The sequence below is a fragment of the Cibotium barometz genome, chromosome 19 (assembly GCF_041138505.1).
Source record: "Cibotium barometz isolate CiBa-2024 chromosome 19, ASM4113850v1, whole genome shotgun sequence".
Taxonomy (NCBI): Eukaryota; Viridiplantae; Streptophyta; class Polypodiopsida; order Cyatheales; family Cibotiaceae; genus Cibotium; species Cibotium barometz.
The window spans coordinates 10,686,328-10,758,416 of record NC_141064.1 but is presented as its reverse complement, the minus strand read 5'-3'; the positions used below and the strand labels follow the sequence as shown (position 1 = coordinate 10,758,416).

Sequence of the window (72,089 nt, the reverse complement as noted above, 5' to 3'; positions counted from 1 at the left end):
AATATTTTAGATTCCTTATTGAATTTACAAAATTTTAGGCAAGAAAATTAAAGACTATGTCTAAATGATTAACTAAGTATCAACTATGAATATTTGCATTATGGTAAGTTTTTATAAGGTCATATTGTGCTGGTAAGTTTCTATAAGGTCATATTGTGCTAATAAAAAGATAAGTCCTCTTAGAGAGTTCTCTTTGTTAAGAAAGGATCACAAGCAATAAAGTAGACTAGAGCCTAGGGACCTTGGGATATGATAACAATTTGATAATTAGCTATATATATGACATTAGATAAGCCAAGGATAGTGAACAATAATACATTCGTATGCTTATATGGGTATGCTCATTTTGTAGCTATGTAGTCACATTGGTAGTGAGAGAGTTGCTACCTCCTATTTGATTGTGTTTTTCACTTATGTTGGGCATTTGTGAATCTAGTGAATATATAACATGTGAGTGGGAATGATGGTTTAGTGAGGGAATTTTCATATTGAGAGTCTCATTTTAACTATGCTTTACATGGAACGATTTTGTTTGTAAAATATTCAAACCCGCTAGCTTTCATGAGCTCCTTTATAATTGTTATGGTTAACCCACTTTCTTGTTAGTTTTGGTTAACCCACTTGCTCTTTTGTAAGACCCTACCCTCTCCTCACTCTATACAATGGTCAAAGTCAATATTGGAAATATCAAGTTTCACGAGAGCAAGGCGACTCACTCAAGGCCTTACCTACACTATCTAGATGGTAGGCTAACCTTGTAGTACGCTTTCTTGGATTAATTAGTCAAAATCCTTTCATCTCGAAATGGTGGGTTTTTTTTTAGTTTATTAAATCCAATTTTTGAGCATAACCCTATCTAGTCCTACAGTTAGCCAATCTACCAAAACACTCAAGCAAAGAATTTGGTGTGTTTTTATTTTTGAGTTTGGGGATTTGTGCTCGAGTCCAAGGGAGATTACTCTAGAGCCTCCTAGCCAACACAATTTATTTAAGTTTATATGCACATAATGAAAAACATACACATTAATAAACATTTATCTTCAAGAATTTCTATTTGAGATTCTCTTTAGATTTTTACCAAAATCATCATGAATACAACCATTTCCATGTACCAATATCATATGCCTTTAGATCTATTCCTTTAGGCCTTTAGTTCCAGCATTTGAATTAATTACTTTAGAGTCCAATTTCATGGTTGATATTGCTAGCCTCTCAAGGATTTCCCTATCTACTTTAGAATTAAAAATGGCAAATCACAAGGAATTAATAATCAGAATTTTCTCCCTCTAAACATGCATTTGAGGTCATAGGATTCCACAAAATCCTGTCCACCTCTGGGCTACTTCTCCTAGCCAAGCCTAACATAGGGAGCAGAGTACACCCATGAGGCTGCTTTGATGTTGCCCACTCAGCCATGCCGAGGGCACAGTCTTACACCTTTACCAAGGAGGGTCACAACCTTGGTAGTTGGCCTGCCCCTATAAGCACCACTCAAGATGAAGCCACATGACGAAAACTCACATGAATTTTTGCCACACCAATGTATTGGTCAATATATGCCGGGATCCCCCCACAATGCATCACATAGATGGCCCATAGCCCACAACACTTCCCAAATAGTTGTATCATTCATTCCTTTTTTAATCAGTGCAAAACATTCCTTTCTCCAAATAGTATGATTAACCAAATCAAAATATTTATAATTCACATTTTTTTTGACAAAAGTTTCATAGAATTTAAGGAACTAAGGGGGTCAAGCTACGATCCAATTTTGTACCCATCACAATCCTTTGAGGTTTTACATGGGAAACCTTATTCTTGGTTTTATGGACAATTTCATTAGGCTAGTCTCATAGTAGGCCAGATAGATTAAGTTCTTATAGAGAATCCTCAGTCACCTTTTCTTTCTTTATAACTCAAGGAGTTAATCACTTAGCTCGAACAACTTTCTCTAAGGGAAGGACCAATGTTATGAGACTGACAGGAAACACTATAAGGTAAGACTAGAAAAGATTATTTATATGTAAAAGGTTTGCATATCTGGCCTTCATAGCAAAGAGTCAGGGTCTTCCCAAAGTGATGGGATATGCCCCAACCCCTGCTAGCATCACATGCATATCAATCACTACTTTTTGCCTAAGAATATTTAGCTCCAAATATTTTACCACACCAAGACACTTCACCTTTGAACTATTGGCCATCTTCACACTGAAAATAGACTTCCATGTCACCTCCAATCCAAGGTCATACATAGCGTCTTCTCAGTATGACACACACCTGGGCTTCCCCATCAATATAAACCTTGCTTACCTTCCTGCCATGAACCCAAACATCCACAATAGGCAATATATTAGAAGCCTTACTCAAATGAACTACATTAGCCTCATGTATTCTAAATCTAACTCTCCTAACACTTGCAAGCTTGTGCCACTATCTCCTTATGCTAGAATTTAGCTGCAAAAGCTAAGCATAAGTGATATTATCCTTCCTATATTTAACATTAGACAGGAGACTATAAGGGGGCTATCCCTCTCCCAACTAGAAGCCATCAATATTAATATTCCTTCTTCTGGCCCTAGCTTTTCCTTGCTTGTTAGATTCTACTTGTTCCATGGTTGCCTTCCCCTTCTCTTGCTTCTTCTTGGCTCTTGTTTCCTTACCTGCATCCTTGGATTCCAATCTGTGCATCCTTGACCTTTTATTGGCCAACACATTAGCCTCACCTTGCTCTTCCATAATTGCTTCAATCATATTCACATTACCCAATGGTCCTTGAGGTTGCACTTATCCTTGTCTGGGCACTTGATTCCCATAAACACATCCGCCTCACCTTCCTCTTCCAAAATTGATTCAATCATATTCACATTACCCATTGGTCCTTGAGGTTGCACTTGTCCTATCTAGGCACTTGATTCCCATTAACTCCATCCCTATTGGTAGCATCTCTATTACCCTCTGATCTTTAAATAATAGGATATATACCTCCTGGCTCTCTTCTTGGTCGAGGACATTGAGGCAATATGTGACCCCTCTCTCCATAATTGCGGCTAAGAGACACGTTTGAGGTCACTGGAGAAGTCTACACGTGGCCATTTTACTGCTTGGGTGTACACTGACCTTCACTTATGGGAGATGAGGCATGAGAATAAAGGCAATCTAATTGATCAAGAGCTTAGTGATGTAACTGCTGCTACACGCGGTGAGTCCTCAACCATGGCAGAGAAGCGTCTCACACGTGGTGCAAAGCGGGTTATATAGGAGCCCAGGAGGAGACGGCGGGGCGGGCACGTTATCCTAGAGCTTACCGTGTCCTCTCAAATGAGGATTAGCCATCATATAGATGTATATCCCACTAGTTTTACATGCCATTTGTATATGTGACCTCATGTTTCTATATGTGACATCCACTAGTTATATCACATTTTGTTTTATATATTAGACTGTCATTTTGCCATTTTGTATTTTTATAAAGTTTGTATATGTAAGGTGCCATGATCTTTTTTGCATAGGGGACACCTTGGGCACTACGCTAAAAATAGTGAGTGGTGACACACCGTCCCGCCCATCCGGCATCCGATGGAGGTGAAACTTCGCGCGAGTGGAGGGGTAGCAGTCCCATAGATCCACTCGCAAAGTTTCACCCCCGTCGGATGCTATCCCCAATGCAAGAGTTGGTTTGGCCTAGTTTTGAGAGTTTTTTTTAACTTAACGGGAGATGATTATGGTCTTAATTTTTGTTAATGATTGTTATGCAAGTAAATAAATATTTTTAGCTTTTTTAATGGATTTGCATGCTTTTTAGCTACTAATTCAATAATGCATGAACAAAATTTACATATCCCACTCTAATCCACCCTAATAGAGCTTAATTCTCATGTTAATGACAATTCCTAAGTTATTCTTTGGCTTAATGCAATGAAATATAAGCCTTTAAGGCTCAAAAAACATGTAAATCACTAATAAAATCAAGGCTTTGCCCTTCCAAAATATAAAACTAAAATTCCCTACTATAAATAAACTTCAAATCAAAGTCACATACAAAAACTAAACACATTCAATGACTCTGAAACATTATGTTTTCTGGGTGTGACCTCAGAATAAACACATCCAATGACTTTAAAATCGTATGCTTTTTTGAGAGTGACCTTAGAATAAATATGAAAATGTTGAGTGATCCCAATATCTTACAATAGATGGATGGACGGAGCTAAGCATCCCCAAAATTAATGCCAACTATGTCTAAGTCAAGAGCTTACCTTAGCCTTGTCGAAGCATGTGTCCTTAGTTCTTACATTTGAGCCAACTTTTTGATGTGGGTGTGCTAGCTCATCCGTCGCATACTCACTCCGTTGTCACACCAGAATGATCCTTGCCATTGGATTGAAGGGAGAGCACTCTTCGTCTTGCTGGAGGAAAATAGAGATGGTACTTTGATGGTTCTCTTTCACACACAGAGTGGGGGAAGAAGAATGATCCTTGCCATTGGATTGAAGAGAGAGCTCTCTTCGTCTAGCTGGAGGAAAATAGAGATGGTACTTTGATGGTTCTCTTTCACACAGAGAGTGGGGTAAGAAGAAGAAGGAGCTAATGCAAGAGGGAAACTTACAAGCAAACCTATTCAAGCAAGCATCCATCTAACATGCATGAATCTAATAGCATACAAGCAAGTTAGAGTAGAGAAGAAGTGGAGCTCACAAGTATTCTATTACAAGGGGAATGATTATCCATTGCTTATTGTCAAAAATGACTTACATACAAGTGATTAGTTTTCACACTAGGTCGACTAAACATAAAAATAGTATGGCCTCTATTACTACTCTTAAAGCAAGTATGTACACGAAGTCTGTTACATTCCCGTAACGCTGCTACGGGCGTTGCCACAAGAGGGGACGGCCTCTGGCTCACCACCCAGCCATAGAGGAAGAATGAGGATTGCCCCTCATCCCCCAGGCTATATAGTGTGTGGCCTGCCGTCCACACTAGCCTGGCCGCCCATGACTCCGCATGGGCGTCCTCTCCCACTGAACCCCGGATATGGCCATCCGGTCTGCCGTCGGTCACAGGCATTACAGCCTACATGACATTACCCCCCCCTTAAGAAGAGTTTTCGTCCTCGAAAACAAACTGGGGAAACCTTTCAGGTTGCCACTTCCTCATCCCTATCTGTCCATTTAACAAGTACCTCCTGGTACACTTTATGTCGGGTTTGTCTGTCTCGATACCCAAGAATCCTTTCTGGTTCATGTGGTATCTTTGGTGGAGTGATCAATTCCACCAAAATATCTAGAGAAACTACGTTCTCTAACCCGTGAACTGATTTCTTCAGTTTACTAACATGGAAGACAGGATGAACTTGAGAACTCTCCGGTAACTCAAGTTTGTAGGCTACGTCCCCAAGCTTCTTAAGGATTTTAAAAGGACCGCAATATCTAGGAGAAAGTTTATCACACTTTCCCGTTTTCATGGTTGCTGACTGCGCAGGAACCTTTAAAAATACAAAGTCACCTTCTGCAAAGGTCACTTGTCTGCGTCCTTTATCGGCAAATGTTTTAGCGCGATCCTGTGCGCTACTGATGTTCTCGCGTGCAGCTTTGAGCATATCATTCATATCTTCAAGGGAATCCTTGACAGATTGAATCTTCTCCTTTTCTAGGCCTACAGCCATCGGAGATCTCGGCTGGAATCCATACATTAACATAAATGGTGTAAATCCAGTCGTCGCTGAGTGTTTGGAGCTGTTATAGGCAAACTCCAATAAGGGCAAATACTCTTCCCAATTAGATTGCTTCTTACTGACATAAGAACGCAACATATCCTCGAGTATTTGGTTAACCCTTTCTGTTTGACCATCAGACTACGGATGATCTACCGTACTCATACTCAGAGTAGTATCCAACTTCTTGAAGATTTCCCTCCAAAAATGACTGTTGAACTTTCTATCTCTATTTGACACTATATCTGCGGGCAGGCCATATAGCTTGTAGAGATGTTCAATAAAGAGTTTTGCCAACTCTGGCGTTTTTACAGTTTTCTTCGTGGTAATAAACTTTGCCAGTTTAGTTGTCCACTACTACCCACATTGAGTCATTCCCTCGACTCGTCTTGGGTAAACCGATAATGAAATCTATGGAAATGCTTTCCCATTTCCCTTGAGGAATCTCCAGCGGATGGAGTAGTCCTCCACCTTAAGGCGTTCATGTTTATTGACCTAGCACTTACTGCATTTCAGCACGTAAGTCTGGACGTTCTTAAACAAACTAGATCAATAAAACTGTCTTTTTACTAGTGCATAGGTCTTATGAATCCCAGGATGACCCGCACTTGGACTATCAAAACTATACCCCGAAGGCTCGGCTAGCCTCTCCGGACTAACTCTCGCCTCGCTACCCGCCGCACCTACGGCCAGTCTCTCCGGACTAGCATTACGTGCCGGCGAGGAAGGTGGGCGCGGCTGTGACAAAGTGCGTACGCGTACAGCACGCCAGACCTCTGTAAAGACAGGATCATGCTCACACAAGCCGATTTGGTATTTCAACCAAAAACTTAAGGCAAATTTCATGCCTTATTTTGCATCATGTCATTAGCACAGAAGCTAATGTACTGGAGAGCATTTTAGTAGCGTAAGTTCTTAGACTATACTACTAGATATTTGTAGACTACGCTACCATGTTGCATCACCAACTTGTTAAAACTTCTCCTTGGAAAGCTCTACGGCCAATCTAATCATGCATCACAAGGATCAGTTCCAAAGTTGAGAGATACTTTCTCTCTTAGAGTAACATCATTGCACAAGCATATGCTCTAGAATCTTGTTGAGTTTCTAACTACCATCAATCTACGGATGGTTAAACTCCACTCTAACTCAGAGGAAATGTAAGTTTTTTGAAAATTTCCTTTCAAATATAACAATCAGTCACACAGGCGTTACAGCCTACATGACAAAGTCTATAGACTTTCCTTATTTGACATTAAGCACAAGGTAAGGCCACTTTATATGTTCTAGCACCATCTTACAAAAGATAAATTCCCGTTTGAGCTGATAAGATGGCAAAGCACCTTCTAGTAGGTCAGGAGGGTGAAACCATGTTGACCTACAAGGTGGTTTTACCATAGTATCAACTACCTTTTGATCTTTAGCTTACTTAGTCATATACACTTATACATAAGAAACTTCACTTGCTGACCATAGCCATAATCTTTTACTGATAAAATCTAATCAAGATTTATCAATCATACAGATTACAAGAATTGATAAAGATGTTTTAATTGCTTGATTCCTCATGCCTATGTCCAAAAATCTCACTTTTCGTATCACTTTTACCCACTTGATTCCTCATGCCTATGTCTAAAAATCTCACTTTTCTTATCACTTTTAGCCACTTGATTCCTCATGCCTATGTCTAAAAATCCCATTTTTCTTATTGCTTTTTACCTTTGGTCGTGTTTATGTTGTTTTTGCAATTTTAGGCTTTATAGCTAGCTAAAACCTACCATTGCCTGACAAATGGTTCTAATAAATAGTACATATGTCTCTAGGCTACACAATTCTTATCAAATCTGAACATAGTTGAACCTTTTCTAATTATTTCTTTCATAACACTTATTCTTCACTTTCATGTATGGTGGGAGAGCATCTGGTTAGCCCAAAATGGAATTTACATCCCCCTACCTAATGCATGTAAATTTTATCCTCAAAAAGTTATCTATGGCCTAAAAGCCTAATCGCCAAGTTTGTAGCAGTGGTGATTGTAATATTCTTAGAGCCTAATCACCAAGTTTGTAACAATGGTGATTACAATATTCTTGAAGCCTCTCAAGTGTTCTCTTGAAGTATGGGTATAACATTTAGAAGCTGGCATCCACCATATCTTCAAAAGTTTGTTGTATACATGATGGCAAGAATTAAAGATGATGATAGTAGTGCATCATTACTTCTTCTATAGGGCCTTGATTCATGTTGTAGGAGAGAATCTCGGGGTCACCTTTCCTTTTGTTTGTGGATAGGTACCATAATCAGCTAAACCTACATGATCATTGCTGGATCATGTATCTTTCGCTAAGCTTTAATCCAAAGTAGCATATATTGCCTTTGATTCTACATTATGTTGAACATTGTTAGTTCAAAGTATGGAGAATTATAGTATTATAGATGGCAATCCCTTTTCTCTTTCACCTTGAAACTCCAGTGGAGAATGCCTTCTCTTCATGGACATATAGGTAGCGTAACCCCTTTTCTCTTTCACCTTGAAACTCTAGCAACGTGTGCCTTCTTTTCATGGACATATAGGTAGGGTAACCCCTTAGTACGTGTATTTTATGCATGCCGATCCAACCATATTATTCTATGTAAAGGAATTCATTTTGCCATGCTGACTGGATACCAAAAGCTTTAATTAGGGGGGGTGGTTGACACTATCTGATTCAATTTTTACATAGCCTTTCCTCGTATATGCAATGGTAGATGCATGCACTTCTAGCATATGTAAATGTGCACGATGATGTAGGTGACCAAGCAAATTTTTAGCAATTATAACTGTGCACAATGATGTAGGTAACTGTAGGTGAGGGTTGGCTAAACCTAGTGTCTTGGCCATGTTCTCCCATAGAGTTCCTTCACCTACCATTGGCATGAGCTCTATTTAATCTGGCCTTGGTGCTCTGATGGAATATGACATCCATGGCTGCTTCTTTGGATTGTCATTATAGCCCTTTGGATAACTTCTTTTAGCTAGATAGAAATGGAGTAATCTCCTTGGAGCCTTACAAGAATAGGTTACTTGTGTGGATCATATCTTCATACTTTGTAAATAATAAGTGGCGACGATCACTTCTTGCCTTGGGTATTGTACCTCTTGCTAAGTAACCCACGTAAGCCTGCTTTGAAGTTGGTAACTCTTTGGGGTCACGAGGGTTAGCAGGAAAGCCCTTTTGTGGAAGAGAATAAGAGATATTAGTTTGATGGGTGTTAGTGACATTCCTAGGTGATTGAGGAATGGGATGAGAAGATAATGGTTTAGTAGTTAGGAGGTGGTGTGAATAGGGTAAGTGCACTCTAGCATGCCCTTTGACTCTCTCCCCTCATCATCTTTAGGTGGTGGTGGTGGTGGATTTTTAGAGTTAAAAAATATTTATAATTGTGCCTGCTCATTTTGATTTTCATAAAGATATTCGAGATATTTTAAAGTAAAATCATTTACTCATGAAGTATGCATAGGTTTTAGATGTTTGTATTTGCATTGGTATAATGTAATTATTCCATGTGGAGAGTATAGAGAACACTTTTATGAAGTTTAAGATATAGGCGAGTGCAATATGATTCTAGCCACCCTTTGGAACCATTCTAGACTAGCCTGGATAAAATCTAATGTATCAGCATCGTGGGAAGGCTATCTAGAATAGATAGTTTCAAAAAATCTTCCTGATCATCCAACACGGTGGAGTTTTGGAGTTTTCGACTACTCTACACTAAAGATCTAAAATTAAGCACTATTAGATGAAGGATGACATAGTAAATAATAGTAGGATAAAAAATGTATAGATCAACATCGACTATAGACATTACTACTGTGGGATTGGCATACTTTTCTATATTTTGCTATGTTAAGTTATATCCCTTGTGGTTGGATCCTCGACAATGTCGATGTTATGTTGAAGAAGTGAAAGTTTAGAGATAAAACGAGTTTGTTGTGGGAATGGTCCCTTTGGGGTTACCCGTGGATGCCCTCTCAATGAGCTTGTACATTTGTTTGTGGGCTTCCGCTACTTGTGGTGGCTTATTCTATTACCTGTGCTAGCCACCCTATTACAATAGTATAATCAACAGCATTATCATATCTTCCTTAGACTTAAGCTACTGTGTGACCATTAGTTCTCTAGTGGCTCTGGCTTCTTGTCATTGTGTATATTTACTCTATGCAAACTTGTCCAATTGTGTCATTTTTTTGTTTGCTTGAGTCCACTCGTCCTAAGCCCTTAATTGCATCGACATGGCCCTATAGATGGATCACTCATCTTAATGGCTTTTAAGCATTTGTTCTCCTCCTTGAATCATCCAAGAGGATTACCTTATCATATAATTACATATAGAATTAGCAATAATGAGCCACAACGTTTATATTTGTAATATTTGTCTTTAGACATGCACCCCCACATAGACCTAGGGGGCCTTGCATGGCATTTGGCATCTTTGTATAACCTTAAGACTGGAAAAAATCAGGCTTGTCATGGAAACACATTACCGAACATAGCTGCATTTAGGGCTGATGTAGAGGAGGGAAAGAGTAGTAGTGAAACCCTTTACTTACATGACATGGCTGCATGGAGGGCAAGTGTGAGAAAACTAAGTAGGGAGAGAGCCACATCACACACACATACAACATTGTGGACACATGATAGCCATGCATTGGCCCATGTTCAATACGAACACATGCCCCCTTTCTCTCGCTTACCTAATCCTTAACGATTGGGACGCCACTAGGTGGCGGTCTCTTTTGAATGCACTATGCCCTTTGTGGGCCTTGCCTTAGTAAGTGGGAGCCTTAGACACCGTCATCGTCATTGCTTGGGAGCTGGTAGCTTGACAACTTAAGTTTTATTTACACAAGGGGCTTACATGACATCCACACAAACGTTTGTGAGTCCCATTAAGGTTGCTTTTTAGCGGGCACTGTGCCCGTTTTCAAGCATTTCAATAGTCACTTATTTTGAGTGATAATAAGATAAATTGTAAACATTAGGCATTATTTCTACTTTACCCGTCATTTTCAATTGTGACTCGGCCCTTCAAAAATCATCCTTGTCCACTAAGTGGGAAACATTTGCTAGCTAACTATCGTCTACACTGTCCCACGATGGCAAATAAAGTTCTATCAATTAGACACAAGAGACCCTCCACCCTTCTCAACACTATCTCCCATGGGGTCTTAAGACCTTTGGTAGGTGAGATCAATGGATGACATTGATGAAAATCGTGACACGTTATTTGGGCCGTCAAATAAAGTAAACTTGGAAAAGTAAACTATGCAGAGTAAACTACAAAAAACTAGGAAAATTTCATCTTAGTTTTACTTTGTAGTTTACTAAGCGATCATAGTTTACTTCCTAGTTTACTAAGCGGGCATAGTTTACTCCCTAGTTTACTCGACAAATCATAGTTTACTTTGTAGTTTACATCATGGGATGAGGGTGAATTTGGGTTTGGGACTTAGAAAAATTTGGAGCAAGATGTTATGTGCAAATGGGAATTTGAATTCAAGACCTTGGGTCACTACTTACCACTACACTATACCTTCAAGCAATGGTACCATATGGTTTCAAGCCATTATATTCTATGTTTTTCACCCCTAGTTTACTTTGTGATGCACCGACATAGTTTACTTTATCCGACAGCCTAAAAAAGGCGACGTAATTTAGATCAATGCCATCCATTGATCTCACCTAACAAGGGTCTTTAAGACCCCGTGGTAGATAGTGCTGAGGCTCCACCCTTGCACGTAACATCACCTGGCGGCCCTTTTCTCAATGTAGTCATGCAAAGCTTAGCCAGATATGTAAACACCTGACGGGCGGACAAGTCTGAACTTATATTCATACTATATAGGTACAGAGCTGTACGGATGTGTACTACTGAATCAGCTCTCACAGCCGGATCCGCCCCCTCTAATTTTTTGAAAGAACCTTTCATAAAACCAGAGGTCCAGAGCTGATCAAAACCCTAATTCGAGGTACCCAAGTGCTTCGATTGGATCCCAAAATCTGAACTCATATGAAACAGGGCTCTGATCAAGGCCCTAGATTTTTTAAATACCTGATCAAATATGCTCTGATCAAAACCGTAGATTCTAAGGTGCCGTTAGGTGAAGTTTTCTGGGCTCATTGTATGGTGGTGCGGGACGGTGGGTTGTTGCTGATTAGTGTTTCGCAACAAATAAATTTCTCCTCATTTCTCTCAAAGCATGACAATTTAGCGGTTTCCACTGCCACACTTGGCCGCACACATCGGTGTTTTAGCGGCTTCTATGCAGGTGTGGCCTCTGATTTTGGGCAATATATCCGTGTTTTTGGGCTCTTGGTATCGGCAGATTTGAAGAATAAACCCAGCTTAATTTTGCTGGCCACCCCAAATTTCGTGGTTTTGTGCTGACCTCGTATTTGTAAAGCCTATCACATGAAGTTGGACCCTATATCTGGTCACCTAATTATCCAGCAAATATGGTGGTTTGGGCTTTCGTGTTAGACCTTAAATTTGGAGCAAAGCCCATCATATGAAATTGGACCTTCTATGTGGCCACCACATTGTCTAGCAAATTTAATGGTTTTGGGCTCTCAAGTTGGACCTTATATTCGGAGCAAACTCCATCACATGAAGTTGGATCTTGCACTTGGAGCAAAGCTCTTACATGAAGTCCAATCCCACATTGACCCAAGGGATTCTCTTGCAAATGCAGGGTTTTGAACCGTTGGCATTGCAGCTTCTCATGACCAAATGAGCTTCTCTCTCTCAGTGGTATGGCTCTGGAGCCCTCTGATGTGGAGAATCTCAACATCTAGGGTCTCTATTGGCAGGCATCTTGCACGGCAAAGCACACCTGAGCGGCATCGAAAATTGACTGCCAGATTTCGCCTCTTCCTCATCTCAATTTGTTCATGTCTTCTTTCTCTGTACCTTATGTTGAGATCTTCCCACTTTGGCTCTTTGCACTCTACTGCAGACCCTATAGTGAACAATGCATCTTTCATCGTCGACATTGCAGACAAGATCATGCAAAGAAACGGCTCTTTAGCTGCTTGTGATATCTACACTGGAACGTGGGTTCATGATAGCACGGCTCCCATATACAATTTGTCTACATGTCCATTTGCTGAAGTCGGATTCAGCTGCCAAGATAATGGGCGGCCTGATTCGGACTATTTGAAGTGGAGATGGCAACCGTTTGGATGTGACATTCCACTGTAAGTTTGATAACTTAATTTGAATACAACATATAGATATGACTCATTGCATTCCCCAATATCTTAGGTATTCTTTTGCGCAGGTTTGATGCCAAAGACATTCGCCAAAGGCTTCAAGGCCTGCGGGTTGCATTCGTGGGCGACTCTATGGGAAGGACTCAATGGGAATCTTTCATTTGCCTTTTAATGGCAGATATTTCTAACAAGAGTTCTGTATATGAAGTGAATGGAAACTCCATAACAAAGCAAAGGCCGTATTTGGCTGTTACATTTAGTGCTTTTAACTTCACTGTGGAGTATTATCGCTCGCCTTATCTTGTACAGGAGGGGCCACCACCTAAGCATGTTCCCAAAAGAGTTCAAACAACCCTCAGGCTGGACAAGTTAGAAACGACAGAAACCAAATGGCTGCAAGCAGATGTGTTGGTGTTCAACACTGGGCATTGGTGGACACCATCAAAGACTTTTGTAAGGTATTATAGTTGTTGGGTAGTCTTTGATGGTGGACACCATCAAAGACTTTTGTAAGGTATTATAGTTGTTGGGTAGTTATTTAATTTGATTAATGGTTTGCATATTCTCAACTCTGTAGCTGGAGGCTCTTTCGTGGTTTCTAGCCACATTAAGGTAATGTCTTAAAAATTGTTTACTATATTCTAGATTTTTTGGTTTATATGGTTGGATCAAGTAGTTTGAGTTTTATGTTAAGGTAGTCAAGACCAAAGGTAAGAACACGGTACTGCAAGCATCCATTTACCTTGTGTGAAAAGGAGTCACTTTTTGGTGACACCAATTGGATGTGTTGCACATGGACATAGAGGGTGACATCAAGCAGACCTAGGAACTGTTTGTTGAAGAGCTGCAATATCACACACTTGGCCTCCTCATCTGGATCATTTGGGAGAGCCATCTCATGGCTCCTGCGAAGTCTGCCCTACACCTCAATCCCCCACCCGCTCTACCTCTATGCATGCAACACTCCAGTTGCCAATTGTGCCAACTGCATTCAGCAGCTTGCCATTCAGTTGCAGGCATTAAAGGTCATGTTTAAACCTTTGTTGAAGCCATAGTTCAAGTGAGTTTGTGAAGGGTTTCAACATGTATTACTTCACAAAACCATTGCCTGGTGGTCCATCACAAAGGCCAGGGTAACGAGGATGAAGACAATCAGAAGGATGAGCAAAGGTCTGCAAAACATGGAAATAAAGAAAGAGAACACACAAGCTGGGCATGTTTTAGGCTGTCCTGCTTCCAGGAGGAACAGGATGATCTCTGCGCATTCCAGTGAGATTCATAAATTTTGTTTTCTTTTAGCAGATATACTCTTTCATTTTCATGCCTTTTTGACATCCAGTTCGCTCATGGACCATATGTATTACTTTTGGGTCATTTGTAGATGTTAATGAGATCTCTCTTTCTCTCTTTCGCCCCCCCCCCGGGTGACAACTTAATACAACTTGAAATTGAAATGGAAAGATGGACACTAGCACTGGGGCCGGAACGGGCCGAACCCCCCCTCAATATATGATATATTTATTGGGAGTATTTAACAAATACAATGCTCCATGGGTTCCAAGTGATGTCCCAGATGATGTCCATGTACATATGAAAACAGTACCAAACAAATAGGCTCGAAGTCGAAATTCGATGTAGATGCTCGAAGCAGAATGACCACTAGTGTGGTCGAGTCTCTACGGTCCTGTGCTTTCACTGGACTCCGCAGAGAGCGCCACACTGGTGTTCCGAGACCACGCACAAACAGGCGCTCTCGTACTAATGCCTGGCTCTCCCGATCTCAGCACCTTTGGACCAAGGTTCTCCAATAGAGCTTGGACAACCCGGCACCGAACGGGTGTTGGCCGTATAGGGAGTCGGGAATCCCTTATCAGATTTAAACACAAAATACTTTACTTAAATCTGAAATTCACTTACTTGTGGATGGCTGATAGAGAACCAATACTCGTGGTATTTGTGTAGAAGATGTAGCCACCCAGGAGATATGAAATCCTCTTGTAGTCGCCAGTGGAGAAGATGTGTAACCTCTTTCAAAGTAGGAAATAGAGAGGCAGCCTTAGAAGATATAACACCTTGTTGAAGAAACAGTCGCCTCGTGGTGAATCACCAAGACAAGTACCACCGCAAAAAGACCACAGCCGCCTGCTGTGAGAGGAGGAGTACCCACTTGCAAGGGAGAAGATACCCGACTGCAGCATGGGAAGAAGATGGCGTGGAGGAGCAGCCTGTTATGAAAGGAGTGGGCACACACACAGTTGCCAGCTAGAGAAAAGGGGCAGCCTGCTGGAGAGCAAGTGTAGCCACCTTGTATGGAGAAGGGATACCTGGCTGCAGCCGCCTGTGGGGAGGAGAAGCAGCCGCCTGCAGAATAGGTGCAATCGCCTGTATGGGAGGAGAAGCAGCCGCTTGCAGGTAAGACAGGCGCAGAGGATAGGGCAGCGCAGCCTGCAGATGGTACCGCCTGTTGTCTGCCAGCCAGCCGCCTGTAGAAAAGTATGCGCAAGCCACCTGTAGCATGTACAGCTCCCTGCAGCGATGGAGGGAAAACAGCACCCTTGGAAGCATGCGCCGACTGTAAGCAGCAGTAGCACGACTGCCTTTGAATTTTGGCCCAGCCGTCAGCAACAAACGATGGAGGCGCACAGAGTCATGCGTGCCAAGGTGGTCGTGGGGCTTCTTTTTATTAAGGTGGAAAGGGAGTGAAGCTCTAGTGATTTGGCTGGCCTCCACGATTTGCATGTGGATGGCCAGTTCTAAAGTGGGTTGGGTAGGTGTCCATGCACCCACCCCCACACACTTAAGTGGGGCTCCCCACCTTGGCCCCTAAGTGGGTGCCCAAAGGGGGTGCCCACTTTTAAGTGTGTGTGAACATTAAACCTTATAAAACCAAGGGTTAGAAATAAAATATTAAAAACAACATGTGAATTATACTTACCACCTGTTCACATGCACCGAAACTCGTCAGAATACAGAGCAGACTTCACGACTCATTGGCAGGCGTCCCCGCTCAGTAAGTAACACGTCAAACAGGCAAACACAAAAATACAAGTCATGCGAAAACAGTTTCAAACATGCAAATCATGTGTGCATGTGCAAATAGTAACATGGACATATCTCCCGTTCATGGAACAAGTACAAAATATCTGTCGGCACAAAATTGGCACGACATAAAAACATAAAAACCTGGTCTTCCTATGGAGTGACAGTCCCATAGGTAAGACACAGTTCCAGGCACGAGTCTCCCTATGGTGTGACAGTCCCATAGGCAAAACACGGCACGAATATTGGCTCTTCCATGGCGTGACAATCCCATGGGTCGAACACAGTCCAGGTCATACACGGGTGGCACTAGTCTGGCTCCCGTCCATACGACACCATCCTGCTAACACACGGGTGGCATCAGTCTGGCTCCCGTCCATGTCAGCAAAATATTGGCCTCTTCACATGAGACACTGGCCTGGCCTCAAGTGAACGAGACACAAAATCTGGAGATGGACCAAATGGTCGGCCAATTGGTGACATCCCCCGGGCTTCTAAAGAGTTGACCTCAACTGAAAAGCCTCAAGATATGCCTGTAACAACTGTGGGTAATCAACAAAATAATCCTCATTTACCCACTTGGCATCAATAGCCAAATAATTTTTAAACTTCACAAGGTATCTCCTGGAAAGCTTTCCGGCAGGTAGCTTTTGCTCATTGTGAAAAACAATCTGTTCTGGCTGGAGGATCTCCTCAAGCTCTTCAATCTCTGGTGGATCTTCTGTGTGACAGGCTCATCAGGATCTGGCCCCACATATTTCCGAAATAGACTCACATGAAAAGCATTGTGAATCTTCCAGTGACTAGGTAATGCAAGCCTGTATGACACTTCATTGATCTTGTGAATCACCTTGAAGGGTCCATAATAGCGAGGAGAAAGCTTAGGATATGATCCTTCTCGTCCTGGCCTCTTCCGAAGCCTAGCCTTCTCAAATTTCAGCAATACCCAATCACCTTCTTTGACTTTCATGTCCCTTCTGTGCTTGTCAGCAGCCATTTTATGCTTATCTTGAGATCTTGCAATGGCTGTCCGCACCTGACCAAAGGCAACATCCAAGTCACGAACATATTCATCAGCTGTAAATATCTCATCCTTGGTACGAAGGATGGGTGGCAATACCACTCTGCCATAGATAATCTCAAACGGAGTCTTTCCCGTGGAAGCATGGATCGTATTGTTGTAGGCAAACTCAACAAGTGGAAGATACTTCTCCCATGCAGTCTTTTGATCTGCCACATAACACTTCAATAAATCCAACACGGCTGAATTTGCAGCTTCACTTTGGCCATCCGTTTGGGGATGATAAAAGCTGATGAAAACTTAAGCTTAGTACCCATATTATCAAATAAAGCCTTCCAAAAGAGGCTTGTAGTCCTGGGATCTCTATCCCCAACAATGGATTTAGGCATACCATGATGCTTGAAAATATTAGCAAGAAAAAGCTTTACCATATGATCCGCTTTGATGGTTTTCTTGACGGGCAAGAAGTGAGCTTGCTTGCTAAATCTGTCCACAATAGTCCAAATAGCATCATTCGCATGCTGGGATCTAGGCAAGTCCATAATAAAATCCATAGTGATGCTTTCCCAAGGTTGCGAGGGAATAGGCAATGGCTGAAGCAAACCAGGAGGTTTTTGCCTGTCAAATTTCACCTTTTGGCAAGTAATACATGCACGCACATAAGCCTCAATGTCTTTACGCATGCTTGGCCAAAAGAAACATCTCTGAATCATGTGAGTAGTAGGCATGATACCTCTATGACCAGCATATGGTGGAGCGTGACATTCGTCCATAACCTTAGGACGCAAATCCTTCACCACACATAGGCAATTATCCTTCATAAGATAACCCTCGTTGATAACATAAGAGGCATGTGAACGACCAGCCATCAAATCAATCCATATATGGCAAAAATCAGCATCCAAATGATACAAATCTCGCATAGCAGATAAGTCGCCATGAGAGGCCATTGAAACTGCAGCAACATAAGGCCTCCTGAATAATGCATCGGCCACCACATTTTTCTTTCCTGGAGACAGTTGACCCTTTGATTCACTGTCAATAACCCTTTCAAGGAGCTTGTGTCTAACTCGTAGGGCATCAGACCCACGAGAGGCACTAGATGGACCCCTCGAATTTGGCACTTCCAAAGGGCTGCCTTGGCTGTCCATTGTGTTTTAAGTTTGCTAAAAGCGGGATGTCCAGTACACAGGTTCGTTTCCCCTCTAGAGAGAGGGAAACAACCGTGGTTTGATACCAATGAAACCGATCCCGTCAAGTGGGAAGACTCCGTTGGATATCCACACGCTTAATAGCACACTTTAAAACCACAAATTTGAAATGGACAACTTAATACAACTTGAAATTGAAATGAAATGAAATGGAAAGATGGACACCAGCACTGGGGCCGGAACGGGCCAACCCCCCCCTCAATATATGATATATTTATTGGGAGTATTTAACAAATACAATGCTCCATGGGTTCCAAGCATAGTAGCAACAGAACGGGAATGGGAGCGGAAGGAAAGCCCCATCAGGGGAACAGGAACGGGCCACAAGGGGAACGAGAGAGAAAGAGAGAGGGAAAAGTTAGAAGCCTTGCTGCCTTGCCTTGGAAAGTAGGAGTCGAAGTCTAAAGAGACTCGAGAGAGGAGCCCACTCGTGACTCAGAGCTGTCAAGTGTGCACGCCGCACGGGCCTAGGAAGTATGCGGGCAGGCGACAATAGGGTACGTCTTTCAAGGATATCCACGGGTGGCTCGCAACAACGGGTACACTTTCTCTCTTTTTTTTTTTCTTGGCCAAACATAAAAAACGTTCCCCTAAGGGGGAATGGCAGCCAAACGTTCCATGAAACCGTTCCCCCACGTTCCCCCACGTTCCCCTGGCCGTTCCCATGCCAAATCGTTCCCCCATGCACGTTCCACCCAGTTTAGGCATCTCAGCCTTGGGGGAACGCGTTCCACTGTTCCCAAGGGGTGGAAACGGCGTTCCCTTGCTACTATGGTTCCAAGAACCAGATGATGTCCATGTACATATGAAAACAGTACCAAACACATAGGCTCGAAGTCGAAATTCGATGTAGATGCTCGAAGCAGAATGACCACTAGTGTGGTCCAGTCTCTACGGTCCTGTGCTTTCACTGGACTCCGCAAAGAGCGCCACATTGGTGTTTCGAGACCACGCACAAACAAGCGCTCTCGTACTAACGCCTGGCTCTCCCGATCTCAGCACCTTTGGACCGAGGTTCTCCAATAGAGCTTGGACAACCCGGCACCGAACGGGTGTTGGCCGTATAGGGAGTCGGGAATCCCTTATCAGATTTAAACACAAAATACTTTACTTAAATCTGAAATTCACTTACTTGTGGATGGCTGATAGAGAACCAATACCCGTGGTATTTGTGTAGAAGATGTAGCCACCCAGGAGATATGAAATCCTCTTGTAGTCGCCAGTGGAGAAGATGTGCAATCTCTTTCAAAGTAGGAAATAGAGAGGCAGCCTTGGAAGATATAACACCTTGTTGAAGAAACAGTCACCTCGTGGTGAATCACCAAGACAAGTACCACCGCAAAAAGACCACAGCCGCCTGCTGTGAGAGGAGGAGTACCCACTTGCAAGGGAGAAGATACCCGACTGCAGCGTGGGAAGAAGATGGCGTGGAGGAGCAGCCTGTTATGAAAGGAGTGGGCACACACACAGCTGCCAGCTAGAGAAAAGGGGCAGCCTGCTGGAGAGCAAGTGTAGCCACCTTGTATGGAGAAGGGATACCTGGCTGCAGCCGCCTGTGGGGAGGAGAAGCAGCCGCCTGCAGAATAGGTGCAGTCGCCTGTATGGGAGGAGAAGCAGCCGCCTGCAGGTAAGACAGGCGCAGAGGATAGGGCAGCGCAGCCTGCAGATGGTACCGCCTGTTGTCTGCCAGCCAGCCGCCTGTAGAAAAGTATGCGCAGCCACCTGTAGCGTGTACAGCTAGCTGCCTGCAGCGATGGAGGGAAAACAGCACCCTTGGAAGCATGCGCCGACTGTAAGCAGCAGTAGCACGACTGCCTTTGAATTTTGGCCCAGCCGTCAGCAACAAACGATTGAGGCGCACAGAGTCATGCGTGCCAAGGTGGTCGTGGGGCTTCTTTTTATTAAGGTGGAAAGGGAGTGAAACTATAGTGATTTGGTTGGCCTCCACGATTTGCATGTGGATGGCCAGTTCTAAAGTGGGTTGGGTAGGTGCCCATGCACCCACCCCCACACACACTTAAGTGGGGCTCCCCACCTTGGCTCCTAAGTGGGTGCCCACTTTTAAGTGTGTGTGAACATTAAACCTTATAAAACCAAGGGTTAGAAATAAAATATTAAAAACAACATCTGAATTATACTTACCACCTGTTCACATGCACCGAAACTCCTCAGAATACAGAGCAGACTTCACGACTCACTGGCAGGCGTCCCCGCTCAGTCAGTAACACGTCAAACAGGCAAACACAAAAATACAAGTCATGCGAAAACAGTTTCAAACATGCAAATCATGTGTGCATGTGCAAATAGTAACATGGACATATCTCCCGTTCATGGAACAAGTACAAAATATCTGTCGCGCACAAAACTGGCACGACATAAAAACATAAAAACCTGGTCTTCCTATGGAGTGACAGTCCCATAGGTAAGACACAGTTGCAGGCACGAGTCTCCCTATGGTGTGACAGTCCCATAGGCAAAACACGGCACGAATATTGGCTCTTCCATGGCGTGACAATCCCATGGGTTGAACACAGTCCAGGTCATACACGGGTGGCACTAGTCTGGCTCCTGTCCATACGACACCATCCTGCTAACACACGGGTGGCACCAGTCTGGCTTCCGTCCATGTCAGCAAAATACTGGCCTCTTCACATGAGACACCGGCCTGGCCTCACGTGAACGAGACACAAAATCTGGAGATGGACCAAATGGTCGGCCAATTGGTGACACCCCGGCAGATGGATGTATTAGCATCATTGAGCGGCTCCCCACATAGGAGTACAGGGTCTATGGGACCAAAGACTGTAATGCACATGGCCACCTCGAATTGTAATGGGACATTGTGGTCAAACCTTGGAGATTTTGCCAAGATATATGCAGGTTGTGATGTGATCCTCTGTGCAAATACACACCAAGGTGTCAGGATACATTTACAAATCTGCATACAGAGATTAGACCTGCACTTTGGGGCGGGTGGGGGGGATATGAAGTTTGGATAGAGCGGTCGTCTTGTTAAGACCCAACCTTCGCAAGATGCTTACGGTGGTGAGACGTGATGAGGAGGCCAAATTCATGTGGATCCATGCAGCCATGACAGGTGCCAGCATGGTACACATTGCAGTTTTCTACTTTCTACCAGACAAATATTTGCCTTTGCACAAGATGTAACGCAGGAGTGTTCACCATACTCTCCCCTTTTTGTACATATCGTAGATTTTGCTAACAAGGAGACATCCTCCATGTCACCAGCTAGACATTAAACGGCAAGGGTTATTTGGATGGTGTTCTCGATCCATGGCTATGTTAGTTTACATGGGGTGTCACATGCACCCTGCACTATGGTGCTATGTGACACAATGACTCAGCATTCACTATAATATGTTACATCATTTTTACAGTAGTGTAGTACCTTCTTAGGAGATCTTTTGTTGTATGCCGTGGCCCCATTGTGAGCCCCAGTACCGGACATGCCAGGCACGAGCTACGTAGGTCTTTTTCAGCCTTAGAGAGTCTGCATGTGTCAGTCCTCTTAACCCACTAGGAGAATTCATCATATAGAAGCATGTAATCAGCCCTAGATTAGGTATTGCATTAGAAAAGCATTGTTAGAAAGCATTTGCATATGGGCCAGCCCATAAGGTAGCCCTTTCATAAGGGTATGCCTTGATGTTGATGCTTAGCATCATCCACCTCTCATTGGCTAGTCAGCAGCTTGAATATGGCATATAACAGTCATTTTTCAGCACAGATAACAGTTGGCCAGCATCTAGTGTTGGGCCAGCATTTAGTGCCAACATTAAATGCTAGGCATTGACATTTAATGCTCATTTTTCACAAATCTGGCCAACAGCAGCATACTAACACCGACTAGCAGCAAATTCACCTATATAAGCAGCCCATAGTGTCGTTGCATAAAACACATCACTCATCGAGTATTCACAACAAAGCAATTAAGAGAACATGTGTGCTTAAGTGTCCTCATGGTTCTTGGAGCATACAAATAGCCTCAAGCACTCCGTGCTTCAGTGCAAGGAAGCATAGAAGATCCTCTCATCTTCAGCCAGCATATGTGTATATCCTCAACAGTTCTGGATTTCATAAGTGGCTTCATAGAGACTTCTACAGTGCTATTGGTTCAGCCTGCAGTTGGACTTCCTTGTCCTTGCATTTGGTTGTCCACACTCATCATTCACATCATTGTACAAAGTTCTCCAAAGTAATACAAGCAAATACTCTTGCTTGTCACAAGGGGGGGCTCGGGGGGGGGGGGGGGGGGGGGATTTCAATGGGTAATTGGGACCCAATCTGGTGTCGATGGATTGCATAAACTCACAGGTTTAAAAAAGGCTTTGTTGCGCATTATGACGGTCAATCTATTGCATGCTACATTGGTATCAGAGCAATAGGTTGTGACCCAACTTAGCTACCCAAAGTGAGCATCTCGTGGATGGTACAGTTGTGGTAAGGAAAAACCACTAGGCCTCCACAACGTCAGGAGAGACTTCTTCAGAAAGCTACAAAGAAGATATGGAAGGAGAGATCAACAAAGAAGATACCATCAAAGAAACGCTTCCGCACTTCAGTGATGATTTCGTCAAAGCAATTTTGGAGCAAAACAGATTGCTCAAGCTCCAAATTGAGGCTAAAGAAGCAGAAGTAGAAAAAGCCAAAGAAAAAGATATCAAAGTGGCTATCATCAAGTTTGGATCTTTACGGTTAACATTCCAAAAAACAGCCTTTAGGATTGAACACGGCCACTACGAGTTTGTGGTGATGCCATTCAGACTCATCAATGCACCCCCCGATGTTTTTTAACAAGATAAAAGTGTGTGTTCATCTTTCTAGATGATATACTCATTTTTTTTGCCACTGTAGAGCAGCATGAGCGGGATGTTGAAAAGGTCTTGTAACTATTGCGAGACAATGACATCTATATCAATGCAAAAAAGAGCAAATTTGTAGTAGTGAAAATCCACTATCTGGGATATGCCATCAGTGCAGATGAGATTGGCCTTGACCTTGAAAAGATAAGGGTAATTCTGGAATTGGATGTTCCTAAGAATTCTTAGGAGATCCACTCTTTTGCAGGTCTCTGTCAAGCATACAAATCCCACATGGATAAATTTTTAGACCTTGTAGCACCTCTTGTAGACTTGCTCAAGGGTGTGAAGACGCGTTACTATAAAGTGTCTCATATGGTCAAAGCACTCCAGGCATTCCATGCAGTGAAGAAGGTTGCCTCCGAGTCTCCGGTTCTCACGTTGGCTTCGTGGAATTATCCTTTTGTAGTGATTACTGATGCCAACAATTTAGCCATAGGAGTTGTCCTCTGGGAGGAAGGATGCCCAGTGGCTTATTAAAGTCAGAAATTGAATGACGCAGAGAAGAATTATTTAGTATATGACAAAGAGTTATTGGGAGTGATGACGGCTCTTAAGCATTGGAAATGATTCCTTTACGGGAGGGAATTCACAGTGTACCTAGGCTGACATTGAGCTTCTAGGTGCATGTGCACATGATTTGTTCACATTGTGTTATTCATTTGATGTTGTTCATCGTTAAAGAGGCAAGGAATGGTCAGTTAGAGTTTGGGCAGCCCAGGCACCGCAAACAGTAGAAGCAGGAAGCTTGCAAGGCAAGGTGGCCGATGGTGTGGCAGGGCACACACGGTTGCATATTCTCAATTTAGTGGTGCTGGTAGCACTTTTCATGGGCAAGAAATGGGTCTACGAGTTAGGACTCGGCACAAGACACCTTGGCTATGAGAAAAAACAAAAAAAAAAACACTAGCAAGCCAACTATGCTGCTGTCAGCCTCCTGCAGCATTTTAAAAAAAGGGGCGCAAACGTATAAAGGCTGCAGCACGGCAATGGCAGGTGACCGTTGAAGAACACGGCAGCACATTTACGGCAGAAGTGTGCGCAAGATACTTGATAGACACAAATGCACGCAGCACTGGCAGTAGCAAGAAAGGTGCAGCAAGATGGCCAGGCACAAGGGAGTACGCGGCAAGCAGATCAAGCTCTGTTTTTTTTTTTTTTGAAGAAGCCTGCAAACGACAGCAGCTCACACCACACAAAAGGCTCAGCACTATGATGAACATAACTGCATGACACAACAATAACAGTATACATGTGACAGTGCGGACTTCAAAGCGAAGGCTGGCAAGCACAAAGTTAAGGGCATTTAGGGGCGGTCAAGGTCGGCAGCGAATCAAAGCCAGTTTTACGCAGGCCTTCACATTAGAACAGGAGCCAAAAATGTGGACACCAGCCTGGAGAAGCTGCAGTGAAGAGCAGGTTCAGTGAAATGGGCTGCACTTCGAAAGTAATATAATAAAATAAAAATTTAATATTTGGGCTACCATTGGCTGCATTGAGGCTACTGCCATTGCCACAAGAGGACCACAACGTTGGGCGGGCCATTTATTCTATAGACCAAAGCTGTGTTGAGCTCAACAACTGAAGCAAGGCTAATGGCCAACTCTGAAAGCGCCGTACAAAGCCACTACAGGCAAGAACGCCGCCGTTCATAGCCCCCACAGCAAGCAGAGAACACCATGGGCTACTGAGCGCAGATCAACTTGTTGCTTGGGGCTTCCAAGCGACGCCTGGGGCTGCCGAAATCTACTTTTCTTCTTTTTTAACATTAAAAAAAAAAACAAGTCCCTAAAATCCCCCTACCTTATCCAACCCTAATCCCTCACACCTCACACCTCACACCCCATGCCCCTTATCCCCTCCCAAACCTTATCTCCTAACCCTACCCTTACCCCCCTCCTTTCCCTTATCTTCCACCCAACCTTATCCCCCTCTCCCCCTTATATCTATCTAACACCCCTTCCTCTCTTCTCACCTAACCCCCCAATATTCTATCATTTGTTTCACACACACACACACACACAATTCCACTCACCCCATTACACACACACACACACACCCTCAGATACTAACTCACACTTAATTCGTAACTAACCCTCACTTACTAACACTCTTTACTAATATTTCATCTTGCAAATTATAGTAAAAATTTACTGACATCTCTAACTCAAACCATTTAAAAACAAAATCTATCCCTCTACCATTTTTATGAAGTGTTAAATCTTACACTATTTTTTGTAAGAGGGATAGAAGACACATGACACTCTTTGTGTGCAGGTGTCCTTATTTTTTACCTTTGCCTGGCAATAATTTTTCCATCAATGGGATGAGTTGAGTGTCACGTGCATCCCGCACACTTGGATGCCATGTAGACATATCTGTACAGAAGGTGCAGGACCTGGGATGGTAAACTGGTCCCATGTGAGCCCAGTTCGGGACGAGTCAGCCAGGGTTCCATCCTAGTCGTCCGAGGTCAGGTGTGCATTGTCCTGCACATGAGTCCAAGGTCAGGTGTGCACTGTCCTGCACATGAAACAGTGCCAGTCCCCGCTGTGAGTCTCCCTTTGGAATGAGGTCAGTGATTCTGTGTATCTAGTATGGTACTGGATGCCAGATCATTGTGTATGTAGTTAGGGTTTGCTTTTAGGAAAAAGGGCCAGCACATAGGGCTACCCCAAGTCCTTGTGTGGGCATGGGGACAGGGTAAACCACCCCCATGAGGGCCAGGAAGGCCCTGGCTGTACCCACCAGCCATGGGAGGGCTATAGGAGTGCTTTAGGACAGTCCCAGGGCTCTTGCAAGGGGAACCAATTGGTTATCCAGCCCTAGGGGACTGTAGGGCAAGTATGGGGGCAGCCTATACAGGCTGCCCAGCCTTCAGAACCATGGGCAATCAGTGCCCAGCCCTTTGTGCTCATGCACCTAGTGCCAGCCAGCCAAGGGAGAGCATGCGCAGCAGTTTAGGGATTTTATTCAGCATTTAATGATGTTTTTCCAGTCGTTGGTAGAAAAACTTAAAAGAGACAGCCGACCGGATAATAAGCTAGCCGACTGCCTTATTTGAGGAGTATAAATACGTGAGCCACAAATCCATTGTGTTCTCATAATTCACCAAGAGCCAAGGCAAACAAGGGCCAGGACAGCCAAGAAGTTACTAATGCAAGGGGGTGAAGGATTGCAGGTCAAGGGCAGAGTAATCTCAGCCAAGAAAGGTCAAGTTTCTTGTATTTTCTTTTCAGATTTGCATCATTCTAATAAAGCAAATACACCATTCGTGGTGGGGGCCCTACAGAGGGTATTCGGGACCCAATACTGTGTCCTTTCCTCTCTCCCTCTCTTTCTCTATTTTCTGCACATCCTCATTCAGTTTTGTGCGTTAATTCCGTCGCGAAAAGTGTGCTGATTTCTGAGCATTGAAGTTACCGATCTCCCCTGAAGCTTCCGCATGTTACAGTGGTATTAGAGCCTACTTCAAGTGCAAAGATTCAGCAAAGAAACCATAATTTTTTCTCGTTTGTGTGGTTGGTTTTTAGACGCCAGTGGACTACCCCCTTTCGGAGTGACTCCTGTCCCTCGAAGGATGGTTGGTTTTCAGCCTCCGAAAGCCTCCGGACGTCTCCCACACACATAGTGGATGGTTAGATTGTGCTCCGGAAAGGAAGTGCGTTTTCCTGCTATGGTGAGCTTTGACGATGAGAGAGACCAAGAACCTTGGGACCAGAGTGCACTGGGCAGCCCAGCTAGGGCACTAGGCTTGAGTGTTACAAATATGTTCTAGCAGATGATGCGAGCAATCGCAGACCAGACGACCAAGTTGGAAGAGCAGAAGGCGCAGATCCAGGCTCTGGAAGAGCGTACCTATTCTCCAGCGTCGCGTTTTCCATCTTCTTCTCCCTCTCCTTCCGTATCCCAGATTCCAGATCCTCGACACAGGGACCCTCTCGCGGGGTCACGACCACAGCTGAGCTCTTTGCTTGAGTTGCAGATGCGTGCATTGGAGATCCGACAACGTGAAGACGAAGCCATGCGACGCGTGGAACATGAGCGTTACCTTAAAGCTTTGGACGCCAGATTGACACCAGTGGCGCCCTCGAATCATTTTCCCAAGAAAATGAACTTCAGTAAGTATAATGGTAAACTCGATCCCACAACTCTTTATTCATGGTTGCATCAGTTTGAAGCTTACTTTTACGCAGTTAGAAAGACAGATACTGACAGAGTGATCTTAGCCAGTTGGTACTTGCAAGGTGAGGCCATTCCTTGGTGTACTCAGTGGGCTCATGCCCACACCAGATTAGGTATGGCAGCTTATGTGTGGGACAAGTTTTTCTGTGACCTTAAGTAGCGGTTTCTACCGCCCCACTACCTTGAGCGACTCGAAGACGAGTTTAGGAGAGCGCGTCAGAACGCGCAACCAGTCCTTCAGTTTGCCAATAGAATTTCGACTTTATATTTGCAATTAGGCTTATCTGATTCGGACAAGAAAGGGCAGTTTTTGTATGGCCTTGACACGCAAATCCAATGGGAGGTGCGTATGTTTAGGCCACGCACCTTTGAAGACGCACTCTCGCTTGCGCAGAGTGCAGAAATGAAGCATAATGGTGGCAAGCCCAAGACTTCCCAGCCGGCTACTCCCAAGGCTACCGCCTCCGGGGAAAAGATGCCAGAACCAGACGGGGTCTTCCCCAGGACAGAGCACGGGAGCCTCGGGCTCCAAGAACTCGAACAATGCGTCTAAGCTTACTCTAGACTAGAAAGCAGAGGCAGGCAAGACAGGTGGCAAGTTGAGTGCTGAGGAGCTTTCTCAGTACAAGAAGGAGGGTAGATGTTTCTTATGTCATACAAAAGGACATACTTCTCGAGAGTGTCCTAAGAAGTCTCCAAAGCCCGCCGCTGTTGCCTCCACAACTTTCGTGGTGAGCCTAGCTCCCACACAGACCCCAGTGGCTGCCCCTAGTTCTTCAAATCCCGGTGCTTCAATTGGAGCAATTATTAGTCGGGAACTCGAAGATAAGCAGAAGGGTGCCCATGACCAGGAGTATGAGCGCAATGAACTGCTCAAGTCCTTTGGCTACATAGGTGGCCAGAGAGTCGTTGTCTTGTTTGACAGCGGCAGCACGGAGGATGTGGTCACGGAACAGGCTGCTAGGCGTGCCCGTTTCGTCCTGACTTTGGTGGACAAACAGGTTGAGAGTTTTAGCACAGGCATGACAACGAGGGTCAAATATGAAGCTCTAGGTGCTAAATTAGTTATTCAGGGAATAGAATTTGTGCGTGATTTTATGGTTGCTCCTCTTGTGGGAGTAGACATAATTTTGGGTATTCAGTGGTTTCACAAGTTTCTTCCCGATGTCAAGTGGGACAAGCACACGTTCCAGATCAATCGGAATGTGTCAAACGCCCCAGTGACCATTAAGTGTGAGCCAAGAATTCCAAACTTTCCGCTCATAAGCAAGCGAGCAGTTAGGAAAGGCGCACATTGTGCGATGATATACATCTAGACAGCCCAGACGGTGGCCAGTGCTTCCGAGAAGTACTCGGCTCTCCATGAAAAGTTCCAGAAGATTTTTCTTCGGGACAGTCTCTCTCCCCAGCTCCCCCCATCCGGATTGGAGGACCACAAGATTGACCTCCTCCTAGGCACGAAACCCCCGAGCAAGTTTCCGTATCGCCTTTTCAAGGCAATGGAATCGGAGTTGGACCGCCAACTCCAAGAATTGTTGCAGTCTGGCTTCATCTGCCCCAGCGTGTTGCCATTTGCTGCCCCGATCTTATTTGTCAAGAAGAAAGATAGGTCTTCCCGTTTGTGTGTCGATTATCGTGCACTCAATAAGCTGACTATCAAGAGTAGATTCCCGATGCCTCGAATAGATTATATTCTCGAGAGGCTGAATAGAGCAAAGGTGTTCTCGAAACTTGATTTAAAGAGTAGGTACCACCAGGTGAGGATTGTGGAGGGGGACATCCCCAAGACAGCCTTCAGTACGGAACGGGCCCACTATGAATTTGTGGTCATGTCATTTGGCTTGACGAACGCCCCAGCTACATTTAACTGCATCATGATATGTGTTTCCCGGGATTTGATTGGAAAGTGTGTGCTCATATTTCTGGACGACATACTGGTATTTTCAGCTACAGTTGAGCAGCATGACATTGATGTGGAGAAAGTCCTTAAGTTGCTGGAAAGCAACGAGCTCTACGTCAATGAAAAGAAGTCGGAATTTTATTTATTCCAGGTACATTACTTGGGATACATAATTAGTGCAGCAGGCATTCGACTTGATCCGGCTAAAGTGGCCGAGATTGTCAATTGGGAAATATCTCAGACAGTCTATGACATCAGATCCTTTGTGGGTATATGCCAGGCATACTCCACCCACATAGACAAGTTTTTTGACCTCGGCGGATCTCACCGATCTGCTAAAGGATGTGAAGACAAGAAGGCAACGGATTCGAATGACTCCACGAACGTTGGAGGCATTCAAGAACCTCAAGGTGGCTTTATCAAAAGCGCCTTGTTTAGCCTTTGCCTCGTGGGACGAGCCATTTCAGGTGATCACCGATGCGAGTAACATCGCAATTGGAGGTGTGTTATAACAGAATGGTCATCCAGTAGCTTACATGTCTCGTAAGTTACTGCCCGCAAAGAGAAATTACTCAATCTACGATCGTGAACTCCTTGCAGTTATTTAGGCCTTGAAACATTCGAAACATTTTCTTTATGGCCGTGACTTTGAGGTTTGCACTGACCATCAGGCATTACGCTGGATTCAGACAATGCCAAGTGCACAATGGAGTGACCGACATCACTGCTGGAGCCAGATATTCAGGTGGTATGATTGAGTACCTTCTAGGAAAGGCCAGATATTCAGGTGGTATGATTGAGTACCTTCTAGGAAAGGCCAATCGAGTGGCCGATGCTTTGAGCAGGAAGGGACACGTGACTTCGATTCAGATCACTAGACTCGACCTTGTTGGTACTAGACTAGATGACATGAAGCACACGTACGCGGATTCCGAGGAATTCGGTACACAGTGGGAACAGGCATTGGATGCCACAAGACCATGCCACTTTCTGATACGCGATGGTTGGCTTTTCTACAAAGGCCGACTGTGTGTCATGAAGTCGTTTAGGGCCGCTCTTCTCCATGATGCCCATGACGCCATTACTGGTGGTCATAGGGGCATGAATTTGACTCTGGAGAAATTGAAACGGCAATATTATTGGCCAAGGATGAGGCGATATGTGTTTACATATGTACAACGCTGTGATATTTGTCAAAAGGTGAAAGCTCCTCGTGAAAGAAGATAGGGTTGTTACAGCCCTTGCCAATTCCTGAGGGTTCTTTCCAAGATATTTCAATGGACTTTGTCACAAATCTGCCTCCCAATCCGAGTAAGCGTAATACGCAGTGCTTAACTATTGTTGATAGATTTAGCAAATTTGTTATGCTTATTCCTTGCAGGGCCAATGTGACCGCCGAGGATGTTGCTGTCAGAATACGCAGCGGAGATGATGACAAAATCTGGAAACACTAGAGCAAGAACAGTGCAGAAAAACAACACAAGAGAAGGAGAGAGATAGAGGCGTGTAACTCTGCTCTATATACACAAGAAGATCCGCAAGAATAAGATACAAATGCGGCAAGGGTTGTGGGGCCATTTTATATGGCCCCCAAACAGCAGTTGGCCTGCTGTAGGACAGCCGACAGGGGTCCAATCTCCACGACGAGCATAATGCCCAGTCGGCCAAGCCTGTATACTGTCGGCCAGCATCATCAAGGTGTCCAGGTGTCCACACACAGTCGGCCAGCACCAATAATCACTCAGATGCAGTCGGCCAAGAACTAGGACCTCCTGCCACCTTAGGGCTGCCCCCCAAGCCACAGAAAAATGGGAAAATGGGGGAAAAATACGGGGAGTGAGGAAAAATGAGAAAACACCTACAAGGGCGGGCACACCCACAACAGAGGACTTGGTGTATCAGTAAAGACAGGAGATGACTTCTAACACCCCCTCTCAGCTCTTGGCTGTGAAACCAACTACAGGGAGCTGGAGTGCCGCCTGAGCAAAGCCTGAGATAGTGACTTCGTGAAGAGGTCCACCGTATTGTCCTCCGTCGAACAGAACTCTAGCAAGATGTCATTAGCAACGATCTGGTCACGAACAAAGTGCCTTTGGATGACCGTGGGTTCCTCTAGTGGAAGCCCAATCCTGCCATGCAACCTCTGCAACCTCACCACCTCACAAGCAGCCCGGTACTTTGCCTTTGTCGACGACAAGGCAATAGATGACTGCCTCTTACTGCTCCATAAAACTGCTCCTGGGCCTTAAGTAGATCTCCTCGTGTCTGGATCTCCGCCCCAATCTGAGTCACTCTAACCGTGGAGTCGGACTCCATCCATCAATCCCCCTCCTGTGTAAAAGAGTCTATGATCCTTCGCATGCTGCAGAAACCACAAGATACGCAATGCTGGCTCCCAAAGAGTCATCTGCAAACATGAGCTCAATAGCCTCATCAAGAAGCTCCCGTCCAATCTGGTATCATCAACCAAATCAATGAACCATTCTGCTTTTCGAGTCAAAGAGGCATCACACTGCTCACAAGGATCAACGCCTGTTACGGTGGGAAGCCAAGTCCTGGAAACCTGTTGAAGACCACGCAAGGCCTTCTGAAACCTGTAAACCACCCCCTCTGAATCCGGAACTACAAAGCTTGGAGAATGTGCATCATCCACCTCCTTCTGCAAGTAATCAACTGTCACCTGCTTGGCTTTCCAAAAGGTCCCTGTGGAAAGAACTTCCTCATCTACAGGAGTTTATTTGTCCCGAATACTACAAGACATTAGAGCATAAGTTTCCTCTGAAGTTTCCTCTGAAGTTTCCTCTGACTGACGAACACAAGAACTACCAACATCTGTATTGGAAAGCTCCTGCCAACTGTTGCCATCAACTGGCAAGCTATCCACCATTTGGTCCGGGAAAGCCTGCACTTGCAGCGTATCCACACTTAAGTGGCCATTACTAGACTGCCACTCATCACAAAACTGAGGACCTGGGAGAGAGAGTGCTGAAAGTTTGTAAACTCCATTCTCCACTCCACAAAAAGGGGTGGCCAGCCCACAATCAGCCCACAATCAAGGGCCATGAAAAGGGACCAAAAGGGACACCAAATAGGAGCAAAAACTGGGGATGAATGTGCTAACAAAATTCTCCCCCTTCATGATACATTTATCAACCAGTGGCCTCTTGGTACACATTGTGATTCTATGCCTTACGTGGAGTCATCATCTCCACATGCATCATCATTAGGCCTTATGGTTCATGCTACTTATACATCTATGGCCTTTGCTAGAGCACCATCTCTAGTCACCTTTATTTGGGATCCAAGATCCACATTGAATGATCCTTGGACCATACCCTTGCCATTGACGTATGCTTTATCGACTTACCCTTTTACATTGCAGTTTGTTGGAGCACCCACCTTATCATCATATGTTTGGGATCCAGGCATACACTTCTGTGAATCCATTGAGTTTCCTATATTCATTTGGGATCCTGGTGGATGGGCTACACGTTAGAGTGAGGGAGCCTCTCGCTTCTCTTCATCGTCATGTGCTTCACATTAGAGGTGGGGGAACTTCTTATACCTCCTTTTTCGACATGGGCTTCATCGACACATCTTTTTGACCTTCTTCGGCTTGTTATGCTTTATCATTTTATCTCTTTTTTGTACTCCCCCCCTTGTACTACCACCTTAGACATCCTTTCCCACATCCGACGAGACCAGATGTGCATCAGAGGTGGGGGAACGTTAACCCCTTGGGTTAACATCTAGGCCTACATTGAGCTTTATTGTCCACTCTAGGTGCATATGCACATGGTTTGTTCACATTGTATTATTCATTTGATGCACATATTATCTGGTTTATACCTTAGGCATGAGGGTGATTGGGTTTAGCCACACCTCATTGGTTGTAATCTATGAAATCTCACCCATGCTTGACACGTGGCATTGTATTTTCTATATAATTAAGGAATGGGTGAGGGAGAGCTCATTCCCTCTACCCTAGAGTTGGAATCCACTCGTGTCTTGTCCTTCAGTGAGAGTGTGAGCTTACTCTTGTGCGAAGCCTCCTCTTGTTTCCCTTGCCCTTTTGATAGTTCTTGTGTGAGAGAGTGTGTGTTGCAAACAGGGTTGTTAGACGCGTAAGGCATTTGGTACGAGGTGGGTATGGTACGCGTCTTGAAAGACTCATTTTTTTTAGAGACGTTAGAGGCGTCTGTTATATTATATATATATATATATATATATATATAAATGATATATATATATATAGAGATAGTGATAGATAGATAGATTATGAGAGAGAGAGAGAGAGAGAGAGAGAGAGAGAGAGAGAGAGAGAGAGAAATGAAATGATATATTAACGTCTTCAAAAGGCCAAAATGACCTATGAGACCAAAAAGGTTACAACAATTGGTGGATCTGATACAATGTCTGTGTAAGGAAAGCTAAAAACAACTAAACAACTAACTGAAACTGAAACAACTATGAGGAAAAATACGGTACCAGGAGCTCCTAATGGATAACATCTGGGAGGAAAACTCCAGCAACAAAGGTAAGCATCATACACATCACTATCCAAAGATGTCTCTCATCGGTCGATGGCGGATATCCTCAATGTCCTCCATGGTGAGTACTCTGACTGGACGTCTCCCATGCCGTGCTAGTATGGTCCTGATCCTCTGTTGTAGTCTCCGCCGGTGTCGAGATGGGCCTCTCATCTTGGGGCGCCTGGACCGCCCCAGCTCTATAGCCCGATCAATCAGTGTACCTCTGGTGCGGCTGTACTCTGGGGCTAGCTGCAATGCCTGCTGACCTGACTGCTCAATCTCTGGTCGAAAGAAGTCTGTAATCTGCCTCTGTAGGTGTCTCTCCCTCTCTGATCCCCTCCCTCTCAGGAGACCCTCTCTATGTCTACGCAGCTCCAGCAAGTACAATCCGAGGCATCTCTGATCCTGTTATCTCATGACTCTAGAAAGTGGTCCAAAGCCCTCTCTGAACAGGCAGTGAAAACGGCCTCGTATCTCATAATATACTGGACAGTGACATATGTAATGTAACTCTGTCTCTGGCTCCATCTGGCACAGCTGACAAATCCTGGCCTCAGCTGGTACTCCTCTGAATCTGCCAGTCTCAATCTCTAGCTGGTGTGAGGATGTGCGCATCTGACCAATAGCACACCGTACCCCATGAGAAAGATGAGTATCCATGTAGCTGGGTCTAATCACAAACCCATCCTCCGTGAGCTGGAGAAGATGATCTCTATAGAAAGCCATCTTCGTACCAAGCTCGTGTGTCGGCTGTATCCATGTCCTCCTAGTGTCCAGCTGAGTCAAGTCTTGCCTGATAAGTCTGGTAATCTCTGCCCGTGTGAGAGAGAGGGAGGGTGCATCCAGGGAGTACTGAAATGGAGGTAGCCTGTCCATACTAAAGCCATGCAGTTGGAACCAAGCTGTCATCTGTGCATACCAACATGATCCGTCTCCCTGTGATACCAACTGTCGTGAAGACTCCAGGGCTAAGCGAGCATATCTGTCTCTAGGGAGAGCCCAAGTGCTATGTATAAAGGAGACTGATCGAGTGAGTGCCTCTACTACCAATGGGGGGGCAGCCATCTCTGCACGGATAATATCATGTGGTACGGAGGCCTTGGCCCTAATCATCCGGGAAATTATAGAAACCAAGGACCTCTCCATACGTCTCCATCCATCAGTGCTACCAGCTCGGCTGTGGTGATCCACTGAGGGTCCCCATATCTCCACTCCATACAGCATGGCTGAAGTGACCAAAGTGTCAAAGAGCCAGAGCTTTGTTCGAGGTTCCTGAAACTGAACCTGCGAACACATCCTCTCTAGTCTCCCCAATGCTGCATAAGCTCTGGTCAATCTGGTCTCCGCTGCTCTCCTCAAGGAAAATAGTGGGCCACTAAAAACCACACCAAGGTAAGTATATGCATCTGTATACTCCACTGTCTCCTGACCATATGTAAAGGTGGGCATTGATCTCCTAACCCACTGTGCTGTGGTGTTAAACACCATCACCTTGGTTTTACCAAGGTTAACAGACAATCCACTGTCCTCTGCAAACATGTGCAATGCATCCAAATGACACTGCATCCCCTCTGGAGAATCTGAGATCAGCACAATATCATCAGCATACAATAACAGCGGAATCCATGTCCCTGCTAGCTGTGCTCCTCTGTCACCCTCCCGCTCTACATAGTCCGAAACCTCATCCACATACATCCCAAATAAGGTGGGGGAAAGGGGGCAGCCCTGTTTCACCCCAATAGCGGAGTGAACCATCTGAGATATACCCTGGGTAGTACGTACCTGCCCCACAACTGTCCTATATAAAGCCATGATTCCCCAAATCAGCTCTGTGGGCACTCCCATCTCCTGTAGTCTGCGCATCAGTCTGGCTCTCGGTACTGTGTCAAAAGCTTTGCGGAAATCCACAAAGCAACAATAAATCCTCCTGCCATATAATCTGCCCTCCTCAATAATAGCTCTGCGTGTCAAGATATGGTCAAGAGTGGAGAAACCACTCCTGAACCCTGCCTGCCCTGATGCACGTATGCCCTCTCTCTCTGCCCATCTACTCAGCTCCTGCTCAAGAATAGATGCATATAATCTAGCCAATGTGTGACCAATCATGATGGTACGATAATTCCCAAGAAGCATAGGATCCCCTGACTTGAAGATAGGCACAATCGTGGACATATTCCAAGTCTCAGGAAAACCCTCACACATGGCTCGGTTAAACATCATAGCAATAAGCTCTGCAAGCATATCTCTGGCATGAATAAAGTGCTCTGCTACCAAACCATCATGATCATATGCTCTCCCAGTCCTCATCCTGTCAATAGCTTTCCTTACCATCTCAGCAGTAAAGAAAGCACACGTCTCTGGGCATGGCTCCGATGGGGCTGGCAGGGGCGGCTGTCCTGGTGCTGTGTATAGGGATGCTGCATACTCACCCCAAATCGCTGTGGAGGTAATGGCTGGTGATGGTGAATGCTCATGGAATAGTCTCCATGCCTCGCCTGAGTCCTGACTCATAAACAACTGGTACAAATCCCTCTCTAACTGAGCAAGATAAGCCCTCTTCTTCCGTCGCACTAGGTGCCGGAAGGTAATCCGTGACTGTCTGTGAGTGGTAACACCCATGAGCACCTCTCTCTGTAATCTGATCCTCATCTCTCTGCACTCCTCATCATACCAACTGTTCTGGGGCATGTTCCCAGATCGTCTCTGTGTAGGCTGACTATGGGGATATGCCTCTGATGCTGCAGCATGAAGCGTCTCTATCAATATCTGAGTGAGCTCATCTAATGGCCGTCCCGGCTCCTCGGCACATAGGCGTCTGTATATCTCATCCTTGTATACGGTGTCAGTCTCCCTCGTAAAGGTATAACGAGTGTGTGTGGAGACCTGTCCCAATGGAGCGGTGCTGAACTGAAATGTGAGAGTGAAGGACAAGATAGCATGGTCCACTGCTATTCCAACCGGCCTAGTGCCTACCATAAAATCCTGAAAAGAGGGAATGAGACTGGGCTGAGCCATAACATAGTCCACTGTACTAGCACCATGCCGATGTGGAAAGCTAGTGAAACCGCCCGATGTCGGGAATCTCTGTAGGCCATTCAGGATGGCCAATCCATGTGCAGTCCCCATGTCTATCAAATACCGCCCATACACTGTATGTTCCTCATCCTGTGAGAGTCTAGATAGGCCCATATCCCTAACATCAAGCTCCCTCAACATCTCCTCTGAGGTATCATAAAATACTGTCTGGTTATGGGCGGTCCTGGCATTGAAGTCCCCCAAGAGAATGATGTCACCATCCCTGGAGAACTCCCAAATGTCATCATCCAAAATAGAAAAGGGAGACTGCCCGCTAGGTGATGCATACACTGATGTACTAGGAGCAAAATAGCATATAGCAATGTAGAGATATCTGCCGGTCTCTGCCCTCAGTCTAACCCACATGTACCTAGCCTGCTCATCTTTGCGGACTATATGTATCAGTGGCTGTAGCTCCTCTCTAAACAATACTGCCACTCCTCCTGAGCCCCGTCCTCTATGCTCTGAACGAGTCTCCTGTCTACAAGCTGTCTCCCATCGGTATCCACTAACATGTGGCATGGACTGTCAGGAGCCTGATGCGTCTCACAGTAGAAGATGATGTCCCTCCCAGTGAAACTATCCTCAAAAGCCCCTACATCAAGGCGTAGAGATCCATTACAATTCCAAGTAGCAACTTTGAGTGTAGTCCCATAGATCTCGCGCCGTCATGAAGAGCGCCTCTCCATAATCACCACTCTACCATCTCTATAGAAGGCCACTTTTCCTTTCTCTCGGGCTGCCCTTATCTCGGGCATAACTTCTTTCATGTGGGCAAGTTGCGAGAGTGTGAGGTCATCTCCAAGAAATATTCCCGTTTGCTTGAGTGTAGGACGTCTCTTCAAGAAGTCCTTCTTCGCTTCCATGGAGGGGAAACGAATGATAAGTGCTCTCTCCTTAGAAGAAGATTCGCCACTACCTTCCCTCTTCTTTCCCACTCTCCATGCCTTTGTGTGCGTGGCTTCAATGCCCATCATAGAGAAGAGCTCCTTGGTTTCCCCTTCCGCATCATCACGGTCTTTTAGACCGGACACTCGTACATGTAAGGCCCGGGTCTTCCTCCTTTGCTCCTCTTCAAGGGTCATGTTGATGATGGTGGGAGTGGGGATGGGTGGCGATTCTTTACCTTTCCCTTTCTTGGCGACCTCGATCCATTTCTCGGCCTCGTCCATCTTCTTTTGTGTCTTTGTGATCACCTCCACCCATGAAGATGTCTTAGGTTGTCACCTAGGTGTGTATGAGAGAGGGAGAGTGTGTGTGAGAGGGGTTGCCTTGAGCAAGGTTTAAGCGTTAAGGAAGGGAGAGAGAGTGTGTATGAGAGGGAGAGACTCGAGAGAGAGAGTGTGTGAGTCTTGAGAGCTTAGAGGGGCCCTTATAGCCTTCGTCTAGAGACTCAAACAGATGAAAATGGACAGAAACTGGTAAATCCCAAATGGTCAGAAACGAATAGAATCCATAAACGGTAAAAAAAAACAACTATGCCCACACGCCTTGAACGCCTCGGAAGACTCGTACGCCTCTAACAGTTAGAGGTGCTCCTCGTAACAACTATGGTTGCAAGGGTGGAAGATCCGTTGTCCCTTCTTCTTGCCATGTAGCTAGTGAGGTGTGAGGTTCTGTTGCAAGAGGGAGGTTTGTGTGCTTGAGGGTTTGCATCTTACTTGGAAGAGGATGGAGAGAGTGCTATGGTCTTCTCTTGGATTCATTGCATGTGGGATGGTGAGAGCATTCTATGTGTGAGAGTTCTTAGTCTTATCATTGGGATTGTTCATGGTGTTGAAGAGAAGGTCGTGTCAAGGGATTTGTATATTTCTTGTTCATTCCATTCATTAGGGTGTTAGGTAGTGTAGGTTCTCTCTACTCTCTCACTTTCTCTTATCTTCATCTTCATCCTTGCGAGCTTGTGTGAGAGGCAAGCATTTGGGGCCCAAGTCTCCTCATCGTCTTCCAATGGCGCGCAAACACCCGGGAGCACAAAAGGCTACACACAGAGTTAAGATGGTTCGTCGGGCACTTAAATGGTTGCAAACCATGCCTAGTGTCCAATGGAGTGGCAGACAAGCCAAGTGGAGTCAAATTTTCTAGCAGTTAGGAGGTATGTTTGAATACATCCCTTGTAAAAGTAACTCCGTTGTCGATGCTCTAATTCACAAATGTACCATTCAGACTCTGTTGGAGTCCACTGTGCTCGAAATACAGGGAAAGGAGTATTAAGGGATAGTATGAGGATTCTTTGGAATTTGGAACTCAGTATAGATTGCCCTTTAGTTAGAACCGGGTCACTATACCATCCAAGATGGCTGGTTGTTTAACAAGAACTGGCTATGCATACTAAGAGGCACTTCTTTACGATGCCCATGACGCTCCTGTTGTTGGAGGTCATCGCGGTATCAATAGTACATTGGAGAAGTTAGAGTGTGCATTTTATCTTCCAAAAATGAGAAGGGATGTCTATTAGCATGTCCAATCATGTTGCCAAAAGATTAAGGTTCCTCATGCAAAGCAGGTAGGGTTGCTACAACCTTTGCCAGTTCCAGAATGACCTTTCTAGGATATCAGCATGGACTTTGTAGGACCCCTTCCAGTAGCATTTGGAACTAGGAACACACAATGCATAACGATTGTTGACCGATTCAGTAAGTTTTGCATGCTCATTCCGTGCAAACAAACTATCATGTGCAAGACCTGTGCAGGCTAATTCCGAGGACTAATCCTTGAAGGGAAACAAGATAAAGAACCAGATTAGGACTAGATTTAGGAGGTGGTGCAACTTGTATGATCAGGGAACACTTTGCTGGAGGAGTTAGGAGGCTGTCGGCCAGTGTATGGAGGAGATGCTGTTAGAAGTCATCTCCTGTCTAGATTTATACACCAGGGCCTTTGTTGTGGGTGTGCCCGCCCTTATCAGGTGTTTTATCATTTTTCCTCACTCCCCGCATTTTTCCCCTATTTTTTCCCATTTTTCTGTGGCATGGGAGGCAGTCTAGTAGTGGCAGGAGGACCCTGAGCCTGGCCGACTGCATCTGTGACATGGCCGACTGCAGTGCATGAGTCGTGGGACTCTTCTGGTGCTGGCCGACCCATTCTGATGCTGGCCGACTGTGATTATCCAGTCGTGGAGGTTCCTGTGTCCAGTCGGCTGCCCTACAGCAGGCCGACTGCTAATGTGGGGGCATATATATAGGCCCCCAGCCCCATACCACTTATTGTATCATATTCGGGATCTTCTTGTGTATATCAGAGCAGAGTTACACGCCTACATCTCTCTCTCTCTTGTGCTGTTTTTCTGCCTGCGTTTTTGCTCGTGTTCCCAGATCTGGTCATCATCTCCGCTGCGTATTCTGACATGGTATCAGAGCCCTAGGCTCTAGATAGGTCTTGGGATTTGTGTGAGCAAGAGGGGGCTGTTTTGTGGCTGATTGGTGGACTGTTCTGGACTGTTCGGGAAGAGGAGAGGCAAGAGGAAGGCGGGCTGATTTGCTGGACAGCCACTTGCAGGTATCAGTTCTTCTTTGTTCCCACCCACCCACCCTTTTCAGAGTACATCCCCGCAATGGCAGATCTGTTTGAGATGGCCGAGAGACATGTGAAGATCCCGACACTCCCCACGTTCTGGGTGGACCGTCAGCTGGACGGGAGCAACTACGGCATATGGAAGGTTATGATGGAATCTGTTCTGGAGTCTTACGACCTCGCTGATTTCGTCGTCGTTGGGGTTCCACGGCCAGAAGTTGAGGAAGGGGAGTTACCGTCAACCCGAAAGGACCGGGAGGCCCAGACGCAGATGTGGGATCGTGTCAACGCCAGGGTCCGTTCGTTTATTTTCCTCAACTGCGCACCGCAGGTAATCAATCATGTAAAGCATATGACGCTGGCCAGAGGTATATGGCAGCATTTGGCCTCACTTTACAACAGGGTATCGCCCATGAAGAGGATTTCCTTGGAAGTAAAGATGCGGGTTATGAGCCCTGCAAAGTCGTCGACGATGCGGGAGCATATTAACAAGCTGCAGGCTCTTCAGCCCAGGAAGTTCTTCAGGCTGGGAAGGAGATATCGTCAGAGGACATGGCCATAACATTGCTGTCACACTTGCACTCTTTGTACTCAGCATTTTACTCGTCGTTGATTACCAGTGGCAGGCTCAGCACCATCACGTGGGAGGAGCTTGTGCCCATGGTTCTGGACCAGGAGGAACGATTCACGAACCCTCCTCAGGGTGGAGGTTCGGAGGCCTTAACTAGCCAACGGTCGAAAGGCCGTAACTCGGGCAAAGGGAAGGCTTCATCGGAGAAGTCTTCTGAGAAGAAGTCCGACACTGACCGTGAGAAACTGAAGGCAGAGAGGACCTGTAATGATTGTGGCGAGAAAGGCCACTACTGGAGGCAGTGTCCCAAGCGGAAGACCAAGAAGGGTGAAGATTCCTCAGTAGCAATCATGAAGACTCCGGCTTTTGTGCACCTGGAGGTGATGTACACCAATGTTTCATTTTCTTCGGGCAGGGAGGAGATTGGAGGACTCTCCGCAACGGATACTCGGGAGTGGATTCTCGATAGTGGTGCTTCCAGGCACATGACTCCTTCCCGTTCCGGTTTACACGATCTCTGCAGGCTTTCTGGTCATATTCTTACTGGTGATACATCCACTATCCCAGTTCACAGTGAGGGCAGGATGGAGATAGTTCCCGATGGCAGAGGGGGGAAGCATTCCTCCCAGGTGTTGTATGTTCCGGCACTTGGTTTTCATCTGTTGTCAGTGCATCAGGTTTGCAAGACTGGCGTACGGGTGGAGTTTGATGAGCATTTTGTTGCTCTCCGGGACAAAGCAACAGGCCAAGTGGTTTGGGAAGGTGGAGTGGAGAATGGAGTTTACAGGCTTTCAGCACTCTCTCTCCCAGGTCCTTAGGTTTGTGATGAGTGGCAGTCTGGTAATGGCCACTCAAGTGTGGATACGCTGCAGGTGCGGGCTTTCCGAGACCAGGTGGTGGATAGCTTGCCAGTAGATGGCAGTAGTTGGCAGGAACTCTCCAGCACTGATGTTGGTAGTTCTTGTGTTCGTCAGTCAGAGAAAACTGAACAGGTAACTTATGCTCTGGTGTCTCGTCGTGTTCGGGACAAAGAACTTCCAGAAGTTGAGGATGTTCTTTCCACGGGGACCTTTCAGAAAGCCAGGCAGGTGAGAGGTGCTTACTTGCAGAAGGAGGTGGTTTCTCCAGGCTTTGTGGTTCCGGATTCAGAGGGGGTGGTTGATAGGTTTCATCAGGTTTCCAGGACTTGTTTGTGCACCGTAACAGGTGCTGATCCTTGTGAGCAGTGTGATGTCTCTGTGACTCAGAAGTTGTATGGTTCATTGATCTGGTTGATGGACACCAGATTGGACGGGAGCTTCCTGATGAGGCGGTTGAGCTCATGGTTGCGGATGTCTCTTTGGGAGGCAGGATTGCGTTTCCTGTGGTTTCTGCGGCATGCGAAGGATCATGGACTCTTGTACACAGGAGGGGGATTGTTGGATGGAGTCCGACTCCACGGTTGGAGTGACTCGGTTTGGGGAGGAGATCTGGACACGAGGGGATCTACTTATGGCCCAAGAGCAGTTATACGGAGCAGCAGGAGGTTACATTGCAGGTTTGGGCTTCCACTGGAGGAACCCATGGTCATCCAGAGGCACTTTGTTCGTGAACAGATCGTTGCTCATGACATCTTGCTAGAGTTCTGTTCGACGGAGGACAGTACGGTGGACCTCTTCACGAAGTCGCTCTCTCAGGATTTGCTTGGGCGGCACCCCAGCTCCCTGTGGTGGTTGGTTTCACAGCCAAGAGCTGAGAGGGGGTGTTAGAAGTCATCTCCTGTCTAGATTTATACACCAGGGCCTTTGTTGTGGGTGTGCCCGCCCTTATCAGGTTTTTTATCATTTTTCCTCACTCCCCGCATTTTTCCCCTATTTTTTCCCATTTTTCTGTGGCATGGGAGGCAGTCTAGTAGTGGCAGGAGGACCTTGAGCCTGGCCGACTGCATCTGTGACATGGCCGACTGCAGTGCATGAGTCGTGGGACTCTTCTGGTGCTGGCCGACCCATTCTGATGCTGGCCGACTGTGATTATCCAGTCGTGGAGGTTCCTGTGTCCAGTCGGCTGCCCTACAGCAGGCCAACTGCTGATGTGGGGGCATATATATAGGCCCCCAGCCCCATACCACTTATTGTATCATATTCGGGATCTTCTTGTGTATATCAGAGCATAGTTACATGGCTACATCTCTCTCTCTCTCTTGTGCTGTTTTTCTGCCTGCTTTGCTCTTGTGTTCCCAGATCTGGTCATCATCTCCGCTGCGTATTCTGACAGATGCTTCTGTTGCCTGCAGCCTTTATGGATTTTTGTCCATGGACCTGGTTGACAGCAGGTTGGCCAGTCTAGGAGGTGGTCCAAGGCCTATACAAGGCACCCATAGCTCATCTTGTAGATCATTCAGCCCTCCCATAGGCTGAGTCATAGAATAGGAACTAGGTTAGGGTTTCCACCTTTTGATGGGGCAGCCAAAGGCTAGCCATGACTTTGTACACGTTTTTGTACTATAGAATATGCTGAATACTCAGCTATCTCTCTCTATTCTCTCTATCTCCTATATGCGTTTTGCATCAAGCATGTTTTAGGATGGTCCAGCTTGTACGAGTAGGGAATACTATACTGGAGGAGTTAGGAGGGTCGGTGTCACCATTTGGCCACCCAATTGGTCCACCCGTGCTTTTCATCATGTATGTACATTGGACTGGTGTCCATGGCAGTTGTATATGCCGGGGATTGATGCCATTCATGTGATACTGTGGACTTGGCTTTCCGTTGGGACTTGTGTCTCCGTGTACATGCCCGGAAATGCTTGGTGGATTGGTGTTCCATTGGGTCTGGTGTACTTGCCTGGAGCACGTCTATTTTGGTATAGTCTCATGAACGGGGAATGTCCATACCAATGCTGCATTGCATAGCATCTTTATGTGCTTGCTTGTAATTGAAATTGCATGTTGTTTTCATGCTTGCTTGACCAATGTGTAGTTTCGGGTAAGGGAACGCCCGCCCGCGAACCGTGCGTGTGAAACTGTCTAGCTGACATGGTTATGTGGCATGTGACAGGTGGTAAGTATTGGTCATAAACCTAGCCTTAGGAGTTGGCACTAATTCATAAGTGAGTGTGAACACACTTCATTAAGTTTTGGGCGACCAAAACTCACTTATAAATTATGACCAGCTCGGTGTTCACACACACTGATGTCCCGAGGTGGACATAACCCAATGTCCACTGCCCAAACCTTATCCCCTTTGTACAAAGGGAGTAACCAGCCATGTGTCCACTCTAGCTTGCTCCACAAAGCACCTGCCTACCACCTACACTGGCTCACCACCTCAATCTTCCTCCTCTCTAGAGATGGGCACCTCCTTCATGAGGGCTGTTGGGCTGCATTTTCTGCACTTTCTCCTTCCCAACTCCATTTCCAAGCTTGCTAAGGTGTTTCTCAAGCTTCCAAGAGTGATTCTGGATGCTAATCACTCTCCTATACACTCCCAATGACTGAAATTCAGCAAAACAACTCTCTTTATTGCTGTAATTTCTTGTCTTTTTGCTGAAAACCCTAATTCAGCCCTCCTTTCTCAAGTTGAACCATAGGGGAAGCTTTCCCAAGGTTCCCTTCATCCTCTTGAAGACTTGTCGCGAAGAAATGCGACAAATTGAAGATCTCAACACTCCAAGGACTTCCATCGCGAAGACTTCCGCTGTCATGGGCTCTACTTGCACAATTGGTAAGCTTTAATGCTTAAATATGGAAGCAAGTAGCAGGAGGGAGGAACCGGATTACAAGATCACATACCCTGTGTAGTGTTCTCTTGTCCTACGTGCTCTCTTGCAGATTGTTGCTACCATGTGTTGGTGGAACAATAGAGAGTAGATGGTAGGGAACATGGGCACTTGAGAGGGTAGTGTGGATTGCAAGTCTACATCGACAACCACTTGTTTGCAATAGTGTATTCATATGCATTGGTATGGAAATCTGGTTAGAAATGCCATTGACACTATGTACTTGATTCTCCCAAGATCGATATACTTTATTTTAGGGAGGAGTCGGCCGTTCCGGCTCATTGTGTGTGTCTTGTCAATTCAGCAATTTACTTCTTGTATTTGAGCAAGTGTCCATCAAATCTTAGTGTATTTAAGTGTATTGATTAGCATTGTGTTCAACCAAGTTACATTGGTATCAGAGCATACGGTTCTCTTTCACTCCCATCGTGAGAGACGATCACCGTGAACACTAGCTATCTCTACACTTAGAACATTATGGACAGCCATACAATGAATGTTGGAGATGCTAACACAAGAGGCAGGGACAATGAAATGCATGCCTCCAATGCTTTATAGGATGAGCAAACTCATGTGGTGCACAATAAGGAACAAGAATATGTGGGACAGCCGTCCCGTGGCAAAGAGAAGATGCAGAAAGAAGAGTCCATAGTCTTGAGGGTTGAACTTATTCGTATGCAGGCTCTTCTCCATGTGCAACAAGAAGAATTGAATCTGTACCGCCGCGAGGATCCATTGGTACATGACTGTTTGAAGGCCAAGAAAGCTGAATCTTATATGGATCATGCAATGGCAATGATTGCTCAAGAATTGCACATGCAACTGAGGGATGTAGCACGTGCATACTTGGCTCGTACCGAGGATGCCTATGCAGAAAAAACAACCATCCCACATGTCTTGGAATCCCCACAGGTGCCCGAACAAGAACTTATGTCTAAGAGGATGAATCTCCATGCTATGGAAGAGGAACAATTAGTGACTTCACGCCATGCAGGAATACCTTATGTAGCCTCCGAAGTACACAATGTTTATGGCAGTGGTCAAAATGTATGTCAAATGCCATTGCCGGCTGAAAATGTGCATGCACAACATGGGCTGCAATTTTCTGTTTGTGCAGGTATTCTGCGTCTCTCTCATGCCACTCATGCCTTCGAGTGTGCTCGTGAGGGAGAAGCCATGGCTGAAAATGCATCAATGCATGTTGAGGGGCCAGCCATGCCTCTTGCTTATAGGGCACATGTATCTATGTCTTATGCATCACCTTTTAGTCCTAAAATGATGCCAGTCATAGGGGCTGTCCCAATGGACAAACATGGGGGAAAACATGTTGAGATGCACGCACATGCATCAAAGTCTCGTGACTTCAAAGACGGAGACAAATCTGTGAAGTTTGACACATATCATGGGGAATATGATTCATCAGAGGCACTTGCTTTTATTGCCCAGTTTGATATTGCTTTCAGTGAGATGAGGATTTCACTCAGAAATCCATGATCCGGCATGTAAGCATGTTCATGAAAGGCATTGCTGCCCATTGGTGGCTCAGGGAGAAGCTCTCACCGAATCTTGTTAGATCATGGGAAGAGTTCAAGGAGAGGTTCTATGCTCAATTCTTGTCTCCCAATGCATTGAATGAGATAACAATGAAGTGGGATTGGGTGAAGCAAAATGAGTGGGAATCGGTAAATGCATATGTACAAAAGTTTTGGAAAGTGCTTTTGGAGGTGTCTCCATTTATGCATATGTCATCGAGGCGGAAAGGAAGAGAAGGTTTCAATCGGGATTGCAACCCGTGTACAAAGCGGGACTACAAATGTATCCTGGTCATACCTTACACCAACTAATCGCAGCCGCCACCGCCACCGAGCAATTGGAACTCAAATTGAGTCGATCCAATAAGGCTAAACCCTCATTTCAAGGCAAAGAGAGGGCTGTCCAAAATCTGCAAAATAATGAACAACCACCTAAAAAGGACCAAAACCAAGATAAAAATGGTCCAAAGGCTGAAAATAACACTACCAAGAAGCGTCCCTTCAAACTGAGAGTCTATGGTCTCACTTCGGAGCAGAAAAAGCAATATATAAGCGAGGGGAAATGCTTTACTTGTGGTAGCATCGAGAATATTGCAAAGGCATGCCCAAACAAGAAAAAACGTGATAATGCAAATGCATCAAAGCCTAATGTGCATATGGTTCCAGATGTGCAGGGCAACACTTCACATGATAGCAAAGACAGGGTTGTATGTAAAGCTTGGGGACAGCTCAAGGATCAGCCCGCTTTGTTCATGTTTGATGATTGTGCATATGAGAATTTCATATCCACATAGATGGCAGCTGCTTTGGGTATTGAAGTGGAGGACATGGGTCCTCAAATTGAAGCAAGGGCTGTCTTTGTTGGTAGAGAAGTGCAGGTCATGCCTATTTTTGGCAAGTTATGCATACACATTCAAGGCTATGTGGATCATGAGGATTTTCTTGTGGCGCCTTTGAATGGCTGTGATGTATTGCTTGGAAAGCCTTGGTATACACGTATTGATCCGTGCGAGGCTTACAAGACTAATAGGATCACCTTCATGCATATAGGCCGAGAGCATGTAATTGATGCTGGTGAAGAGGGTGATACCATTCCTCTTGTATCTCATGTACAAATTAAGAAAGTAATGAAATAGAGTGTTTTTGCCTACTTGATTTTTGTATGAGATCATGTTGAGGAAAATAATGTACATGTAAACACTCTTAGTAATGATAGGCTGAAATTTTTGCAAGAGCACAATGATTGTTTTGCTGATGAGTTACCAAATGAGTCCCGTACGACCGGAAGATCATCATATTGATCTCATGCTGGGTAGCTCACCACCTAATAGGCCAACCTATCGTGTAAGTGCATCCCAAAAAGAGGAGATCATGAAGCAAGTTAATGAGCTTCTTGAGAAGGGTTTGGTTTAGCCAAGCTCTTTCCCATATTGTTCACCCGTTCTCTTGGTTCAAAAGAAGGATGGATCCTTTCGTATGTGTGTGGATTATAGAGCTTTGAATAAGCTTACTATCAAGAATCGGTTTCCGATTCCACGCATAGACGACATCCTTGACAAGTTGGATGGATCGGCATGCTTTAGCCGATTTGATCTCAAGAGTGGATATCATCAAGTACGTGTGGTGCCTGAGGATATACACAAAACTGCTTTCAGGACAGCATTTTGTTGGGTTTTATGCTGTGTATGCACCTAGGGGAGTGCTGGTGATCATCAGTAGGTTACTGGGGCACTTTTTACTTCAGTTAGTGGAGGTTTTTTTCCCCAGTTTAGCTTAGTTTCACTTATAGCGGCTTATAATAAGTGGTTTGGTCCACTTGGCACAGTTTATGGCCGGACCATGAGAACACACTTTAGGTCACATCTTTTATATGTGGCTATTGTACTCTTTTTATGATGATCAATATATGAGCAAACGTGTTCCTCTCTCTCTCTCTCGCTCACGCTTCCTATTGGTGTGCCTTCCAAAATCCTAACCCTAACAACTCTATTCTACACTTTGGTATCAGAGCAGCCTCGCCTGCCCTGCCCGTACAGGCCCTCGCCATCAGCTGCCCGTACAGGCCCTCGTCATCAGCTGCCCGTACAGGCCCTCGTCATCATCAGCTGCAGCCACTCATCTGCCCGATCTCCAGCCCACGTACAGTCCTGCACAGACAGCCGTACAGTCCGTACAGGCATGCTGTCTGCCCATACAGGCGCCGGCTGTTCCGTACAGCTGTTCCGTACAAACGTTGTACTGCTGCCCGCCGTACAACTCTGCCCGTACAGCCTGGTTTGCTGTTCTGTACAGTCCGTGCAATGTACAGTCTACTCCGTACAGTAGACAGCAGACGACCAGCACCTGCTGCGTATACCTGCAGCAATACAGTTGCCGCTTCTCCTCCGTACACTGCTCCGGACAGCTGTTCCGTACAGCCTACAGCCGACCAGTACTTGAGACGACCAGTACTTGCAAAATCACACGGGTAAAATTTAAAGCTTTACATGTTTTGAAACTTGGGCGGTTTTTCTGTGAAAGTTTTTTTGGCAGATACAGAGAGGTTTTCTTGCAAAGAAACCTCTACAGGCTTTTGCAAGGCTTTGGGTGCAGAAATTTTGGCCATTTTTGGGCATTTTGGCACTGTGTGAGCCACTTTTGTAGCTGTACTCAGTCAGTGGTGCATTGTTTTGCACATTCAGAGGATTGAGAGTGCAAGCATATTTGGGTCAGTTGTACTCAATGGAGTACAGTTGCTTTCAGGGTTGTTGTTTTTGGGTTTTTTGATACACAGGTACAACATTGTGCACTGGCATAATGGCAAATCAACAGCAGAGTGATGTGTTCACGTACTTGTCTAAGGAAGACAAGCTGGATGGCATGAATTACTCCTTGTGGAGTTTCATGCTGAGAAATGTGCTCGTGGCAAAAGGTCTTTGGGATTTTGTTAGTGGTGATGAACCATGTCTAGGTCCATTGGCTCCAGAGACTCCTCCTCAAGGGGGTGCTCGTGGAAGAGGACAATAGGCACAGGCACCGGTTCACAGCCACAGCCTGTTCAAAGAACAAATGCCCAGAAGACATGGGATGCCAAAGATGCACAAGCCTTATCACTTATTGCATTGTCAGTACAGAGGTCTATTATACCTCATATTCGTTCAGTTGGCTCTTCACGGAATGCATGGGTGACTTTGGAGTAGATGTATGCTGCTCGTAATGAGGCACGGATCTCATTTTTGAAAAGAGAGCTGGAAAACCAGAAGATGCGCGTGAAGGAGATGATATGCCTAGCCACTTGAACAAGCTGCAGGATTTGAGAGAGCAACTCATCAATGTGGATGAGATTATTCCTGAGACACAGCTTGTATCCACCATCTTAAACTCTTTGCCAAGATCCTACTTGGCTTTTCATACCTCTTTGAACCTTAGCATGAGGAATGCTATTGAGCCCCTAAAGTATCAGGAACTTGTTGCTCTCTTGTTACAGGAAGAGCAAATCAGGAAGAACATGAACATGAACACAAGTGCTGAACAAGCATTTGTGACAGGTCAAAAAGGGAAAGGCAAGTTTCAGTCAAAGAGTTCAAATCAGAATTCAGGTGATGGTGGCTCATCTCAGGATACCAAGAAAGGTGATGGACAGCCCAAGAAGAAGGGCAAATGCCATTACTGTAAGAAGCCAGGTCACTACATCACAGAGTGTAGGAAGAGGATTGCCAAAGAGAAGGAGGAGGAGTCTGGGATGTCTATAAACGATGCCTCTAAAGCTCCTTCGGAGACTGCTTCCTTTGTTGTAGACAGGGATTACTGTTTCTACACATGCAGTTATGATGCCTCTTGGTCTTCACAGGCACTCAGTGTGACTGAGCATGCATGTACTTGGTATTTTGATAGTGGTGCTTCAAAGCATATTACATCTCGCAGGGATTTGTTTTGTAATGTATGCCCTGCCCCTGTTGGCAAGTCTGTTCAGTGTGCCAATAATGCTTCATATCCAGTTCGTGGCATTGGGGAGATTCAGCTTACAGCCATTGATGGTTCTATTCTTCGCCTTACAGATGCCTTATATGTACCAGGGATAAAGAAGAATCTGTTGTCCATTTCTTTTTTAGCACAGTGTGGTATGCAAGTCAACTTTGATGATGACAAATGCATGGTTAGAGACAAAGCTAATGCTTTGACCTTGATGCTTACTGGTACATTATGTCATGGACTCTATTAGTTGGATGCATTTCAGCCAGTGGATCAGTCCGCTTATCATGCATTCACTCTTACTCCAGCTATGGTTGATGCGGAGTTATGGCATGCTTGCATGGGGCATGTAAATTTTGGTAGTCTTATGCTTATGCAGCGACATAACATGTTGACAGACCTACCTCTTATGGAGAAGCCTCCAGATCACATATGTGAAGGATGTATTTTGGGAAAAATGCATCGGTTTTCCTTTCCACGTGATCAGGCTCTACGAGCAACTGCAAAGTTGCAGCTTATACACAGTGATCTTTGTGGTCCCATGCAGACGAAGTCATTAGGAGGTTGCTTCTATTTTGCTACATTTATTGATGACTTCTCTCGTATATGCTGGGTCTATCCGTCGACACAGAAATCACAGGTATATGATGCATTTTTGGCCTTTGTAGCACTTGCTGAAACAGAGTCAGGATGCAAGGTTAAGAATCTCCGTTCTGACCGAGGGGGGGAATATGTGTACAGTGTCACACATGTTGAATTCCTTTCTTTTGAGTAGAGGTATCAAGCATCAGTATACTACTGCTTATACTCCACAGCAAAATGGGGTTGCAGAAAGGAAGAATCGGTCACTCATGGAGATGGCCAGATGTATGTTAAAGGCAAAGAAGCTACCACATGTCTTTTGGGTGGAAGGTGTTATGTGTGCTTGTCATATTTTGAATCGATGTCCCACAAAGGCATTGGTTTCCATTACTCCTTTTGAGGCTTGGCATGGCCGCAAGCCTTCGGTATCACACTTTCGTACTTTTGGGTGTCTAGCATATGCACACATACCCAAAGGGTTGAGGAGGAAGTTGGATGATAAAGCCACAAAATGTATTTTTGTTGGGTACAGCCATGAGAGCAAGGGCTACCGGTTATATGACCCACTGTCCAAGAAGATATTCACTAGTCGGGATGTGATTTTTGATGAAAAATCAGAATTATCCATGGCTAGTTATGATGCAAATCAGGCTGAAAATGATGTGTTTGAAGGCCTACTACCTATGGAGTTTCATTCCACAGTTGGTGATCCAACCCATGAGGGTGCAAGGCAGCCAGCTAATCATGAAGGTGGTGCAGAAATTCAGCAGGAGATTGAGCCAGAAGTTGAGCCAAATATGGGGCAACAGGCTCCACAGGTCAGACATATACCTAGATGGTATTTGAGGACATTACAGGATAGCCATCTAGATGCTCCTCTTGCTGGCCGTACTCGTAGGGAGACACGGACCAATGAGCATGCACACATCATGGATTTAAATATGGTTATGGCAGCTAGTTTACAGGATGATGATGAGCCTGATTCATTTGTGGATGCACGAGACAATGTGCATTGCAATGAAGCCATGCAGGATGAACTTGATTCTATTAAAAGGAATCAAACATGGGATTTGGTTGATCTGCCCAAAGGCAAGAAAGCCATTGGTACTAAGTGGGTCTATAAGTTGAAAAGACATGCAGATGGATCCATTGACAGGTACAAAGCCCGTCTAGTTGCAAAGGGCTATGCACAGAAGAAGGGCATTGATTATGAGGAGACATTTGCTCCTACATCCTGTATGTCGACACTTAGGAGTGTCATTGCCTTGGCTGCACATCGTGGTTGGGTTGTTCATCAGTTGGACATCAAGACTGCTTTCCTACATGGGGACCTCGAGGAGGAAGTTTATGTACATCAGCCCATAGGTTTTGCAGAACATGGTTATGAAGGGAAAGTATGCAGGCTGAAAAAGGCCTTGTATGGTTTGAAACAAGCTCCGCGAGCTTGGTATGCAAAGATAGATGCTTTCCTGCTCACTCAAGGCTTTGTGAACAGTCCATCAGAAGCCACTTTGTATGTAAAGAAAGGAGAAAGATCTGCTGGTCATCAGTCTTTATGTAGATGATCTTTTACTTACGGGATCAAATGATGACAAAATTGCAGCTTTTAAAGAGATACTACAACAGACATTTGCCATGTCTGATTTGGGGCTCGTACACTACTATTTGGGCATACAGTTTGTGCAGGATAACAGAGGCATTGGGTTGTTGCAATCTCGGTATGTTGCTAAACTTCTGGAGAAGTTCAAATTTCAGGATTGCAAGCCTATCAGCACTCCTATGGAGCCTGGGATGAAACTGTCACTACAAGATGACAGTATTTTATTTGATGCCACTATATATGCTCAGGCTGTTGGGTGCCTTATTTACTTGTGTAATACACGGCCAGATATTTAGTATGCCGTATCTCAGTTGAGCAGATTCATGCACAACCCGCGATTGTCACATTGGCAAGCTGTGAAGCGTGTATTTCGGTATTTGCAGGGTACCTTGTCTCTTGGATTGCTTTATCCTGAGGGGGGTGACATGCAGCTATATGCTTACAGCGATTCAGATTGGACAAGCTGTGAAGCGTGTATTTCGGTATTTGCAGGGTACCTTGTCTCTTGGATTGCTTTATCTTGAGGGGGGTGACATGCAGCTATATGCTTACAGCGATTCAGATTGGGTGTTGATTTTGATACCAGACATTTCACTAGTGGAAATTGTTTCTTTCTTGGCTCTTCATGTATTTCTTGACTAAGCAAGAAACAGACCACAGTGGCCACTTTGTCTTGTGAGGCAGAGTACAGAGTAGCCTACACTACTACCGTTGAGTGTGTATGGCTACGTCGTCTTATGACTGATATGGATATTTCAGTGGAGGAGCCTACACCTATCTATACTGATAGTCAGAGTGCCATTGCCGTGGCCAGGAATCCTGTGTTTCATGCTCGCACGAAACACATTGAGATTCACTATCACTTTGTTCGGGAGAGACTCCAAGCAGGTGATATTAGTCTAATTTACTGCCCTACAGATCAGAATGTGGCAGACATCTTCACCAAGGTACTACCACGTCCGAAATTCGAAGCATTCCGCACTGCTTTGAATTTGTTTCCTTTTGGTGGATGATGTACAGTGATCACATATCACTCCAGGGGAGTTTGTTGGGTTTTATGCTGTGTAGGGGAGTGCTAGTGATCATCAGTAGGTTACTGGGGCACTTTTTACTTCAGCTAGTGGAGGTTTTTCTCCCCCAGTTTAGCTTAGTTTCACGTATAGCGGCTTATAAGTGGTTTGGTCCACCTGGCACAATTTATGGCCGGACCATGTGAACACACTTTAGGTCACATCTTTTATATGTGGCTATTGTACTCTTTTTATGATGATCAATATATGAGCAAACGTGTTCCTCTCTCTCTCGCTCATGCTTCCTATTGGTGTGCCTTCCAAAACCCTAACCCTAACAACTCTATCCTACACATTTGAGCTTTATGAGTATCTTGTTATGCCTTTTGGTCTTACGAATGCCCCGGCTACATTTAATAGAATGATGGATCACATATTCCATGGGTACAGGAAATTTACAGGTGTCTTCTTTGATGACATCCTAGTCTTTTTGATGAAGACCGAAGAAGAGCATAGAGCTCATTTGGCCATTGTTTTTGAAGAACTCCGTAAGCATAAACTCTTCATAAATGCAAAGAAGAGTGAGTTCTTCTTGTCAGAGATACATTATCTTGGACATATTGTGTCCAAAGATGGAGTGCGGATGGATCTTGCAAAAATTGATGCAATTCGGAATTGGCCCGAATTGAGTTCAGTGCATGAGATCCGTAGTTTTCTTGGATTATGCTCTTACTACCGCAGGTTCATTCGGCACTTTGCATGGATTGCTTCTCCTTTGTATGATTCGACAAAGAAGAAGGCCACATTCAAATGGACTAATGTAGAGAGGGATGCATTTCTCAAATTGAAAGATGCAACTACTCATGGTCCAGTGTTGATCATTCCGGATTTGCAAAAAAAGCTTTTTAGTGTGGAATGTGATGCATCTGGAAATTGCATAGGAGCTGTTCTTAATCAAGAGGGACATGCCGTGGCTTATGAGAGCCGTAGATTGCATGATGCAGAGCTGTCTCTTAGTATTTATGAGAAAGAGCTCTTGGTTGTAATTCATGCACTTACTATATGGAAACATTACCTTCTTGGGGCTGATTTCACTGTGAAGACAGATTACCAGAGTTTGAGGTATTTTCTCACCCAAACTAAGTTGTCAGAGAAGCATATGAGGATAGCCAATTTCCTCTCTATGTTTCATTTTCAGATCTTGCACACCCCAGGAAAGAAGAATGTAGTGGCCGATGCATTGTTACGAAAGCCGTATGTAGCAGCTATCTCGGTTGCCTCTCATGGGGACTTGTTTTTTTTTTTCCCCCGAGAAAAGATCCTTCATTAGTTATATAAAAACGCCCGTAGGGCTACAAAAGATCTCTCCTGCTCATAAGAGAAGCAGAGCAGTGAATACAGCAAGGCAGCCCGGGAGACTCTCCCTAGGTGCTGCAAAATACAAGCATCAGTACAAAGGACTGAGGGGCTAAATCATTCAATAGGGGGGGGGGGGGGAAGCCAAACAGGTGGCCTGTAATGCCAACGGGGGGATCCTGTGTGTAAGGTATAGAAGGGGCCGCTGCGCCAGGTGGTGTGAAAGGCCTGTCGCCGCAAGATCGCCTCATCCGAGTCGCCCCGGATGCGGTCATACTGTCCTCGCAGGGTGTGGATCAACTCCTGCCAAATCCCCCGTACAGTCTCTGCTGGGGGCTCCAGTCTCCCCTCAAAGGCTGTGAAACACCGGGCCCTCCAGGTGAACCAGATGGTGAGGCTGCTGAGGAGCTCCCATCGTAAATCCCTCTCCTGTGTCCAGCTGGCGGATGAGAAATCCGGTGCCGGAACCAGGCGAGACTGGCCCCTAATGAATCTGATGGCCTGACTGTCCTGCTCCATCTCATAGCCCATAGCAAGCCCTGACGAAGTCGACCAAGCAGCGGCACCCCACGTAAACATACCCTCTGGAGAGAGGGGGGCCAGAATACGCAGCATCCGTAGCCAAATCTGCTGCACCTGAGGGCAATCCCAAAGGCAATGTCTCTGTGTCTCCAAAGGGTGGCCGCATCGGACGCAGGCCGCCGGAAGACCGCTGTAAACAAGCTAGGTGCCAACTGCTGAGCCCCTGTGGGCGACCAGCCACTGGAAAGTCGAGATCCTGCGGGCCTGTCGACTAGCCCAGAGACGAGCCCAAAAATCCTCCAGGAACTCTTGTGAGAGTCCCTGTAGCCGCCAATGCCCCGCTGCAGGTGGAGAGACCATCCTCCTCGCCGTCAAAATATGCCGTCCCAGCCGAACTGTATAGTGGAAAAAGGTGATCTCTGTGGCCTCAAGGGATGCATAAGGATCATGCCACTCGTACTCCCCAGGGTCCCACTGTAGCCGGGCCAAGGGGCGCGTTGCATATGCCCATATACGCCAATCCGGGAGCACATCTGCAGGGTCGGGGTCAATATGCCACTTCCGAGAAGCGGCGGCCACTACCCGTATCCTCTGAAAGGTGCACTCTGCAACCAAAGGCGACTCCACCTTCACTCTCTGAAGTCTGCCCTCATCCTGAATCTCATAGTAGAGGCATCTGCCATCCTCAGTGCCAGCTCTGACAGCAATCAGGATCTCCAACTGTGTAAAGGCTCCCATCCACCGTGGGGCCACTAGCTTGAAAGGCGTGAACCACTCCTTTGTGAGTGCCTCCTGAATATCATCCCTCATAATCAACCCCCCTCTGAAGTGACTCAGCCTCTCCACCTGGATCTCCTCTGGGAGACTGCAGAAGGCCTGCCAGTCTCCAAAACTACGTGCTGGGCCTGCCGCTAAAGGTCCCCAGGCTAGACGAGGCCGAGAACCCAGCATATGACCTTTCTCTGTGCGAACCGCTGGGCTCTAGATGAGCGGCTGTCTGGCCCGCTCCTCAACACAAGAAGGAGGTCGCTGAGTAAGCCCCGGTCTCAGCAGCTCCCAAGCTCTCAGGATGCTCAAAGCAAATCTGTCCTCCCATCCTCTACTGAGGCCTGTCCTCCTCATCTCTATGAAGATCCAGCGAATCTCTGGGTGCCCAAGTGCCCCCTGCTGGGGGAGCCCGAGCCTGCAGCCGCTGCAAGAGAAGCTCTTTCCAAGGCTTAGCGCCTGGAAGCAACCCCCGAACAATAAGCTTCCCCAATAAGGCTCTACTCTGATCGACTGGATCTATAATGCCCAAGTCTCCCTGAGCCAGCGGAAGTGTAATAACTGTCCATGCAACCTTTGCCCGAGCTGGCTGACCGTCCCGCCCAGACCAAAGAAAGTTCCTGATCAGTCTCTGTACCTGGCTGATGCAAGAGCTCGAGAAGATCCAGCAAGACGTAATGTACCACATGGTCGCTAACAGGACCTGATTTGCCACCACCACCCTCCCAGCCAAGGATAGTCGAGCTTACTCCAATACAAAAGCTTCTTCCGAATGCTTAGAAGAAGCGGGGCAATCTGCTGCTCAGGTGACAAATCTAGTCCAATCTGGCATCCCAAATACCGCACTGCTGTGCTAGGAGGAATCCATCTAAAACCGGGGTCCGGGCTCCATGCCGGAGTGGGAGCACTACTGATCCAAAAGGCCACCGTCTTGCGCCAATTGATCAATGCTCCCGAAGCTGCACTAAAAACCTGGAGCGATTGCTCTGCCCGAAGAAGATTGGCCTCTTGGCCATGCAAAAATAAGCCCGTGTCGTCTGCAAACTCAGCATCGAGCAGGTCCTCCCCCCTGACTGGGAGCTGGAGTCCTCTCAAACCAACCTCCTCTGCCGTCAAATACATGCTCATAGCCTCCGCAAAGAAGAGAAAAAGAAAAGGGGCGAGGGGACACCCCTGACGGACTGATTTGGTTAGCTCAAAACTCGGTCCCCGTCCTCCTGTGGGGACTTGTTTGCCATGCGTGATTTGTATCATACGGATGTTGATTTTGTCACTATTTGGGTTGATTTGATGGCTGGTCATGCACATGCCTCATATGTGATCAAAGAGGGTTATCTCATGAAAGATAATTGCCTATGTGTGGTGTCTGACATGAGACAAAAGGTTTTGGATGAGTGCCATGCTCCTCCATATGTTGGTCATGGCATAATGCCTACTACGCACATGATTGAGCGGTATTTCTTTTGGCCAGGTATGCGGAAGGACATAAAGGCACATGTACGTGCATGTATCACCTGTCAAAAGGTGAAATTTGATAGGCAAAAGGCACCAGGTTTGCTTCAGCCATTGCCTATTCCCATGCAACCATGGGAAAGTATTACAATGGATTTCATTATGGACTTGCCACGCACCCAACAGGGTAATGATGCAATTTGGACAATTGTGGACAGGTTTAGCAAGCAAGCTCACTTCTTGCCAGTCAAAAAGACCAAAGTTGAGCATATGGTTAAAATATATCTTTCACAAGTGTTCAAGCATCATGGAATGCTGAAGTCCATTGTGGGGGATAGAGATCCCAATGAAAGAGTGCACATAGCGGAAGCAGAGTGGCACTAGAATGTGCTGAACAGAGAGTGCAAGAGAGAGAGAGATATGGGAAAAACTATGATGAATATACTGAAGCAAAACAGTCCCAAGCAAGAGACACTACAAGTCTCATAAGTGAGGGAGCAAAATATGTACAAGACTGAATGAGAAATGAGAGGCCAGCACCCACTATTTATAGTAGGGGGAAGTTGGCCGACTAGAGCTGCAAAACAGGCCGATTGGAGCTATTGGACAAGGCCAACTGGAAAATGCCAGAAAGGCTGGGAAAAATCCCAGAAAAATACTAGAAGAAGGGGTGGCCAGCCCACAAGCAAGGGCCATGGAAAAGGGACCAAATGGGCACCATAAAAGAGCAAAAATTGGGGATGAATGTGCTAACACCCCCTCTCAGCACCAGATGGTGAACAAACTCCGAGAATCCGAAGATGAGGAGCCAAGGAAGCTTGAGAAACCGGCTTGGTGAACAAATCTGCAGCATTCTCCGCGGAAGGACAATACTCCAAACGCAAATCTCCAGCAAGAACCCGTTCATGAACATGGTGATATTGAATCTCAATGTGTTTCGTACGAGCATGAAACATAGGGTTCTTGGCAATGGCGATGCAACTTTGATTGTCACACCAAAGAAGAGTAGATCCGGTAGGAGGACAGCCGAGCTCCTCCAATAATCTTCGCAACCATATCGCCTCACATGTAGCATAACAAATTGGACGGTACTCCGCCTCAATAGAGGAAAGTGCCACAGTAGGCTGCTTTTTTACTGCTCCAAGAAATGGCTCCAGACCCAAGTGAAAAAACACAACCAGTGGTCGAACGCCGTGTATCTGGATCTCCAACCCAGTCTGAGTCAGACCATCCAACAAGAGTGCGTCCTTGGCCATAAAAGATGCCAAAATCCAGAGTGCCACGCAAGTACCGAAGAACTCTGAGAGCACACCGCCAATGGTGCTGACGGGTTTTGAATGAGAAGGAACTCAATAAACTGACTGCGAAGTATATGTCCAATCGGGAGTAGGTCAACCATACCAAACAACTGACGAGAACTCGATACTGTCCCTGATCAGTCCCTGGAGAAGCATCAAGTGAAGAAAGCTTCTCACCAATATTAATAGGAGAAATATTGGTTTGCACCCAGTCATCTGAAATCTGTCGAGAATCTCCCGAGTGTACTTCTGCTGAGAGAAGAAAATGCCCTTCGAGGTCTGCCAAATCTCAAAGCCAAGAAAATAATGCAAGAGGCCAAGATCCGTCGTCTCAAACTCTGTCTCCAAAGCATCCATAACAGAACGGATCCGCACAGAATAAGAACCTATAAAGATGAGGTCATCAACATAGACCACAATGATAACAATCAACCCCCTCTCAAGGAGGATATAAAGGTTTGAATCTGCGTGAGAACGGTGCAGGCTGAGCTTTTGAAAGAACTCATCAATCCGCTGGTACCAAGCCCGCAGAGCCTGCTTTAGACCATATAAGGCCTTCTTGAGCCGCGGGTACACATGATCCTGTTTGCTCGGAACAACAAATCCTGGCGGCGGCTGATCAATATAAACCTCCAGTGTAAGCTCTCCATTCAGGAAAGCCGACTTGACGTCCATTTGGAAAACGTGCCAACTATGATGTCCTGCAAGTGCAAGAACGGTGCCAATGGTAGTTATCCGGGCCGTCGGAGCGAAGGTCTCATCGAAGTCGACACCAGGACGTTGAGCATAACCCTTGGCAACCAACCTCGCCTTGTGCTTGTCCAAGCTGCCATCAGCTTGGAACTTTGATTTGAAGATCCAACGCACACCAATCACCTTATGCGCTGCAGTGGCCGAGGCACCAAAATCCAAGTGCCATTCCGTTCGATAGCATCCAGCTCTGCCGGCATAGCACGACGCCAAGGCTCATGTGAAAGAGCCTCGTCTACAGAAGTGGGACCAGAAAGACCATTAATGATAAGAGCATAATTAACAAACATGTTGCCCTCATGAAGTTGTTTCCCTGTAACTCTGGAAGAACGCCGAAGAGAACCAGGCGGAGGAGCAGAAGGAAGCTCACGTAACCCAAAATCACGAACTGTCTGATAATACCAACCAGGTATAGATATGCTCGAACTCGCCGGAGGAGGAGCAAGGTCATCATCATCTGATTGAGTATCCTCAGTTGGAGGTGTAACAGAAACAGCGGGAGCAGGAGGAGGAGGAGAAGAAGGCGGAGACGGAGGTGAAGGAAGAAGAAGCTCACCACCCCCCTCTGAAGATGTAGGAGTCTCGTCGAACACTACATCACGGCTCACAACAACTTTACTGGCCTGAGGATCATAAAGACGATATGCCTTGGACACAGTGTTGTATCCGAGAAAAGTCATGGATAAGAGCAGCCAGGTGAGAAGAGGACAAAGCAGCACCCATAGCCAATAACTGGTCATGGATAACCTTGGCCTTCATGAGAAAAGACTACGTGGAATTGTTTTTAGGAAATAACAAGCCGTAGAGTTGCCCGTGCAAGGTAACTATCCTCATCAATGAATCTTGTGCAAAGAGATCCTCCAATTTTGACCATACCTGATGAGTACTGGTGAGAGTTTGCACTGCCGGTGAGACCTCCTCGGTGATGGCCCGCACAAGCACAAAATGCGCCTTCGAGTCCCGATTCTCCTAGTCTTGTAATTCCACAACAAATTTATCCTCTTGATCTTGAGTCCACCGCCTAGAGTTTTGAGGACGCTCGGGCTTCCTTTTAGGGCCCTGAACAATGTCCCACAAACCCTTGTGGATGAACCAGATCTGCATCTGAAGCTTCCAATGAACATAGTTGGATCCTTTCAACTTGTCATCCTTGTTCGTACAGGGGGGAGCCATATCCACAGCAGCAAAGAACAAATCTCAGCTCTCAAACACTTCTCTCAAGTGCTTGCCAACGAAGAAGCGAGGCACCAGGAACAATCAGCCCCCTCTCAAACCGTAGAGAGAAAGAGGCGGGACAGCAGCAAAACATTCCAAGATCCATCGGGAACCGCCTACTGGAAGGGCAGGGACTCGTGGTGGAAGAAGACAGTGAAGAGCCACTTGTCTGGCAGCACCACGAGCAAGAAACGCATCACCAACAGATGCTGAAGAAAAAAACGCAGCCAAAACACTTCAAAACCTGTCTCTGAAGAGCAAAACATAGCTTGTAGGGCTGGCCGACAGCAACCAGAAGAGGGCTGGACCAGAAACGCAGCAAGGTACTGAAACGCAGCTACTGTATGGGACTGATCTGCAGCCGGAGAAGTGATGGAAGCAAAATGCACAGCAAAGTGGGCAGATTTGCAGAGTTTGGAGCAGCCTGGACCTAAGCATATGATACCATGAAGGAGAAAGCACAGGCGGAAGCATAAACAGAAAACATATGAGAGAGTGCAAAGGAGATTGAGAGAGTTGGACAAGATCACCTTTTATAACAGCAGCTAGCAACTGAATGTTGAACTATGTGCAAAGGAAGTGGATGAATGAGTGAATAATCGGGAACTGGCCGACTGCCTCTAGGGCTGGCTGACTGGCCCTGGACAAATAAATAGGAGAAAATCCAGTAAAATCCCAGATAAATAGTAAAGCCCCAAAACACTGAGATGCACAATTCTAACAGTAGGGGTCTAGCTACCATATGTAGGCACTCCCATATGTACCTCAACATCTTGGACAGCCCTTTTCAGGGTCTTTGTATACAACAACACCTCTCTACCTGTGTAGGTTTCTGCAAAATCTCCTGGATCAGATCATCGCATGCCATCGAAATTCAAGGTGGCCATGCTCAATGCATCATGGTCCCATTTCCTTTGCTGTACTTGCAAGAGTGTAAGATCATCTCCCACATTAATCTTAGTGCCTTGTAAGCGCGCTCTCTTACCTGTGAAAGCCATGCGTGAGAACTTGAGAAGAGTGGCCTCTACTTGGTCGTATCTTTCTGTGCTCTCCATGTGTCGAAGAGGGTGTCCACCATTCCCCTTTATCTGCATAACTTGACCCATCCCCCCTGGATGAGTTGCCGGTGGGGCAACTTGTTCCCCTAACATTTAGGGGGTGGGCTTGTTGTTGCTTGCTTATTTGGTGAGTTTTCTAGATTACGTCTACGTATGTTTCATTTCATTTTGGGAGAGAGAGAGAGAGAGAGAGAGAGAGAGAGAGATTGGGTGCTGCTGCTGTTGAGCTTCTGTTTTTTCGTGGTGACAGGGGTTGCTACTTTCAGGTGGAGAAGTCCATAAAATTGGGGTTGAACATAGAAACTGCATATCGAATAGCTTTGGGCACATGGGCAAATTGGGTCAAGTCAAAGGTCAACATAACCAAGACGCAGGTCTTCTTTCGCAGCTATGAGCCTGCCCATTGGGAGTAAGTTGATATAGATCAAGCTGAGTAAAATTGGTTTGCTTGAATCACAAAAACATAAGCTAGCATGTCTGATTTGATCTTTTATGGACAGGGGCAATTGGCGCGACCGTTTGTGTCAATCGGAAACAAAGCCTGTATTGAACATGACTTACACAGAGGAGTTCCCACACTTACCTGTGTTGCAGGATGTTATCCGGCATGTAGATGTGCCTATTACTGTTTTAAATATCACGTCCATGTCAGCGTATCGTAGAGACAGTCATGTGGCTAACTGGACACGAGACAATAATGTAGTGGATTGTGGTCACTGGTGTCTTCCAGGGCTGCCAGACTCGTGGAATAGGCTGCTCTATGCTGCTTTGCTTCAAAGACAAGACGGAGCCTGGGCTCACCATTGATGTTGGAACAGAAAAAAGAGAGGGCGGTTAATGTCGATTCTAACTGTGGTCAACCATATCAGGGGACTAAATTGAATGGGACATTGATGAGATAAGGGTCAGGACTGTGTGCTTAGAGCTTTGTTGAATATGGACAATCTCTACTACAGCAGCCTACTCATGTTCTACTCTGTTGAAAGATGGATGATGCAAGGCACAGTTTTCTTGACAGAATCTTAGACATGTGACAACGTGATGCTAACTGGCTCTATGCTTTCTTCATCCATCTGACTAGTCAAAGGTCAAACTATTTGACAAAGAGGTACAGCTTTGTATGGTCCTCTAGTTCAACTCTTTGATTTTCTTCTCATTGGTCAAAAGACATCTTTCAGGTCTTTGTACTTCAAGATTTCTTGTATTTTCTATTCATTTTCATGTAAAGTTCTTGAATGTTAAGATGGCACTCTTAATAATCTTAGCAATTCTTTTTGATTAGAGACACCAAATAATATTTGTAGATAGTAATGTTAGAAATATCAAGCCGTTCAACAACTTGACATGCCTCATCTATCCAAGTTGTCTTCTTTAACTGAAGTCCACATTAATGCTAGTGCAAGCTGCCTGCAGTGATGATTCTGGATTGATCTGCATGGTCATAAGTTGATTTTAATAAGTCCAAAAAATTAGGTGCTATTTGCATGCAAATCTTCTTGGGCTTGGGTAACCTGATTTTATGCTCTTTGGTGATACCCACAAGAACCCAAATCGGAATCTACTAGCCAGAAGTAATTGGGTGTTGACAATTTTGCTGCATCAGAACAATGATCCTGTTGGTTTTTGCCTGCTTACACAGTGCACAATAAATTTGACAGTGATCTGCTGCAACCATGATTATCCAATTGTTTGTGAATGCATATGAAGGTTAGCACTACAGATGTCATTTATTTGATGTAACATCAATTCCTTAATGTAATCAGGCGAGCCTTGATGTATGGAGGCCAATGGTAGTACCACAGGAAGTTTTCGCATCGTTGGCTATCATGTTTCCTTGATTGTGAGTAAAGGGAAAAGTTTCATGGTAAAGATACTTGTAGATAAGTAGTTGATAAAACAAAGCCAGCCTCATTTACAAAAAAAGCACATGGATTACAATCAATTAAAATCTTATCCACTGTCTCGAGTGATCATCCCTCAAGGCAGCTAACTTGTGCGGGAGGGAGATGATCCCTCAAGGTAGCTAACTGTGAGAGAGAGAGAGAGAGAGAGAGAGAGAGAGAGAGAGATTAATGTCAGAGCAGGGCCTACATATAGGTCTTTGCATATGCAATGTAGTAAGCACGAAACAAAAATCTCTCAATGTGTCTTTAATGGAGTATAGTGTCATGATATCCATTTCCCTCAACCAATAATGATACCATCATTACAGAGTGTAAAACAGTGATGACGCCCACTGTCTGTGGTGGGACCTCTCCATGTTGTTGAAGTATGCCTGGATCCTGGAACCGCAAGAAACTAGTGGAAGATCGATGTCCATGAGGATGAAGGCGCGTGGCTCTTAGAAGGGATCAAGCTCTCTTTTTAGTGATTCTGTGGGTGCGTTGGGTCAGAGGGTTCCTTGCTCTAGTAAGTAGCTCAATGGCTGGAGTGATCCCTCCGTCTCTGTGGAGCTTGAATGGCATCCTGTGTAATAGGAAGAGGCCGTTGAAAGGAATGTGTAATGGAGGTATGAGAGGCACTTTGTTGGCTCTGCCTGGGGTGCTATCTGAGCACGGCCTCTTGGTGACAACAAAGCTCGAGTAAGTATATGCCCAAGCATCTGTGATCCATATTGCATAATCGCTCTCAGAGAACCGAATCCATCTCAAGGACAGTCGTGGAATCTTCCATGATCTGATAATGTTCTCTTTTCCAAAAACTGAAATGCTTCTTGATGGCTGCATCTTTGGAGGACCAACCCACTGTCTTGACACCCAAGAGGCGAGAATTCCATGTTCCCAGCAAGGCCTCCATAGATGAGCTGTGCGCTCAAATCATCCTTAAGAAATACAAGAAAAATATGGACATTTTTATTAACGAAGAGAATGTGGTCATCGATGGTGAAAATCTCATAATGAAGCCTTCACAGCTCAATGAAGCTCCTGCAACTTTGAATACCTCGTGCTAAGAAGACCATACAAGCAATCTACAAGGTTTTACTGTCTTTCAAAAATTCACAAAACAATAGTATACCTTTTCAAAGGTATACTAATGATTTGTGGTCGAAAGCCTTCAAAAACCCACAAAACAACAGTATACCTCTCATGTTTTTGCCTCCTTAATAGAGACGAAGAGGATAAAAGATATGGTTTAGAGTCTGAAGTTCGAGTAGTTCCTTTTGAATCCTTTTTGGCCCTTTGTCTCTATGAACCTACAAAAACCACTTTGTAAGTTAACATGGCTTCACCCACCCGACCTATCGTAGGTGCTTTGTCATCTTATCCACTTGAGATGATGCTGAACATAAAAAGCGGTCTTACCTTGAGTTTAATGTCAAACACGTAAAAGTTCTAGGACTTCATGTACATACTTGCTTAAGACTAGTAATAGCCATACCATTTTTAAGTTTGGTCGGCCTAGTGTGAAAATTAGTCACTTGTATATGTCATTTTTGACACTATGCGGTACACAATTGCAACAATAGAATACTTGCAAGTCTTATTTCATAAAAATAAAATCTGTAAGCCTTGTAAATACAAAAAATATAGAGGCCTCTCTTCAACAAAGGCTAAGTACAATGCTCAATGCATAGCCTCTTGTGAGTCACTTTGGCTAACATGGATTTTGGAGGACATGGTGCTAGATAGGGAGAGCAAGAGTTGCATAGCCATTGTAAAGGATCCAATTTTCCATGCCTTCACCCAACACATGAAGGTTGAGTATCATCTTGTGTTGAAGATCACCATATCACAAGAGGTGCAGCTAGTCTATTACATTTAGACTTGGTGTGAAGCGGCATTGACATTGACTTGGCATTGGGCGAGATACCCATTTCTTTTTGGGTCTCCATTGAGGGGGGGTGTTGGAGATCATTGTTCACCCTCGCTCTAGATTTATATGGATATATCTAGCTCATGTTTGTAAGGCCCCATTAATGAGGAGAAGCCATGTTTGAGCAGCTATGCATATCAGCCTAGTTTAGACACTAGATGGTGGCCTTTGTGGTGGGATGGTTTTGGTAGGCCTAGCACACGGCCAAGTAGGCTAATGATGGGAGCCAGCCATTGAAGAGTTAATGGCATGGAGCCAAGTGGTTGCGCATTGAAGCTAGGCCCTTGCCTAGACTACGGGGCCTAACCAAGGGCATTGGATGAGCTGAAGCGAGAAGTTCCATGGGAACCTTCTCTAACTAGCCAGCTAGCATAAGCAAGTGTGAAGCTTGCATGGGAAACTTGAAGAAGCTTCTTTCACATTTTGAGGTGGCCCCTAGGAAGCTTCCCGAGAAGCTTCGCCTAGAAGAGGTCAAACTTGTCCACCTTAAAAGGTGATCCCTAGGAAGCTGCCACTTGAGGAGGTGGACCCTAGGACACTTTCCAAGAAACTTCTCCTATTGAAAAATGTGACTTGTAGGAAGCTTCTCTAGAAGCTTCTTACTTGAGGAGGTTATCACTCAGGGAGGTGCCATCCAAGGAGGGGCCTTATAAACGGACACCCTAGGCTTCTACCCCTTAAGTTGCTAAGCTGCAATGTTTTAAGTTTCAAGTGCATGGAGCAAGTTGAGTGCTCATCACTTAGCAATGCCTCTGCTTCATTAGCCACTCTACCTCCTAGCATTTTATAGTAGCCATCTAAGTTTGTCTCACACAAAAGCACGGTGTTGAATGCATCAAGATCCTCAATGTGTGCATATTCTATGTTTTCACCACACTAAGAAGTCTTCTCTTTCATAGTGAAGTTTTCCAATAGATCAAGCAAAGTCTATAATACGATCACTAATCTCAATGATACATGATTATAAGGTACACACTTAATTCTTTAATACTCTCAAAAAGCATGTAAGAAACCTAATTATGTTCACTCATCAAAGATTGAAACATATACTTATTAGGTAGAGGTGCTTTTTTCTCTCATTTTCTTTACTTCTAACATTTTTTCCTTGTGTGAGAGACTAGACTATTCTTCACATTCATGGGCTAAAATTTGTTTTCATACTTAATAGTAATGAGATTTTAATAGGAGAGTATAATGATTTGCTTGAGTAATTCAGGAGCCGTCACAACTCCATTAAAGGAATTTTCTCTTGACAATGTAGCCATCCTTATTTAAACTTCACACATTTTGTAGTAGCCTATTGAAGTACAAAGGTTAGAGTTTTTTTCTTAATTCCACCTATATTCATGAGTTATCTACTACCCCTCTAAAGGAGTGAGAAATTAAAAGAGTTTACCCATTACAACCTGTCAATGTGTAAAATTAGAAAGACATGAGACTAAGAGCAATTAAATACTATTTTCCCCACCCTAATTAGGAGGGAATTGTGGTGGCAGAAAAATCTTAGATACTTGGTGAAAAGAGATTGTAACTATGCCAAAATCAACACAATTACAATTCACTTGTAAATGTAACTGCACACATCAGCTTTACATAAGGATTGGCTATGTGGAATACCTTTTTCCCTTATTAATCATACTCAAAATTCATTAGCCAAGTTAAGTTACTCCATGCTCCATGCTCCATGCACATGTGTGTATTGATTACATTCTTAGCCTCAGACTTTTAATTGATACATTCTTAGCCTCAACCTTTTATCTCCATATACGCATGTAGGTATTTTAATATAGCTTAATTTTTGTGGCATGCCATTGTGCATGTGTCAATTACACCATGGTCTCATAAACATTTAGAGTGTTGACTAGGAGAGTGATGGTCTCACATGTGTTGACTAGGAGAGTGAACTAATTCAAGACATAACCTCACTTGCTTCAAAAACTTGGGGTGAGCTATGGCTATGTTGGAACGACCTCTTTCTTTTTTAATCCAATCTGAATCTAGGGAAATTTACATTTGAGAAAATGGAGAAACCCAAACTCTATGGTGAAGCTACGTGCGTAGAAACTTGGTAACCTACTAATAGTTAGGTTACCAATAGTTAGTCATGCTCGGGGGGGTTGATAATACTTGGAGAGTGCATGTCTAGAAGAGAGCAGGGCTAGGGGCTTAGTGACCTACCAATAGTTAGTCATTCTCGGGTTAATAATACTTGGAGGATGTGGAGGAGGAGGACACAGGTGCATACGTACAAGAGCAAGGGCCTAGGGGCTCAATAACCTACTAATAGTTAGTCACTTCGGGGTTTGTGATACTAGTATCACTATAATCACGTACACCTTTATTCATCAATGTTGAATTGTACCATTCATTTCAACATTTTGGTGTAATGTCCACTTTCACGATACATTGAAAACTTGTGCCTTAATGGAAACATGTATTCCTTCACCCAATCACAAATCAATCCATAAATCTAGGTTTCACTTATGTTTGAAAACTCATAGGAATACTAAAAACATAATGGCACACCACATAAGTTTTAACATAAGGTTTTGTACTTTGATTGTTTCTCGTTCCTAACATGCAAGCATAGAAATGGTAGGAAGAGAGAGAGAGATAGCTTGTAAGACCCCTAACCCCTACTAAAAGTAAAACCATCACAGCGCGAAGGAAGACTAATCTAAGGGTAGAGCGAATCAACATTTCCTTTCAATGACAAATATTTGGGCATATTGAATACATGCTTGTACTCAACCAATAAGTTTTGCATGGCCTTGTGCATATCCTTCTTGTTGACATCATTGTACATAACCCATCTTCCTGAGCTCTCTCTTAATTTGAGTAGCATTGATCAAGGTAAACTTTGATGCATTGACTTCATCAATGTAAGAATCCATTCACCATGCATAAAACCGCATAAAACCCTCCTTTAGATTCATAGCAAAGGATTTGAGACTTGAGAGCTAATCTCTTAAGTTGAGTGGCACTGGTCAAGGTAAGCTTTGATGCATTGACTCCCATCAATGTAACACTCCATTCACCATGCATAAAACCACATAAGCTTTGATGAATTGACTTCCATCAATGTAACACTCCATTCACCTCATAAAACCTTGCTTTAGATTCATACTAAAGGATTCATGACTTAGAGAGCCAATCATAACCAAGAACCATTTAGATGGGTCCCATGCCAAGAACAAATAAATCAACTTTGCATGTGTACTCATTTGATAGCTCCAAATTCACATCTTGACACATCATTGTACAATCCATTGTATCACCATTTTCCACTTGAACTTCATGAAAAGTTCCAAAGATATGGGATGTAATTTGAGATTTCACAATGACTTTTTATTCACAAAACTATGTGTACTTCCGCTACCAAAACATGAGCCACTCTATCATTGACATTGATCTTGAACCTCAAAGTGTTTACACCCTTGAATCCCGCATACGAATCTTGAGACAAGGTGCACAAGGTAGACTTCATGCTTGTTTGATCAAAATTATACATAGGCATCCCATTATTATAATCTTGCAAAGCCTCTTGCAATGTACCACCAGGGTCAAAAGGAAACTCCCTGTCTAGTGTATGATTATCATCACCCTCGATGAACTAATTGCAATCACCAAAGACCTCATTGTCTTCCTCATGTTCATCTTTAATGACCTCAGATAAGACCATATTGACAGTGACATTTCTGAATTTGCATGTCTTATTATGCTACTTATGCCACTTCTCACCACATTTATAGCAACAAAGGCCCTTTTTCTCAACTCATTGATTCGGTCCTCCTTCATAAACTTGCTTTTGTTGACACCACCATTGTGTCTTTCCATCCCCACTCTCGCAAAGCCTTACAAGGAGTCAAACCAAATATGAAATTTGGCTTGGAACCACCACCATAGATGGTAGTATACCTTGGTGATGATGCTAACCCCTGCCCCACCATCATCCAGGATAGCTAGTGCTTAGTACCCATTACGATGAATTTAAAATTGTAGCATTTGTGTTGTCGCTTTTGTAGTAACGTCCTAGTTGATTAACTGGTATCTTAAATGACTCGAGTTTTCCTTGTGTGTCTCAAGGTTCTTTCTGCCAGAGGTGGCAGAGTCTCATCTATAGGATCGACTGGCTTTATTCTGCCTTCTACCCATTCTTTTATGTCTATCATAGGGTTGGTGAATTGCGTAACACTTGCCCTAATGGCATTTACACAGGCGTGGACAGCACAGCCGCGAGACTTCCTATGTCTCTAGATTCTTTGGAGATAAAGGGTTCTCCCCATGTATGTGCCTCGTATTCCTCCATAGGGAAGGAATGGATGGACTCCCCCAATAAATTTTCCTCAAACATTCTGGACAATGTGTTTGCTTGGGACCCCTCTTCTGTTTCTTCCAGAATTGGGGTAGGCACGTCCAATTCCCTTTCCTCCCTGGTTGGCTCGTTTCATGGATAAACTGTATCCGTGACTAGCTGTTGGCACTCTCGACTAAGGCCTTGGCATCTTCAAGCTTTCTTATTTCCTTGTTGACATTGGGGTATTCACTAATCCCTTTAGGAGTTGTTGGTTGCTCCCTTTGCTTTTCTTGGTCCGGCCCCTTGTGATTGATCCTTTGATCCCCCTCTTCCCTCGATTGGGTGGATCCGGTGTCGATTGTGTCTTTTCGGATCCATCTTGGATTGTGACCCTTGTGTCACCCTTACCCACTTTTTTCACTCTTCTCCTAGCCAGTTCTGGAAACAGTCGCCTCCACTCAGTTCTTTCCCTTGTCTCCAAATTGAGCTTGAGCTCTTGTTAGGATGTAGTGGTGTGATATTTCCAGGTTGTACACTAATGGTCTGGATGGTGGCTTGATTGTTAGTAGAAGTCGAACCACTTGCGCAGTATGGAAAATCCTTGATCAAATGATCAATCCCACATTTACAGGTGAGTACTGGCATGTCATTGGGCGTAGCAACCACTTGTTGGGGTTGGGGCGCATGAACCATATTCTTGTTTGGGCACTCGGTGACTTGATGGCGGCCCTCCATAGCCAAAACATTAGAGCAGTCCTCTTCTCAGGTACTGGCGTATTATTCTGTAGGACGTAACTCAAGTGTGACCTCCGTCATTTTCTCGTAGTACTCTCTGCTAAATTCTACTTCACGCACCATATCAACATCTTCTGATAGTTCTTCAATCAATAGTGGATTGATTTTAGCCTATGGTGGTTGTCGTGGTAGAACTGGTGGTGGCAGAGGTGAAGTGTCTTGTACTCGGAACATCCCCCTAGGTAAGTAGGAAGAGTTGGACTGTCTAGCAATAGCGGGGATCTGTACAGGCGGCACAGGTAAAGCCAATGGGGCTCTTAGTGCTGGTAGCTATGCAACATTTTGAAATCTTAGAAATCTACACATTGAAGTGGCATGCTTTCCTTATTTTACAAAGTGGGCACAATAGAGTAATGGCCTTGCTCTTAACTGTGGACACTCGATGGTAGTGTGATTTAATCTGCACATAGAGCACCACACCAATTCCCTACTAGGATAAAGATGATTATGCCCATGCCCACATGTTTCTCTTCCCTCCTTTACTTTCAATTTCTCTAATATGGCATTATTGAGCTCATCCACCGTCATGTTTCCGACTTTCTTGCTTCGAGTTCCAATTTCTTGGTGACTTGAGACACGTGAATCATAGTTGATGAAAATGTTTTGACATCTTCCGGTTGTGGCAATTTCAGCATATTATCTTCATATTCAATTGCCAGTTTGCAACATGCATCAAGAGTAGAGGTGGGGCTAGTACCAGAGGCAATCATGCATTCTGTGGTCTCTAACCCCTCTCTGGAAGCAAGGCAATAACTGATCATCATCAGTTAACCTCTCCCAAAGTTTGCACCTTGAATTTAAGTGCTTAAGACAAGACACATAGTCTCTCATCGACTCAACTTCCTTTTGTTTGATATTATGTAACTGTGCCACAGGGCTCCATCTATCACCACTTCGAGAAAAACTGGGCAACAAAATGTTCTTGAGTCTTGTGATGTTAACCTTATCCTCATGCTTGAGGGTTAGGAACCACTAATGAGCTTTTCCTTCCAAGGTCAGTGAGAAGGCACGAATCATTGTCACATCACTGACAGGCCCGCAGAGGTTTCACATGTGGATTCGAAAATCTCTACATGTTGGATAGTATCTCCGTCTCCCCAGAGAATTTTTGGACGAGTTTGGAAATGATATGTGGTTTCATCTAGGAGGGTCGGGATTCTAGAGCAATGCCTAGTTCCCTGACCATTCCTTGGCCCATCTATGCTACCATATTTAGCAGGTCTGTCCTTGTGGTTGCATTAAGGTCCATGGTTGGATCCAACCTTGGCCTTTGAGGAATTGCTCCCCCCCTTCCTAGACCTCGTCCCCTTCCTGTATTGGCTCTTCTAGGTATTTCTGGTCCATGGGATGGTCCTACCGCGCCCCATTGTACCTTGGAGTGGCTCATCATCATTAGTCACCTCCGTATGTCTTTGAAGAATCAGAAGTTCCATGTCTTGTAGG

General features: G+C 45.1%; 1 protein-coding gene across 2 annotated transcripts; it reads left to right on the top strand.

The window, feature by feature from the left end:
• Positions 1-11,474: 11,474 nt before the first annotated feature.
• Positions 11,475-63,074, top strand: LOC147628221 (protein trichome berefringence-like 7). Of its 2 annotated transcripts, none has more exons than XM_086813287.1 (4): positions 11,475-12,951; positions 13,035-13,424; positions 61,992-62,150; positions 62,242-63,074. In XM_086813287.1, the coding sequence occupies exons 1-4, from the start codon at positions 12,485-12,487 to the stop codon at positions 62,546-62,548; spliced, it is 1,323 nt and encodes a 440-aa protein (XP_086669413.1). In that variant the 5' UTR covers positions 11,475-12,484; the 3' UTR covers positions 62,549-63,074. The 2 variants fall into 2 exon arrangements, with proteins under 2 accessions (XP_086669413.1, XP_086669414.1); XM_086813288.1 differs by having other exon boundaries at positions 11,626-12,951; positions 61,992-62,115.
• The last annotated feature ends 9,015 nt before the right edge of the window (positions 63,075-72,089 follow it).

Coding starts and splice junctions, on each gene's coding strand:
- LOC147628221 (XM_086813287.1), top strand. CDS start 12,485: ATGAGCTTCTCTCTCTCAGTGGTATGGCTCTGGAGCCCTCTGATGTGG. Junction 13,425..61,991: donor CCATCAAAGACTTTTGTAAG/GTATTATAGTTG, acceptor TCGTGGTGACAG/GGGTTGCTACTTTCAGGTGG. Junction 62,151..62,241: donor TATGAGCCTGCCCATTGGGA/GTAAGTTGATAT, acceptor TTTTATGGACAG/GGGCAATTGGCGCGACCGTT.